Source organism: Triticum dicoccoides, chromosome 1B, assembly GCF_002162155.2.
Source record: "Triticum dicoccoides isolate Atlit2015 ecotype Zavitan chromosome 1B, WEW_v2.0, whole genome shotgun sequence".
NCBI classification, from domain to species: domain Eukaryota; kingdom Viridiplantae; phylum Streptophyta; class Magnoliopsida; order Poales; family Poaceae; genus Triticum; species Triticum dicoccoides.
The window spans coordinates 412,980,640-413,052,728 of NC_041381.1; the positions used below are offsets into that span (position 1 = coordinate 412,980,640).

Below are 72,089 nucleotides of genomic sequence, written 5' to 3' on the forward strand. Positions count from 1 at the left end.
TGACTAATGGTGGTTCACATTTTATTCGTGGTGCTTTCCGTAAAATGCTTGCTAAGTATGATGTTAATCATAGAATTGCGTCTCCATATCACCCACAGTCTAGTGGTCAAGTAGAGTTGAGTAATAGAGAGCTCAAATTAATTTTGCAAAAGACTGTTAATAGATCTAGAAAGAATTGGTCCAAGAAACTTAATGATGCATTATGGGCCTATAGAACTACATATAAGAATCCTATGGGTATGTCTCCGTACAAAATGGTTTATGGAAAAGCATGTCACTTACCTCTCGAACTTGAACATAAGGCATATTGGGCTATTAAAGAGCTCAACTATGATTTCAAACTTGCCGGTGAGAAGAGGTTATTTGACATTAGCTCACTTGATAAATGGAGAACCCAAGCCTATGAGAATGGCAAGCTGTTTAAAGAAAAAGTTAAAAGATGGCATGACAAAAGGATACAAAAGTGTGAGTTTAACGTAGGTGATTATGTATTGCTATTCAACTCTCGTTTAAGATTTTTTGCAGGAAAACTTCTCTCTAAATGGGAAGGTCCTTACGTTATCGAGGAGGTCTATCGTTCCGGTGTCATAAAAATCAACAACTTCGAAGGCACAAGTCCGAAGGTGGTAAACGGTCAAAGAATCAAACATTATATCTCAGGTAATCCTATAAATGTTGAAACTAATATTATTGAAACTGTAACCCCCCCCCCCCCGGAATACATAAGGGACACTTTCTAGAACGTTTCAGACTCCGAAAAGGAATAGGTATGTGGTACGGTAAGTAAACCGACTCCAAAATAGTTCTAATAGCAATTTTTCTCCGTTTTGGAATATTTAAGAAAATAGGAAAATAAGAAGTAGTCCGGGAAGGACACGAGGCCTCCACGAGGGTGGAGGGCGCGCCCCCTGCCTCGTGGGCACCTCGTGTGCTCTCTGGACTCTGTTTTCTTGCACGATACTTCTTTTGGTTGGTAAAAATTCATTATATAATCTCTCGAAGGTTTTAATCACCGTATCACGCAAAAATCCTCTGTTTTTGTTTCGAGCTGTTTCTGTCGCAGATTTAGAGCATGATGTCTTCTCAAGAGTCAGTCGAGGAGAGTCGGGTGTCTCACCCACGCCAGGTCCAGAAGCAAACAACGATGCTTATCACTTTGGGGCCATCAACGGAGGATGAGATGGAGGCCAATTTGAAAAGGATAGATGCTATGGAAGAGGATCAAGAAGTTACCTCTCATCTCCAAGTCGGGTTCACAATGGGGGAACTATAGAGCTCAGCTATTCTAAATTCGGTCATCCCTTCCAACGTTAAATTTCTTTCTTATGAAAATATGAAAAAGAGTGTCACTTGTTCTCCAGAAGCTATGCAACATCCTTGGGTAAAAGGAGCTTTAGCCATCACGGGCAAGCTCCGCAAGGAAAATATGGACCTCAAGCAACAAGTTAATAAGCTCGAGGAGGAGAATCGTATCCTGAGGGGCATCATCGCCAAGAAGATCATAACACCAATTCTGGAGAAGGAGACATAATCACATGGGTATGGGAACTCCCCTTGGCAACTGCCAAGCTTGGGGGAGGTGCCCCGGTATCGTATCACCATCACACTCCTACCTTTACCGTTTTACTTAGTTCGGTCCTTTTGGTAATATCTTGATCTAGTAGAATAAAGTGTTGGTATGAATTAGTTTTGAGTTTTGCTTTGTGATCCCTCTATGTAATTGAGTCCGTGAGCTATATATAATAAAGATTAGTGTTGAGTCAAGGGCTTTGCTATCTTACTATGGTTTTAAGTGCATAAAGAGAATAAAAAGAAATAAAAGAATTCATATTGATCTTATGGATAGTAATGACTTCGCACATAAGGAGTATGATACATAAAAGTTGTTGAGAGTTGACAAACATAGTTTTGGTCATCGTTGCAATTAACAGGAAGTAATAAAGAAAGAGAGGTTCTCACATATAAATATACTATCTTGGACATCTTTTATGATTGTGAGCACTCATTAAAGTATGACATGTTAAAGAGTTGATGTTGGACAAGGAAGACAACGTAATGGGTTATGTTTTCTCACATCTCAGTTAAATTATATTGTCATGGATCGTCCAACATGTTGAGCTTGCCTTTCCCCTCGTGCTAGCCAAATTCCTTGCACCAAGTAGAGATACTACTTGTGCTTCCCAAATATCCTTAAACCCAGTTTTTCCATGAGAGTCCACCATACCTACCTATGGATTGAGTAAGATCCTTCCGTAAGTTGTCATGTTGCAAGCAATAAAAATTGCTCTCTAAATATGTATGACTTATTAGTGCGGAGAAAATAAGCTTTATACGATCGTGTGATATGGAAGTAATAAAAGCGATGAACTGCATAATAAAGGTTCATATCACAAGTGGTAATATAAAGTGACGTTCTTTTGCATTAAGATTTTGTGCATCCAACCCTAAAAGCATATGACAACCTCTGCTTCCCTCTGCGAAGGGCCTATCTTTTACTTTATGTCTTTTACTTTATGCAAGAGTCAAGGTGATCCTCACCTTTCCCTTTTTTATTTTATCCTTTGGCAAGCACCTCGTGTTGGAAAGATCCTGATATATATATCCAATTGGATGTAAGCTAGCATGAACTATCATTGTTGACATTACCCTTGAGGTAAGACATCAGGAGGCAACACTATAAGCCCCTATCTTTTTCTATGTCCGATTAAAACTCCATAACCATAAGTATTGCATGAGTGTTAGCAATTTTAGAAGATTAAATGATAGTTGAGTATGTGGACTTGCTGAAAAGCTCTATTCTTGACTCTTTCCGATGTTATGATAAATTGCAATTACTTCAATGACTGAGATTATAGTTTGTTAGTTCTCAATGAAGTTTCTAAACCATACTTGACATTGTGAATAGATTGTTACTTGAGCATAAGAAATCATATAACAAATTACATATATGTTGTTGTTATAAGAATGATCATGATGCCCTCATGTCCGTATTTTATTTTTATCAACACCTCTATCTCTAAACATGTGGACATATTTTTAGATATCGGCTTCTGCTTGAGGACAAGCGAGGTCTAAGCTTGGGGGAGTTGATACGTCCATTTTGCATCATGCTTTTATATTGATATTTATTGCATTATGGGCTGTTATTACACGTTATGTCACAATACTTATGGCTATTCTCTCTTATTTACAAGGTTTATCATGAAGAGGGAGAATGCCGGCAGCTGGGATTCTGGGCTGGAAAAGGAGCAAATATTGGAAACCTATTCTGCACAACTCCAAAAGTCCTGAAACTCCACGAAAGTCATTTTTGGAATTAATAAGAATTATTGAGCGAAGAAGTACTAGAGGGGGCCCACACCCTAGCCACGAGGGTGGGGGGCGCGTCCACCCCTACTGGGCGTGCCCCCTGCCTCGTGGGCCCCCTGGTGGCCCTCCGGTGCCCTTCTTCTTCTATATGAAGTCTTTTACCTTGGAAAAAATCATAAGCAAGCTTACGGGACAAAACTCCGCAGCCACGAGGCGGAACCTTGGCGGAACCAATCTAGGGCTCCGGCGGAGCTGTTCTGCCGGGGAAACTTCCCTTCGGGAGGGGGAAATCATCACCATCGTCATCACAAACGATCCTCTCATCCGGAGGGGGTCAATCTCCATCAACATCTTCACCAGCACCATCTCCTCTCAAACCCTAGTTCATCTCTTGTATCCAATCTTTGTACCCAAACCTCAGATTGGTACCTATGGGTTGCTAGTACTGTTGATTACTCCTTGTAGTTGATGCTAATTGGTTTATTTGGTGGAAGATCATATGTTCAGATCCTTAATGCATATTCATACCCCTCTGATTATGAACATGATAATGCTTTGTGAGTAGTTACGTTTGTTCCTGAGGACATGGGTGAAGTCTTGCTATTAGTAGTCATGTGAATTTGGTATTCGTTCGATATTTTGATGAGATGTATGTTGTCTCTCCTCTAGTGGTGTTATGTGAAGTCGACTAAATGACACTTCACCATTATTTGGGCTTAGAGGAAGGCATTGGGAAGTAATAAGTAGATCATGGGTTGCTAGAGTGACAGAAGATTAAACCCTAGTTTATGCGTTGCTTCGTAAGGGGTTGATTTGGATCCACTAGTTTCATGCTATGGTTAGGTTTACCTTAATACTTCCTGTGTAGTTGCGGATTCTTGCAATATGGTTAATCATAAGTGGGATGCTTGTCCAAGAAAGGGCTGTACCCAAGCACCGGTCCACCCACATATCAAATTATCAAAGTAACAAACGAGAATCATATGAGCGTGATGAAAACTAGCTTAACGATAATTTCCATGTGTCCTCGGGAGCACTTTTCTCATTATAAAAAATTGTCCAGGCTTGTCCTTTGCTACAAAAAGGATTGTGCAACCTTGTTGCACCTTATTTACTTTCATTACTTGTTACCTGTTACAAATTATCTTATCACAAAATTATCTGTTACCTACAATTTCAGTGTTTGCAGAGAATACCTTAGTGAAACCGCTTGTCATTTCCTTCTGCTCCTCGTTGGGTTCGACATTCTTACTTTTTTAAAGGACTACGATAGATCCCCTATACTTGTGGGTCATCAGATGGTTCCAGACATTCTCAATTATGTCAGCCAAGGCCTCCTCTCTCTACCACATCACTTCATAGCGTCCTTTTTTCCCCTTTTCTTCTACTAATTTGCAACTTCTCTAGGCAGAGTAAAAGAGAACAGTGGTTAGATCTCGGCGACACTAGATGTTTGACACATGCATCAGAGAAAGTGTCCTGCCATTCAGGCGAAGCGGCGACTATATCCAACCGCACTTGAACATTTTTCTCACCCGACTGATTGTTATTATACGTCCAGTCCACTCCTTTAAACCCAAGGTCATGCAGATTACATTCAGGCAAAACATCCTAAAAGCTTTCATACGGGGTTCACTGATTTTCTTTCTTGAAATATGTTCGCTTTGCCACATGGCCTCGCTAAGATCGCCGATCATGAGCCAAGGTTCATTCGCATTTGGTTTGATGCGTCTCAACCGATCCCACATACATTCCACTGTGAACAAAGGTTCCCCTCCATTTTATTTCATCAGAAACAGAAACTATTACATCGATATGATGGACTCCGTAGTTTATTAACTCGACATATGCGGAATCATTCCAGAAGAGGGCTAGACCTCCCCCTTCCCTTTCACAGAGACAATGAGACTCCTTGTTGGACATGTTGGTGTTGTAAGTGCCTCGGTCAAGGCCGGCAAGCGCCTCGTTTCTAAAAAAAAAGGTATTTCCCCGTGATGTACTTACTTTGCTAAAATCCGAATATTTTCACGTTGCAGCATATACTCACATTCCACTAGAAAAAAGCATATACTTCACATTTTTTTCATTTTCCTGTGCAATCTGTAGAACCTCGAGGTAAGATAAGAGCACGTGCTTAGATAAAAGAGCGTTCCGGGGTGGTTGAGCGGGAGCGGGTAAATCGGACACGACCAGCCTGTTTCTCAGTGTTCGTGTCAATGGCGCAGTGCGGCAATGGCCGCTTCCAAGGTTCCACCACTCCTCCACCCGACGCCTCCCTTCCAGCCATTAGCACATGAGATCCACCTCTCGCGCCGCGCTCTCCCCGAGTCCCGATGTCACGGGGGCCTCCCGCGTTGGCGGCTCCGGCCAACTCCACGTTCTCCCACCTCTTCCAGCTCTGCGCCCGCGGCGGCCGCGCTGCCCTCGACGCCGGGCGCGCCGCGCACGCGCGCATGCTCGTGTCCGGGTTCGTCCCGACAGCCTTCGTCTCGAACTGCCTCCTGCAGATGTACGCCCGCTGCGCAGACGCCGCATGTGCTCGCAGGGTGTTCGACGCGATGCCCCACAGGGACACCGTCTCGTGGAACACCTTGCTCACCGCGTACTCGCACTCCGGGGACATCACGACCGCGGTATCACTGTTTGATGCAATGCCGAATCCGGATGTCGTGTCATGGAACACGCTGGTCTCAAGCTATTGCCAGCATGGCATGTATAGCGAGTCGGTGGCCCTGTTTCTGGAGATGGCTCGCTCTGGTGTTGCCTCCGACCGGACAACATTTGCTGTCCTTCTAAAGTCGTGCGGTGCTCTGGACGACTTTGCACTCGGTGTGCAAATTCATGCATTGGCGGTGAAGGCAGGGTTAGATATTGATGTCCGGACTGGGAGTGCTCTCGTGGACATGTATGGCAAGTGCAGCAGTTTGGATGACGCATTGTTCTTCTTTTATGGAATGCCCGAGAGGAACTGGGTCTCGTGGGGTGCAGCCCTTGCTGGGTGCGTTCACAATGAGCAGTACACTCGTGGGTTGGAGCTGTTCATGGAGATGCAGAGGTCAGGGATGGGGGTGAGCCAGCCGGCTTATGCGAGTGTCTTTAGATCCTGCGCAGCAAAATCATGTCTGAGCACTGGTAGGCAGTTACATGCACATGCCATAAAGAATAACTTCAGTATTGACCGTATTGTTGGGACAGCTATTGTGGATGTTTATGCTAAGGCTAATAGCTTGGTGGATGCTAAAAGGGCATTCTTTGGGTTGCCCAGCCATACAGTGCAAACGTGCAATGCCATGATGGTTGGGCTTGTGCGCGCAGGGCTTGCAAATGAGGCCTTGGAACTGTTTCAGTTCATGACCAGGTCAGGCATTGGTTTTGATGCAGTCAGTTTATCGGGTGTCTTCAGTGCTTGTGCAGAGATTAAGGGGTATTTAAAAGGGCTACAAGTCCACTGCTTAGCAATGAAATCAGGTTTTGAGACGGACATCTGTGTCAGAAATGCAATTCTTGATCTGTATGGAAAGTGCAAAGCATTGGTAGAAGCGTACTTTATCTTCCAGGATATGGAGGAACGAGATTCAATCTCTTGGAATGCTATTATTGCTGCTCTTGAGCAAAATGGGCGCTATGAGGACACCGTAGTTCATTTTAATGAGATGCTGCGCTTTGGTATGGAACCTGATGATTTCACATATGGTAGTGTCCTTAAGGCTTGTGCAGCTTTACAATCTTTGGAGTTTGGTTTGATGGTACATGACAAGGTTATCAAGTCAGGACTTGGTTCAGATGCTTTTGTAGCTAGCACTGTTGTTGACATGTACTGCAAATGTGGTATGATGACAGATGCTCAGAAACTCCATGACAGAATTGGGAAGCAAGAACTTGTTTCATGGAATGCCATCATGTCAGGATTTTCACTGAACAAACAGAGTGAGGATGCCCAGAAAATCTTCTCACAGATGTTAGATATTGGACTTAAGCCTGATCATTTCACCTATGCTACAGTTCTTGACACTTGTGCTAACCTAGCTACCATTGAGATCGGGAAGCAGATCCATGGTCAGATAATTAAGCAAGAAATGCTGGTAGATGAATATATATCCAGCACCCTTATAGACATGTACGCCAAGTGTGGGTACATGCAAGACTCACTGCTAATGTTCGAGAAGGCACAGAAACGGGATTTTGTGTCATGGAATGCTATGATATGCGGCTATGCGCTCCATGGTCAAGGAGCAGAAGCACTCAAGATGTTTGATAGGATGCAAAGGGAGGATGTGGTTCCGAACCATGCAACTTTCGTTGCTGTGCTCCGGGCTTGCAGCCATGTTGGTCTGCTGGATGATGGATGTTGTTACTTCCATCAGATGACCACCCGCTACAAACTGGAACCACAACTGGAGCACTTTGCTTGCATGGTTGATATACTAGGACGGTCAAAGGGACCGCAGGAAGCTCTGAAGCTTATTGGCACCATGCCTTTTGAGGCGGATGCAGTCATCTGGAAGACTCTCCTAAGCGTTTGCAAGATCCATCGCGATGTTGAGGTGGCTGAACTTGCTGCCGGCAATGTTCTACGACTGGATCCTGAGGATTCTTCAGTTTACATTCTTCTGTCAAATGTATATGCAGAATCAGGGAAATGGGCTGATGTTTCTAGGACAAGAAGGTTAATGAAGCAGGGAAGGCTTAAGAAGGAACCTGGCTGTAGCTGGATTGAGGTGCAAAATGAGATGCATGGATTCCTTGTAGGAGATAACGTCCATCCGAGATCGAGGGAGCTGTATGACATGCTGCATGATTTGATTGATGAGATGAAACTGTCTGGATATGACCCTGATTTAGCTTCTTTTGCTGAGGTTGACGAAGAGGGCAGTGCATCCGAGCAAGATGATTTACTTGGAATGGTTGGTGGCTAGTCAGTCCTGTATTGAGGTTCCAATCTACTATTTTATTACAAAGCTCTGAACTTAATCTCCCCTGCAGCTGAGACAGTGATACTGCAAAAGATGCTCAGGCAGAACTCTGAAGCTGTTTTCCCTGGCATGTCACTGTACCGTAAAATGGTTTTGTTGATCTCATGAGTGTATGAAATTCACCAACGTTGGAAGACAAACTGGTGCACATATTTTGCTATATATATGACAGACTTGGCAATTGTGATTCTTTCCGCCATTTATGCTGGTACAGGCTTGTATAAAGGCACTTGACCAGATGCAGCAGAAGAGTAAGTGCAAATGCAGCCCTGTTTTCCTTTCTGCACAGTTATAATTTGCTGCTGCTGATGCCATGTTTCAGCTTTCTGATTAGGTTGAGCGAGGTTATTTGTCATACAGTTTCTCTAAAGCAGAATCCGAGGATAGTATTTGATATGCTTGTGCACCAGACGTTTTGACAAGAAGCTTGGGATTACAACAAGGGAAGTCAAACTTTCCAGAAGATGCAAAGGTCCGTCTAGCAAGCATTATCCAGTGCTAAATGTACTGAAGAGAGGTAATTCTATCCGGTTTAGTGCATCTGTATTTCCTATCATTCCTGAGTGTTCATACAAATTGAAGTACTACATTGGTTACTAAAACGAATTTGGTTCTGGCTGTTCAGTATTGGTATCATTGGTATTTCCATTGTGTGGTAGTGCTGGACTGCCAGTAGCATGTTATAGTGAACTCTTGCCGCAACCCTTCTGTCATATCCCAAATTTCGTGTCATATCCCAAATTTCATATTATATCATAGCTCATAGGCAGTGGCGGAGCTTGAAAGAAAATGTTGGGCGGGCCAGACTAAAGCAGAGCATGATTTCTTTTTGAAATTCTGAATAGTATATGATGCAAGTTTACAAGATGCAGCAAGCATATATATAAGGAACACACACGCACCCCAAAATACAGTTCAACCATAAAGCACCATTAAGTTAGCTAATTCAAGCCAGGGAAATACATGGTCTTCCTCAACTTCACTTGTGTCATCTCATTTCCTTTTAAATACCAAAGCAGTTCTTGTCTAAGTCTAATTTCCCTTGCCCATGACCTAGGTTGCAATTTGCATAGTTATCACTAGATGTAAGGAACTGAAAGAAATCAGGCTATTGCTTACCAAATGGGGAATTTGCAGGACGATGTTAGTTTACATGTGCTGCCCTGCTGCTGCTGTGTGATGTGTCCTAAAAAAAATCGGTCCAGCAGGCAGGGGGCTCATGCGCCAGCGCCTAGCAGGGATGTTGGCAAGACTGGATGTTGGAGCTTTGAAGGAGAGCAGATGCAAGGACACAGGGAGCTCATGCGCCAGAAATTTGTGGGCTGCACGACGGCACGGCCGCGTAGATGTCGTCACCGATGCTTGGGATTAGGAGCAGGGCTGGTGACGACTAACTCAAGATCTCGGCGGGCAGCGGCTGCTCCGAGAGACGGCGGGCAGCTCGCTCCAGTGGTCGGTGCTCCCTGAACCGCGAGACGGGAAGAGAGAATTGGGGATGCCGTGCGTGCGGCTTGCGTGAAGATGAGTCTGAAAGGATGCGTAGGTGGGCTGGCCTACGAAGATGCATACTTAATTATTTTTTTGCCAAAATCCTGGGCGGGCCACGGCCCAGTTTAGCCCCTACGAAGCTCCGCCCCTGCTCATAGGTATTTCCATAGTGGTCCCCAAATTTCATATTATATTCGTTACATTCTAGCTTTCTAGGTACTCTTAGCACAAGATGTGCATGTTTACTCCAAAAGTAGACGTGTAAAACACGAAGTTACCAAAACCTTCATGGAGATGTCCCACCTTCCTGAGAGTTGTTTTACCATGAATGCTCTAATTGGGAATTTGCAGAAGTTACACGAAAAAAATATGCGACTAAATGAGTTGACACTCACAGTACCAATATAGAGTTTCATGGAGCGTAGAAGTTTCATCAATCTAAATGAAGTTAAACAGAGTAGCTTACATTCATATATTGGTTGTTAGATACATGCAAGCCCGCACCAGGAAAACCAATCTGTTTGGCAGTTTGTAAAAGAAACTGAATAATAAGAATCCTTTATACCTAAGAGATTCATCCCAACTATCCTATTTATCTCGACATGCAGCCTATCCACATCAGCAGTCCGCCACGTCAGCGTCTCTTAATGTGCAGCGTTCCATTTGTAGAAAGTAAAAGTGGTTGCAAGAACTAATTGATTCTTATCGGTTCCAAACTATTTATACAAGGCAGTCACAATATTGTGAGAGGAAATCTAACCGCAAGAAGCGGTTGCTAGAGTGTGAGAGAGATTACAACTGCTAATGGCAGTTGTCGGATGTTGGGTTCCGGCAGACCCTTAAGGTTCGAACTCTGGGGTGCGCACGAAGATCTCTCCCTTATCGATCTACGTCCGATCGCCTCGAGAGATCTAAGCTAGAAACGATGAACAACACAAGGGACACGAGATTTATACTGGTTCGGGCCACCGTCGTGGTGTAATACCCTACTCCAGTGTGTGGTGTGGTGGATTGCCTCAGGGGCTGATGATGAATAGTACAAAGGGAGAACAGCCTCGCGAGAGGTGTCCTTGAGCTGGTGCGATGAACTGCTTGGGTGAGTTCGATCGCTTCTCTCTCTCTAGGCTTCCCAAAGTCTGGATCCCCTCCAATGTGGTGGCTAGTCCTATTTATAGAGGCCCTGGGCCTCTTCCCAAATATTGAGCGGGAAGGGCGCCAACAACGACCATTTTGAAGGGGAACATATAGTACAAGTTATCCTGACCAAAGTTGGTCCTCGGCTACTAAAAGCACTGGTGATGACGCCATCTGGGGCTCCACGGTGACCTCCATCCTGCCGCTCCGCCGGTCTTGGTCTCGTTGCACTGAAATGGCAACCTTTGCCTGATGCCTCGGTACTCCACGTCTGTGCTTGCCCCCTTTGCACCAAAGAGGAAACAAGGACACTACCCGGGCCGGCGCCCGCCTGGCCCCCGATCGTCATGGCTTGCGTCACGAGTACCTCGCGAGGTATCCTGCCTTGATCTCTCCGCCTCATCGCGAGCCTGCCTGGCGAGGCCGTCCCTGAGGAAGCCTTGCGTCGTTTGCCCCGCGAGGCTTGGTCCCTCGCGAGGGTCTTGAGTCTTGTGCTGATGAAGACGGGCCGTACTGGGCCACCACTCGAGCCACACCGCAGGCCGCAGGCAGGCAAGTCTGGGGACCCCCGTTCCCAGAACGCCGACAGTAGCCCCCGGGCCCAAGGCGCGCTCAGACTTGGCTTAGCGGAGAAGCGAAGGGGCAAGCACGGAGCGCCGCGGGCCCCATCAGCCTGCGGCCTTGGGCGCCGCGTGGTGGTTGATTGGACGTGGGCGCCTCTGCTTCCCCATGCTGCCTCGGCAACTGCTCGACTGACAAAAGGCTGGCTCTGGGTTAGCCTTACCTCATTACCCTCGTTCTCCTTGCTCCAGATCCCCTTCCTTGCTCCCCGCCTACCTGCCTCCAAAATCTCCAGATCTGCCGCATTCTTTCTCCTACGGCGAACTATGGCCCCCCGCAAGACCCCGGCTGGGGCTGCATCGGCCTGGTACTCGTCGGCCCTGGTCTCTCCCAATGTGACGGAGAAGAATCTCGCCCTCACGCGCCGGATAGCAGCGTCGCAGATCAACGAGTTCGGGGAGACTGCGCTCCGTCTTGGCTCCGCCCAGCCGAAGGACAAGGGGAGCGCCTTCTATCCCTTCTTCATGAACGCCGTCATCGCTGGTCTGGTTCCTCCCTTCTCTGAGTTCTTCCTTGCTGTCCTTCGCCAATATCAGTTGCATGCTCTGCACATCCACCCCAACTCCATCCTCCTCTTGTCGATCTTCGCCTACTACTGTGAGGCACACGTCGGGGTGGCGCCCTCTGTGGCCTTGCTGCGCCACTTCTTCTCCCTCCGGGTCTCCGGCGGCAATATCTCAGCATGCGCGAGTTTCGTCGCGTACTCCAAGTCCAACGCCATCTCGAAGGCCGGGAAGAGGGCCGAGGGCTTCCGGAGCAAGTGGGTTATGGTGAACGTTGGGTGCCACAACCCTCTGCTGGAGCTGTCGACAAAGCGGCCCGAGGCCGCTGAGGCGTGGTCCCGCGCGAAGCTCGATGATCGGCGGGCGAAGCAGGTGTTGGAGAAGATGAACGCCGACCTTAGGCCGGGCAGCCTAAGGGCGGCGAAGCTGACTGGGGCTTCGCTCCTGAGGAAGTTTCTGTCGCACCAGGTGGCCCCTCTTCAGGCGCACTCGCGCTCGCTGTGGAGGCTCGCGGATGCGGATGTCGTCCTCCGCCTGAGCTTGGACGCCCTGAGCGACGAGGACCTGACTGCGGCTCTGCGCTGCTTGGTTGGAGAGGAAGTGGCAGGCCCGGTGGGTGCTCCGGTCCCTTTGTTCCTCCGTGATGACTGGGAGCTGGTGGTGGATGCCATGCCCACCTTCGACGGGGTCGGCCTGGTGCCGGCGGAGGATCCTGAGGGTTAGGCGACGGCGACGGTGAACCTATCCTCCGGTGAATCCGGTGGAGAAGAGGAAGGAGATGACGACGATGACGAGGAGCGCGACTCGGAGGTGACCTTCGAGGGGACGGGGGAGACTTCTCCCCAGCGTAGGGCGAGCACCCTCCGCTCCATGCCAGACGACGACGAGGCCGACGCCAGGCGGGGAGGGGAGGACGCGCCCCTGGTCCCGAGGAAGGACAGGTCCGGGCTGATCTCCCGAGGGGCCACCCTGGCCCCTGCATCGGCCGAAGTTAGCTCCGGCCCTTCAGGCGCGCCTTCTCCTGCGACTGGGCCTCCCAAGGCTAAGCCCCGCAAGAGGCTTTCAGGCTTCAAGCTTGGCCGGGGTCCGTGGGATCCCGCGGCAGTCAACAAGTAAGTGTTCGAATTCCGCCTTGCTCCTGTCTTTTGCTGTCTAGACCTGGCATCTTCCATTGGGCAGGCTGCTGCCCGCGGCGAAGAGGCTGAAGGGAGGCACGGCGACCCCGCCTGAAACGGGCTCGTCAGCCGTGGCCGCCCCCCCCGCCCGATCATCCTCGCGAGGCCAGCAGGAACGCTCCAGCGTGGAGTCAGCCCCCGTGGCCCCGTTGACTCTGGAGGCACCCGTGCTTGACGGTGTCGCCGAGGTTGCCAAGGCCCAGGAGGTCCCTGCCTCCCAGGTTGTGATTATGCTGCCGTCTTCTCCTCCTACTCTGCCGGCCCCCGTCTCCTTTGCTTCCTCTGCCGCCTTGGACCGCGCTGCCGACGAACTAAGCCGGCTGCGGGAGGATCTTCGAAGCGCGGACCCCCGCCTGGTGGCCGGGCGCCTGGAGTTAGTCTCCAGCTGGGCTAGCTCTGACGCCTCTGTCCGGGCGGCGCTGAGCCAGGCTGTGACGGCTTCCGAGGAGGGGAAGCAAGCCACCTCCCAAGCCATGGCCGCCCGTGACGAGGCGCTGAAGGACGCTTCCACCGCCAAGGGCCATTGCAAGACGCTGGAGGGCGAATTGCAAGGGCTGCGTGATGAGCTCGCCAAGGAGATTCGCGACCGCCAGGCGAAGGAGGAGGAGACGAAAGCTCGGGAGGCTGCTATCAAGGAGCGCGACGCCGAATTGTCAGCCGACCGTGACCAGCTGAAGACGCTGGAGCAGGCGCTGAAGGTGGAGAAGGTCGAGCTGGATGCCGGGGCGAAGATCTTGGCCGAAGACCGCACGGCCTTCGTGCTCTACGAGGAGAGGGCCCGCGTAGCGCTAAAAACGCTCTACGACGGGGGCCTGGAGAAGCCGCTGGCCGGAGCCAAGGAAGGCCTCGCTAAGCTGGTTCCCTTCCTCGTCGAGGCGCTTGAGGAGGTCGTGATCGGCATCGGCCCCATGGCTGAAGTCGAGGCTCGCGTCCTCTCCTCCGCAGCACTGACGCGGATCCTTAGCCACGTCTACCTCCGCAACCCCGACGCCAGCCTCGATGACCTGCTGGAGCCCGTGGACGCCAAGCGCTCCGCCGCCGCCGCTGAAGCCGTCAAGGGTCGAGCGGAGGCCTTGCTGTCGAAGTTCCGTGCCTTCAACACCGCGCCCAAGCGAGGTGCTGCCGGCCCCGCAACTCCAGGAGGTGGGGCTACCATGCGCGACTCTACCACGAGCGGTGATCTTCTCGCGGCCTTTTCCCGCTCTGATTCCTGCAACATGCACCATGCCTCGTGGAGGCGTTTAAATTCGTGTCTGGTATTGTGAGAACAATTTATGGTCTGTAATATTTCCTTCTGGATTTGCTAGATTTTGCGATTTCCTTCCTATTTGCTTGTGTTCTATGTTGGCAGAGCCCGGCCCCGCGCATACCTCAGCCGCCGTTAGCCCCGACCGGATCACCTGGACGGGACTAAGGAGTGAGGGGCTACGCGACAAGTTAGGCTCCTGAGTCGCGATGCTCAGGAGTTCCCCTTGACGCGCGAACATCAAATAGGGAGGGGACGGAGGAGAGGATTTGTCGTTCTACGTCGGCAGGGCCCGGTCCCGCGCATACCTCAACCGCCGTTAGCCTTTCGGAACTAAGGAGTGAGGGGCTATGTGACCAGTTAGGCTCCTGAGTCGCGATGCTCAGGAGTCCCCCTTGACGCTCAAACGAGTCTTCATACCTTGGCTCCGCTCGGGGAGGGGCGCGCGATGACCAGGTCCGAGGGACCTGGCTGGGTGGCATGTGCTCGGGCGTGGCCCGGGCGCAGCCCCCATGTCCAGCCCCCTCGCGGGGCACTCCCGAGGGGAGGCTTTGCGATGGTGCCAGACACTGAGCTCTGGGCTCCCTGAGGTTGATACAGTCGTGGGCTGCCCTCAGTTGTTTATCACCAGCGCGGAGCATAGCGCTTCCGTATGTGTACGGGCATAGACGCTCCTCGTCAGTGTCGTCAGCCAGCGCGGAGCATGGTGCTTCCACTGGTGCGTGGGAGGGGGGCTCCCCTTCGGGAGGAGCCCCCGGGGCGTGTACAGCCCCGCCCTGACACGTGGCCGGCACGGTAGGGCTAGGAGAGGTGTATCTGGGCACCCGTGAGCCAGCGCGGGACTCACGAGGCCCTACCTCAAGGCGGGTTGCGCCTGGCTCTGGGCCTTTGTGGATGGTATGTTCCTGCAAGGTGGTTAAAATGCAAATGCTTTACGTCTTCAGGTCCCGGTCCTCGAGCAAGCTCAGCCGCCGCTGGTATGACAGGTCGCGATGCCGTGGGTCAAGGCCAGGGGTGAGGGCTGGAGAGCCAGTAAGAGCCCATGAGTCGGATGCTCAGGCGCCCCCCTTTTAACGTGCAAGCGGTTCGCATGAGGAGAAATAGGCCCGTGGGGGCCGGCGAGCGACAATCATGAATAGGTCAAGCATGAAGGAGCAAATCAACTTAGATAGATGCAGGGAAAGCAAACGCCACTGGGTCAGGCCCGAGCGGCTTGGGGATGATGCAGCCCGAGGGGCGCCCCCAACAAGATAAGCGGAAGACATAAGCAAAACGGATACATGCCGCAGGGACGGACCCACGCGACCTGGGAATGATGCAGCCCTGAGGGCGCTCCCAGCTGAAACGAAAACTGAAAAGAAGTCACCTGACACTGTTGCAGAACGATAGTTGGTGCAGCTGGCGGTGCCGGGCGAAGAAGCCGATCCTCATGAGCCCTCGGGACTCCGAGCCTCGGGAGGCTCAGGAGGTCCGGGCGGCCCGTTGAGGTCCATCTCCATCTCCTCCAAGAACGCGCGATGCTTGGCCACCTGAGCTTTCAGAATGCTCATCAGGCGCTGGTGGGCTGCAGCCGCGTTCGGCAAGCCGAAGGGCATGCGAACGAAGCTATGCGGTCGGCCCGCGCAACGCCCCACGCGCGAAGGCCAGAAGCACTCCTGAGAAGCGACTCGATTGAGCCCTGGGTAGTCGATGCAGACGCGCAGCGCGCCATCCTCACCTGGATGGGGAGCTACGCCGGGCAGACGGCGGTTGCCGCGCATGCTCTCAATTCCTCCACATCCTGAGCGGCCTTGGTGATGAACTCCTGAGGGCTGGGTCCTTCTTTCCTTATGCCTTCCTGAGGGAAGCGTGCCGCGAAGCACGCCTCCAAGTTGTGCCCAAGCGCCTCCCTCGTGACCTTGGCAAGGTCGGTGGCTCCCCAGAAGAGAGCCCCCGAGCCCTACCCGAGGAGGGCGCCGGGCTCGCCTTCCTATGCGATGGAGGGCAGTGCCCCTTGGATGGGCGCATGTCCTGGTGCGGCGCCTCCGGAGGTGCCTGCCTCCTGAAGCCCTGAGCCAGGTGATGTCTTCTTCTTCTTGGGAGCTGCTCCAGGGAGGTTTCCACTCTTGCTGTCCGGGTCCTCGATCGACGCGGCCTGGAAGGCGCGCTCGAGGGAGCACACCGCATCCTTCTCTTCACAGGGGACCATGATGACCCCACCGCTTCCTGGCATCTTGAGGACGTTGTAGCCATGGTGAGTCACTGCCATGAACTTGGCCAGGGCTGGGTACCCGAGGATGGCATTGTATGGCAGGCGAATGTGAGCGACGTCGAAGTCAATGAGCTCGGTGCGGTAGTTGTTGCGCTGTCCAAAGGTGACAGGAAGGCGGACCTGCCCTATCGGGACGGTGGAACCATCAGTGACTCCTGAGAAAGGCTTGGTTGGCTGAAGCTGATCATATGGCACTTGGAGATTGTTGAACGTCTCGACGGACAGAACGTTGAGCCCTGCTCCGCCATCGATGAGGGTCCTGGTGACTTGCACGTTGCTAATGACTGGGGAACAAAGCATTTGGAGGACACCGGCCGTTGCCGCGCACTTGAGCTGATCCGCAGAGCTGAACGTGATGGCGCACGCAGACCACCTGAGAGGGCGCGTGGCCTCAAGCTTGGGGAGGACTGCATTCACCTCGCGCGCAAACTGCTTGAAGATGCGCTGTGAGGCTGGGGCCTGAGCGCCGCCCAGGATGCAAGCGATTGCACGTGGCTCCTGGAAGCCCCCAGCCCCCTCGTCCTGATGATGGTCTTCATTCCTTCTTGGTGGCGGTGGCAGAGGAGGAAGGCCTGCGTTGCCATGCGGGCGGTCCTCGCGAGGCCGATCTCTCCAAGCTCCCTCGCGAGGCTGGTCCTGCCAGCGGTCCTCGCGAGGTCGGTCACGCCACCCTTGGCGAGGGCCACGGTCGTCCCATCGTCCTCCACCTCTTGCTCCGCCTCGGCCGTAGCCCCGATCGTTGCGCTCGGGACGTCGACCGACACGGCCTTCTCGCACGGCCCTGAGCTCTTGGCACTCGTTGGTGTTGTGGGTGTGGAGATCGTGGTACACACAGTATCGGCTGCCCTTGGACGACTCCGGCTGGTCCCTGGCGCGCTTTATGTCTGGCTCCGCTGCGAGTACAGCTACTCCCTTACGCTTCACATCCTTGGCCTTGGCTTTCTTCTCTTCTGGGTCCGTTGCTGGGAGCTCGAGAAGGGAGAGGCGCCCTTCCTCAGCCCTTGCGCATTTGGTCGCCAGGTTGAACAACTCCAGAGACGTGCACAGATCTTCATAGATTGCCAGCTCCTTCATCTTGACGTCGCGAACGCCATCAGAGAACGCCGAAATGATGGCCTCCTCAGTCACCCTGGGAATCTTGAGGCGAGCGTTGTTGAAGCGCTGGATGTACTTCTGCAAGGTCTCTCCAGGCTGCTGCTTGATGCGGCGCAGGTCACCCACGGCCGGCGGACGGTCGTGAGTGCCCTGGAAGTTGGCGATGAAGCGGGTGCGCATCTCGTCTCAGGAGAAGATCGTGCCAGGAGCCAGGTTCAGGAGCCAGGTGCGGGCAACGTCCTTGAGCGCCATGGGAAACCAGTTCGCCATGACCTTTTCGTCCCCGTTGGCGGCTTCGATGCCCAGCTCGTAGAGCTGCAGGAACTCCGCGGGGTCTGCAGTGCCGTCGTAGCGAGGAGGCAGGTCAGGCTTGAACTTGCCTGGCCAGGCGACACTGCGTAGCTCGGGGGTGAAGGCACGGCAGCCTGCGGTGGCCACCGGAGCCCTCTGCTGATGCTGGGCTTGCTTTTGGAAATTCCCATGCGCCGCTGCCTGGGGCAGCGCGGGGTCTTGACGTGGCGGTGCAGGGATGCGATCATGGCGCACCGGTGCCGGGAGCACGACAGCACCTTGGGGGTGAAGGATTTCTTGGCAGCTCCTTGTCGTGCAGGCGCCGGACGCGGTGGGTCTCGTCCTGGGGCCGCGCGGCTTGGAGCCAGGGCGCCTTCTTGGGGAGGAGGTGGCGGAGGCACCTCCTGATCCACGCCTCCTGCGCAGGATGGAGGGCGAGGCAGTGAGAGGGACGGCATAGGAGAGCCCCCTGCGGCGCTGACGAGCTCGGTGATGCGGGCGAGCCAGTCCTCGTAGAGGTCGTCGACGGGACGGTAGTGCAGGAGCTCACGCGCCAGGAGCAACGCGGCGTGCGCGTCCGTGGGGGCGCGACGGGCGTGGACGACGAACCGACTGGAGTCAGCGACGGGGTGGCGGTGCGGCCTTCCCGCCACACCGAAGGATGCAGAGACGAGGCCTGCTGCTCGTTCCCCGCCGGGCCGGTGGCGGAGTTGGCGGCAGGCGACGGGGAACGACGGGGGCGCCCGCTGACGGGCGCCGTCTGGGCGACGCGGGCGGCGAGAGCAGCCCGACGCTCAGCGTGAGCCCGACGAGCGTCAGCCATGGACGCGACGGAAGATCAAACGCGAACAACGGAAGAAAGATTCCGGCGCACCCCTACCTGGCGCGCCAAATGTCGGATGTTGGGTTCCGGCAGACCCTTAAGGTTCAAACTCTGGGGTGCGCACGAAGATCTCTCCCTTATCGATCTACGTCCGATCGCCTCGTGAGATCTAAGCTGGAAACGATGAACAACACAAGGGACACGAGATTTATACTGGTTAGGGCCACCGTCGTGGTGTAATACCCTACTCCAGTGTGTGGTGTGGTGGATTGCCTCAGGGGCTGATGATGAATAGTACAAAGGGAGAACAGCCTCGCGAGAGGTGTCCTTGAGCTGGTGCGATGAACTGCTTGGGTGAGTTCGATCGCTTCTCTCTCTCTAGGCTTCCCAAAGTCTGGATCCCCTCCACTGTGGTGGCTAGTCCTATTTATAGAGGCCCTGGGCCTCTTCCCAAATATTGAGCGGGAAGGGCGCCAACAACGACCATTTTGAAGGGGAACATATAGTACAAGTTATCCTGACCAAAGTTGGTCCTCGGCTACCAAAAGCACTGGTGATGACGCCATCTGGGGCTCCACGGTGACCTCCATCCTGCCGCTCCGCTGGTCTTGGTCTCGTTGCACTAAAATGGCAACCTTTGCCTGATGCCTCGGTACTCCACGTCTGTGCTTGCCCCCTTTGCACCAAAGAGGAAACAAGGACACTGCCCGGGCCGGCGCCCGCCTGGCGCCCGCCTGGTCCCGATCGTCATGGCTTGCGTCAATCCTGCCTTGATCTCTCCGCCTCCTCGCGAGCCTGCCTGGCGAGGCCGTCCCTGAGGAAGCCTTGCGTCGTTTGCCCCGCGAGGCTTGGCCCCTCGCGAGGGTCTTGAGTCTTGTGCTGATGAAGACGGACCGTACTGGGCCACCACTCGAGCCACGCCGCAGGCCGCAGGCAGGCAAGTCTGGGGACCCATTCCCAGAACGCCGACAACAGTTAAGGATTACTATGTCGGTTCCTAACCAACACATGTTAATTAGTAATTTAGCACGTGATCTAGCCCTATTCCCAACACTCCCCCTTGTATCACACATCTTCTAGAAGTATCCATCATCTAGAGCTTGTTGTATATTTCATCATATAGAGCTTCTTGTATATTTGTCATCTAACTTGAGAATCATTTGTACAATTTGAGAATGTCCCCCAAAAGCCCCGTGGGAAAAATATGATGAGTAATAGATACAACATTGAAAACTCATTTAAAACCCGGTGGGAAAAACATAAAGAGAAAACGATATGGTATAGTTTATATTGCCTCATTGAAAACCTTTTATGAGAAACCTGATGGAAAAACTCATAAAGGAAAAGAGCACAATATTTATTATCTAATGATAATTAATGGGTTATAATTCTATGAGTTCTCTTCCTCTGAAATTTGCAAACCTTGAAAACATCTCATACCAAATTCGTGAATACACTTCTGGAATGTTGAATTTCTAAAGACTTTGTGAACATGATTTGGTTTGCAAAATATCAATTTCTCCATCTTTCTGTAATTCATGAGGAAAGAACACCTTGGGAGAAATGTGTTTTGTGATATTACTATTTATATAACCCATTTGCATTTGAGCAATGCAAGCGGCATCATCTTCATAGATGTCGCTTGGGTGATCCTAATGAACCAACACCACATGAAGTTTGAATGTGGTTAATCATCCTGCAAAGCCATACACATTCTCGTGATGCTTCAAATAATGCGATAATTTCAGCGATTAGTGGAAGTTGCTACGAGAGTGTTTTGTTGACTTCCATGAAAAAGCAGTTCCATCATATAAGAATACGAAACCTGTCTGTGACCTGACATTGTGAGGATTAGATAGATAACCAGTTTCTATAACCTACCATAGTCATATCTTGTTTCTTCTGGTAGAATAAGCCAAAATCTTTTGTGCCATGTAAATATCTAAGGATATTCTTCACCCCTGTCCAATGATGTTTTGTTGGAGCAGCGCTACGTCTAGCTAGTAAATTTACCACAAATGCAGTATCAGGCCTAGTGCAATTTGCAAGGTACATTAGCGCACAAGTGGTACTGAGATACGGGAACTCAGATCCTAATATCTCTTCGTCATCATCCCGGGGTCTAAAAGGATCTTTATTCATATCAAGGGATCTGACAACCATGGGTGTTTTGGATGTATATGATTTATCCATATTGATTTTTCCAAAGCCTTTTGAATATAAGCATGTTGGTATACTAATATTCCTGAGCGAAGGTGCTCAAGCTGTAAGCCTAAGCAGAATTTGGTCTTTCCCAAATCTTTCATCTCAAATTCCGTCATTAGATGATTGCGTTCTTTGTCTATATCAGGTGTACTTCCAATGATATTAAGGTCATCAATGTACACAGAGATGACACAAAATCCATGTGAGGACTTCTTTATAAATACACAAGGGCAATCATCATTATTTGAGTAACCTTTATGAATAAGGAACTCACTCAATTAGTTATACCACATTCTACCCATATAAGTATGCAGTCATTACGTCCATTAACTGCATAGATAAATTCATTTGTACTGCCAAAGGTATTAAGTATCAAATGTTATTCCACTCATGGCAGGAGAGTATATATCATTGTCATCGATTTCGGGTCTCTACGTGAACCCTTGTGCTACAAGTCTCGCTTTGTATCTCACCACCTCATTGTTAAAACCTATTTTGCTTCCACGGGGAAGACATTTTGAGGAGTAGGTATTACTGAGGAAAATACTTTTCTTTGTTGAGCAAGTGCAGTTCTGCCTCAGTTGCTTCCTTCCATTTAGGCCAATCGGGGCGCTTGAGGCATTCCTTTACGGACTTTGGTTTTGGATCCAGTTGAAGGGTTTCAGCAATTTTAGAGGCGAAGTATATGACAATTGTAGTCTCTCTGTTGTATGATTCTCCTGAGTGTATATATTTTATGGAAATTTCCTTTATACCTTCAGACTCTATGTGGTTTCCCACAACAATAGAGTCATGGTGGTCCGATGTCCCACAATTATGTTTTTATGCGCATTTGTGCTAGGTTCTAGATGTTGAGTATCTAGTTGGTGTCCTTCGACTTGGGGTTGAATTGCATTTACTGGTAGAGGATTTGATTTCCTATGTTTTCACGGAGGCTTTTGAGAAGCTATATTCCGGTTAACCAGATTTCTCCCCCTCTTACTCTCATTTGGGGTTTGAGTGGTTTTACTTGGTAGCTCCACTTGTTCTGGTGCATTAACATCGGGAATATGTGATTTAGTGACACCTTTATGGCCAGTAAATGCATATGCATCTGGCAGGTTATCTGCAATGTGTTGCAAATATATAATCCTCTGAACTTCAGTTTCAGATTCTTTAGTATGTGGATCTAAGGACTGAATGCCTGTTACATTCCTAACACTCTTTGTGCTTTGATTCTCCCCCTAATGTCGGGAAATTGTCCTCATCAAAAATAGAATCAGCGTAACGGGCAGTAAACAGGTCCTGTAAGAGGCTCAAGATATTTTTATAATTGACGGAGAATTATAACCCACATAGATCCCTAGTATTCTGTGAAGGGCCCATGGATGTGCACTGCGGTGGTGATATCGGTATGTATACTGCGCAACTGAATTTTTGCAGATGGGAAATACTTGGCTGGGTGCCACGTACTAGATGCAGTGGGGAGGTTGTGTGATATGCAGTTGGGCCGATTTGTATCAGATCTGTGGCGTGCAATACCGCATGTGCCCAACAAGATGTTGATAAATTACAATTCCGTGGTAGTGGTTGAGCATTTTACTCTTTTGATGAGAGATTTAGCCAATCTATTTTGAGTATGAGCATAAGGCACATAATGTTCTAAATGACTGCCCATAGTCATGCAATAGTCATTGATTGCACGTGAAGAAAATTCAGCGGCATTATCCATTCGAATTGTTTTTGTCCTTGTTTGAAGATGATTTGCTCTAATTTAATAATTTGAGCAATTAACTTGGCAAAGGCATGATTTCCTGTGGATAATAGACACACGTGTGACCATTATTAGATGCATCTATGAGTACCATGAAATACCTAAAAGGTCCTGATAGCATATATCTCCTTGAATGCGTTCGAGGAAATTAAGCGACTCATTTTTTACTGTAAGATAAGATGGTTTTATAATTAATTTTTCAGTTGTACATGCGGTGCACACAAAATTTGATGATTTTGGGAATCTTTTAGTTGGAAGGCTGTGACCAATAGAATTGCCAATAATTTTCTCATCATGGCTATGCCAGGCCATGATGACCAAGGCGATCATGCCAAGTCTTGAATTTATCAAGCTGTTGAAAAATTATTTTGTACGCAACATGTGGTATGGGTTTTATATAACTGTAATACAATCCAGATGAAAGTGAGGAGAATTTCTCAAGAATTGTTTTTTCAGACCCATTGCTTTTTGTTAAAAGCAAATATTTAGTATTATTCCCAGAGATTGTTGCCAGATGGAAATTCTTTGATCGGATGTCTTTGAAATTTAGAAGGCTACGTGTAGATTCAGGATACCAGAGTGCATCCTCAATAAAAATGATAGTACCCATAGGTAGAACGAGTGTGGCTCGTCCTGAACCAATAATTGATGCATTGCGACCGGTGATGGTCATAATATTTCCTATTCTCTTAGTTAGAGTTTGTAAATATTTTGTTTCCCTTAGTATTGTGTTAGTGGTACAACTGTCCAGCAAACGTAGTTCTTCCATTGGATTGTCTTCCCGTTAAGTCTATAAAGAGTGAGAGAATATTTTAGGATGAAATTTTATTCACATTACTCACATATAATACATACAAAGTATGCATATTACAGTTACAAATATAAATACGACATTATGTCTGAATCACATAATATGATTGGTCCGTAGGACTTTATTCTATTTAGAGTTATATATATTAGAACATCCATTATTACAATAAAATAGCTGATAATATCAAATAAGTGATGTGGAAATTATATTAGATCTTCATATGTGTTTTGGGTGTATTCCACCATCATGTTGCCGACATCAAGAAGATCTTCATCCTTCTGCCTTGTTTCCTGAGGAGCGCTTTGAGAAGTGCTAGCTTCAAGGTTCTCTTGTTGTAAAGCGTTGAAGTGAGCTTCAACTTTTTTTTTGACGCGTCAACGGCGGGCTTGCGCCGCCCTGAACCATATATAACTTTACAGAAATGTTTACACAGATGAAGGTTACAGGGGGTTGTGAAGAAGAGAGAAGAGCAAGGGGATAGCCCAAGAGTACATTAGGTTACAATCTCGCGACAAGGTTTGACAACATAGAACCACAATCTTGGAGGAGCGTTTGGCGCTGGGCATTCTTGCATCTTTGAGACCAAACTTCAGATCGTCCGCCGCTACCCTAGCAATGTGGTGGATTTGCATGGTCTCTTGTCGAAAGACCTTGGCGTTCCGACGCTTCCAGGTGTTCCAGAAGATTGCGATTAGAACAGTAGAGCGAATTTTGTCCATCGGGGCCTGTCGCCAGATATCTCTAATGCTGTTAGGCGACCCCCTATAAAGGTTGTCTAGCTCATCCCAGGGAGGTCGTAGAGTGGTGCAGCGGAGGAGGAGGTGGGTGATATCCTCGCAGGTGCCACAGAACGGGTAGGCATCAAAGGTAGCGATTGAGCGACGCAACCTTCTCTCGTTGGTGTAGACACATCTTTGTGAGCCAGCCACATGAAGATTCGACACTTGTTGGGCGCATAGTTTTTCCATATCGCAGCCGCCATCGGGTCCGTCGGGTGGTCATGCCATATCGCTTTATAAGCCAAACTGGTGGAAAGTGCCTTGCCCTCACGCCTACATACCCTGTTATCGTCAAACTGCGAATCCAAGTTAACTGTAGCCATAATATTACACAAGGTAGCCAGTTCATTCTCAGCTACAAGGGATAACCGATGAGCAAGATCGAGGTTCATTTCTGGCGAATCCAGCACCCTCGCGGCAGAGGCCGACTGCCTGTTGGAGTGTGTGTAGAGAGCAGCAAACTGGCAAGCGAGAGTAGTTTGGGTGTTTGGAAGCCATAGGTCATTCCAGAATGAGGTGTTGGCCCCATTTTCGAGTTTAACAGAGGTGATGGACCTGAAGAAGTCAAGATGTTTTATAATATCGCGCCACACGGGTGACGCAGATGAATCTCCAGTGCCCAGGTCATGAGTAGGAAACCAGCCATATTTGGTAACTAAGTAGGACGAGGCTGGTGCAGAGTTGGAGTCATGTAGTTTTGACAGGTGTCTAAGAAGTAGGCACACATTCATGTGTTTGAGCGAGGAGAAGCCTAAACCCCTGTTTACGAACGTCACACACACTAGGTTCCATGCCACTTTGCATTGCCCTCCCGTAGCTTCAACTTTTCCATGGACTTGTTTGCCTTTCCCGGTGAATTTAAGGTATAAATCCGCTAGATGCTTAGGAGTACGGCATTTGCTAGTAAGATGGTTAGCACATCCACACCTTCGACAAATCTCGGAGTTGGTATTTTGTTCATCTTTCTTGAACTGACCTTTACCTTTAGATTGACCAAAGATTTTTATGCTTGTTGTTCCTTTCCCACTTTCTGTTGAATTTCTTGAAATTCTTTTTGTTGCCTCCATACATTTTGGTAAACCGAGTGTTAGCGAGCCCCGTTGGGTGTGTCTGATGATTCTTCATGAGAAGTTCATCATGTTTCTCAGCCTGAAGTAAAGTGTATATGAGCTCAGAATACTTATTGTATTTTTGTTCATAATACTACTGTTGTAGCAGTCATCGAGGGGTGGAAAGTGCAGAAGGTCTTCTCAATAAGATCTGCTTTGGAATTGCTTGATTGCAAAACCTTAGTTTAGAGTTAACCTTTTGAACTGCAGAGTTATAACTGCCACGGATTTGAAATCTTGGAACCTTATGAGGGATCATTCTCTTTAGGCTTCTCGAAGCATAACTGCTCTTTATTGGTCATATCTCTCCTTGAGAGAGTTCCAGAAAGCAAGTGGTCTTCCTCCATTAAATATTTTGTTTTTAAATTTGGATGGAGTTAACGCCTTATAAAACTTGATGCTGTATATTTGGTTGCTTGTGGTATTTCCTCAGTGCCTTCAGCAGGTGTGATAATTGTGGAACCAAGTTTACGACATTCTAATGCTATCTTGGTATCCATAGCCCATGATAAATAATTACTACCATCTAGCCCAAGTTCATGAAATTCTCTATTCATGACGCCAACCATTTTCTTGCATGTTGTGATCATACATGAATTAGTTTTACTATGAGAGTAAAATATCAGTAACTACAAATTCTTCGGAGGAGCAAGGTTTTGAAGTATAGCTGATGCTTTTATACTTATATGTGTAGACCTCTTTTTTTTAATGTAGATGACACTTTGAAGATAGTCACCATTACGGTGTAGATCTCACAACAATAAATAACATAATTTGGCTTTTACCAGTAGATGTTCATATTTCTATTACCTTGTGTCACTATATTTTAGAAAATCACTCTGAAGATAATCATTTGTCAAATGACTAGATGTAGACCTCAGAGCAATAGTGGATAGTCTGCAATTTGATGCAGTAGATCAGACTATTAGTAAAATATTTGAGGTAGTCACATCAATTCGCAAGTTAGGGAGAGCACTCGAAGATAGTCATTTTGCCAAAACAAAAGAAAATGTCAAAATGTAAATCCTTCAGCAATGAGAATAATCTGCAAAGTGCAGTAGATGCCTCATTTACCTTGTGATACCACACTTTGAATTGTAAATAAAAATTGTTTTTCTTAAGAATTACATATTCTAAAAAGATGCTGAAGCAATCATATAGAATATGTTATACATAGTCTAAAACTTTATTCTAGACAATACATGGTCTAAAAATACCAACTTACAATATTGTACATGACTGAGTATAATTTATAGATAAATAGAGGTTCTAAATACAATAAAATATCACTCAGAAATAAATAGACCGGGCTACTCTGCAATGTACGGATACTATGGGATCATTCTGATGAAAAGCCACAACACCAGCAACCTTTTTTTTTTCCAGTTATTGGCCTGTAGGCCAGTTTGGGTGAGAGGGGTGCGAGTTGGATTGGCCCAACACCGACAGAAGGAGGGATAGGCAGGGCACGGGCGAGGGTTTCCCCTGGTTGCCACCATTCCCGATCCCCACTGTTCGTCCGGGTGCCAAGCACTGCCGCTCGTCGATCCTCCCTACCCGTGTCACGCCATCTTCAAGGGAGGCGGGGTGGGCCCCGCGCTGCACCACGGCCTCCTCCGCGGTTGCTCGCCTTGTGGGCGCTGGTGAGGTCGAGGGCGTCCAACGACCACGCGCCCCGGAGGGCTACGCGTTGTTGCTCCCTGGTCGCGACGAAGCGGCGCAAGGTCCGGCGGGCTTCTAGTGGTGGCGTAGGAGGTAGAGGCGGCGTCGGAGGAGGTAGTGTCGCCGGTGATGGAGGTGGTGGCGTCGTCGACGAGCCCTCGTCTTCCACCTCCATGTCTTCAACCTTGATGGCCATGTTCAGGTAGTGGATGATGGTGTAGCTGACGGTTTTCGTTGCTGCCGGCGTCGGGGACGAAAGATCCAGGATGGGGCCATATCCAGGAGGGAGGAAGTGCTTCGGTAGTTCGTTCGTCGGTGTCAGCGACGACAGCCGTGGAGGCGGCGATTGAGCGCCCGCACGCTTTTGGGCATGGTCCAAAACCGTGCTCTAGGCAGTACGGGGGCAGAGGCGGCGGCGCAAGTTCGTAGTTGAAGTTCTCCTCTTCTCCCAGAAACGGTGCTGACGGACCTGCAAGCAGCCAATCCATCAGATGGATGGCAAAAGCAGATGGTGGAGTTGCCGGTACGACGTGGTCGACGGCGACGACCAGAGCCGAAGGCCCAACATTGCACAGTGCAGGTACGTCGTGGTTGATAGCCGCGGCCGGAGCGGAAGGACCAGCCTGGTGCACCCTTGGTTCATGCCCATGAAGGGGGTGGGTTGCCGTGGCGTGCATACCCATGCACGGTGACGGTTCTGGCAAAGATGCGGCGACGAGGGCCACTGCTTGGACCAGGAGCATGATGGCGACGTGCAGCATTACGGTGGCGCTGGATGCGAGGAAGGTGACGACTTTCTTCTGGATGAAGCGGGCAAAAGCAAAAACCAGTGACGGCAGGTCCTTTCCTGCCATGGTTCTCACCTTTTTCCTCTCTTTCCCGTGATGGCTCGGCTCTCTGGACAGAGCATTTACTGATAACATGTAGAAAGTAAAAGTGATTGCTAGAAGTAATTGATTCTGATTGATTCCGAATTACTTATACACGAGCTAGTTACAATATTGTGAGAGGAAATCTAACAGCAAGAAGCGGTTGATATAGTGTGAGACAAAATGGCAATTGCAATTGCTAATATGTGAGACAGATTACAACTGCTAATGGCAGTTAGGGATTACAATGCCAGTTCCTAATTAGCACATGTTAATACCTGTTAGGAATAGGGATTACTATGTCAGTTCCTAATTAGCACATGTTAATACCTGTTAGGAATAGGATTAGATCACGTGTTAAATTACTAATTACCATGTGCTAATTAGGAATGGACATTGTAATCCTTAATTTTCATTAGCAGTTGTAATCTCTCTAACATATTACCAACTGCTAATTGCAGCCATTTTATCTCACACTTTAGCAATCACTACTTTCGATTTGAATTACTTTGACAAACTTGTAATTGTCTCTTGTATAAATAGTTTGGAATCAATAAGAATTACAAGAGTTCAGTCATTCACTTTTACTTTTCACACGTTATCACACTATCTCTGCCGAGAGTGACATCACGGGGAAGAAAGGAGAAAGGTAAGAATCATGGCAGGAAAGGACCTGCCGTCACTGGCTTTTGCTTTTGCCCACTTCATCCAGAAAGAAAGTCGTCACTTTCTTCACACCCAGCGCCACCGCAATGCTGCATGTCGCCGTCATGCTCCTGGTCCAAGCAGTGGCACTCGTCGCTAGAACCGTCGGCGTGCGTGAGTATGCACGCCACGGCAACCCACCCACTCCGTGGGCATGAACCAAAGGCGCATCAGGCTGGTCCTTCCGCTCCGGCTGTGGCTGTCAACCATGACGTACCTGCACTGCACCATGCCAGGCCTTTGGCTCCGGTTATCGCCGTCAACCAGGTCGTACCGGCAACTCCACCATCCGCTTTTCCCATCCATCCGATGGATTGGCTGCTTGCAGGTCCGTCATCACCGTTTCTGGGAGAAGAGGAGAATTTCAACTGCAACCTCGCGCCGCCGCCTCTGCCCTCATGAGCACGGTTTTTAGACCATGCCCAAAGCGTGCGGGCGCTTCACCGCTGCCTCCGCGGCTGCCGTCGCAGACGCCGACGGACGAACTGTCGGAGCACTTCCTCCTGGATACGGCCCCATCCCGGATCTTCCATTCCCGACGCTGGCAGCAGCGGAAACCGGCGGCTACACTGTCATCCCCGACCTGAACATGGCCATCAAGGTTGAAGACGTCGAGGTGGAAGGCGAGGGCTCGTCGACGACGGCACCACCTCCTCCATCACCGGCGACACCACCTCCTCCGGCGCCGCGTCTACCTCCCACGCCACCGCCGGAAGCCCGCTAGATCTTGCGCCACTTCGGCACGGCCATGGAGAAGCACCGTGCAACCCTTCGGGGCGCGTGGTCGCCGGATGCCCTCGGCCTCACCGGCGCCCCTGGGGCGAGCAGCAGCGGAGGAGACCGTGGTGCAGCGCAGGGCCCACCCTGGCCCCTTTGAAGACGACACGACACCGGCAGGGGAGGGCCGATGAGCGGCAGTGCATGGCACCTGGTCGAACAGAGAGGGGATCGGGAGTGGCAGCGAGAAGGGGAAACCCTCGCTCGTGCCCTCCTTCTGTCGGTGTTGGGCCAGCCCGACTCACATGTGGGCCGAATGGCCTAAAGGGCCTCAGCCCAGGTTACTTCGGCCTGCAGGTCAATAACCGAAAAAAAGAGGCTGCTGGTGTTGTGGCGTTTCATCAGAATAGAGCCCATATTATCCGTATATTGCAGAGCCCGTTCTATTTATTTCAGAGTGTTATTTTGTTGTGTTTAGAACCTCTGGTTTGTCTTTAAATTATGTTCAGCCGTGTACTATATTGTAGGTTCATATTTTAGACCATGTATTGTCTAGAATAAAGTTTCAGACTATGTATACATATTCTATATGATTGCTCAGCATCTTTTTAGAATATGTAATTCTTAAGTACAACAATATTATTATTTTATAATTCAAAGTTTGGGATCACAAGGTAATTGAGGCATCTACTGCACTTTGCAGATTATCCTCATTGCTGAAAGATTTACATTTTGCCTTCTTATTTTCTTTTGTTAAAATGACTATCTTCGAGTGCTCTCCCAAACTTGCGAATCGATGTGACCACCTCAAATATTTTATAAGTAATCAAAAGGTAACAGTGTGATCTACTGCATCAAATTGCCGACTATCCACTATTGCTGTGAGGTCTACATCTAGTCATTTGACAGATGATTACCTTCAAAGTGATTTTCTAAAATGTGATGTGACACAAGGTAATAGGAATATGAACATCCACTGGTAAAAGCCAGATTATGTTCTCTATTGCTGTGAGATCTAGACCGTAATGGTGACTATCTTCAAAGTGTCATCTACATAAAATGAGATCTAGACATATAAGTATAAAGCATCAGCTATACTTCAAAAACCTTTGCTCCCCCGAAGCATTTGTTGTTACTTACATTTTACTCTCATAGTAAAACTAATTCTTGCATGATCACAACATGCAGGAAATGGCTGGCGTTATGAATAAAGAATTTCATGGGCTATGGATACCAAGATAGCATTAGAATGTCGTAAACTTGGTTCACAATTATCACACCTGCTGAAGGCGCTGAGGAAATACCGCAAGCAGCCAAGACTTAATTTTGTTTCGTTTGCAATTAGACCTTTCCACTTTACTGCCTTTGTTGCCAGTTATTTTGCGTTATATTGACTGATGTGCCGGTCCCTTCCTCTGACTTTAGAACTATGATGTTTCTAATAGTGTACAAGTTTCCAAATTGTTCCATTGAACAAGCTTTGTGTAATGACAAGATGCCTACCAAGACTTAATTTTGTCTCGTTCACAATTAGACCTTTCCACTTTACTCCCTTTGTTGTCAGTTATTTTGCGTTATATTGACTGATGTGCCGTTCCCTTCCTCTGACTTTAGAACTATGATGTTTCTAATAGTATACAAGTGCTCTTCCCAACAGGTTATTATGTAAGTGCCACAACTTCAATCCGTCGATTGGTATGCCTTTGCAAAGTTTATGATAGATATAGAAGCATCATAATTGAACATCTGCATATCTTAAATATTTTAGAATTTACCTGCTATTTCATGAATACGTTATTCATGCAGTACATATATGTGCTTCTTTTTCTCTATTAATAGTTTGACATATTGTTGTTAATTGCGCTAAGAGATCTTGATATTGCATTTGTATACATTTCTTCTTGTATGCTGCATCCTGCCCATATGGAGAAGGCATAATAAATTATTATTGCGCTCATCTATTTTGTGATCATTCATGTATGCGATATTGTTTTTCTTCGTTCCCTTCATCTATTAGCAAAATGCACGCTATTCTCCATTAGGCGACTTTTCTTACACTTATTTATTCCTTGCAGAATGTGGCAATAGAGATCAATATATACACTCAGTTGTTTGCTTATCCAAGAAGAACCAGTTAAGAAGCCGAGGTTAGATTTGAATTTTAGTGATTTTGTTTGTTGTCGGTACCATGTTCACATCTTATAATTTATTGATCTACTATTGGTTTCACAACTAAATTTATGACTAGTTTGTATCCATGCAGAGGGAACACTTCCCAAGCACTTCAGATGCAATTAACACTGATGGTCAAGGATTAATGTCATGTCTGATGTGACAAAGGTAACTCATCCATCATTTGTTAGTGAGACGCCATAACTAAATTGATGATTTTTTCCCTCTAATTTGTTGGGGATGCTCTATGAAAATTTAGTGTTCAGAGCAGTTGTTCCCATGCTTTAGTTCCGAGCCGAAACAAGATTCAGTTAGTTTGACTACCAAAAAAAAGTTTCACTTAGTTTTGTTATAATATTTCCATCAGATACATATGATTGCAGTTATTAAGTCCATTCCACATTTTTTGTCATACATAGTTGCAATTTAAAGATGGCCATTTGGTCGTTAATGCAGTTTCAAATTAAAAGTGGAGGTTATTTGTATCGATTCCAAGTTCCTAACGGAACATAGCTCCCCTTTATAGACAACTTCTATAGATAATATGTAACTTCAACATTGGTGAGGATGATTCTTCATATATGCAGTGCTAAGTATCAAGACACCTGAATATCATTGAAATATATTGCAACCCTTTCCCGTGTCAGCGCACGGGTATCATCTAGTAGTAAATATCAGGCGCTGCATATGTATGCTGGGGGTAGAGATTCCAGTGATTGAAATTTAGTTGTATGCCTGCATTCAGTGTGTCAAACATCACTCTAGATGGCTAGTCTGCTATAATTAGTACTCCCTCCGTTCACTTTTATAAGACGTTGTAGACATTTCAGACAGCATGCAAAACAGCTCAATTTCAGTTGTCTGAAATGACTTATAAATGCGAACGGAGTACTAATCCTGATGTTTGACAAACAATCATGCACTTGCCTTCCGAATGACTTGGCCTTCACTTGCCCTTCTCGCCCGTGTAGCTTACATGGCCCAGGGCTACATCTTTTCTATCTTTCTTTCTGTTTCCCCCTTATAGAAGTTAAAAATGGAGGTAAAGTGGAGGAAAATCTGCGTATTGCGAAGCATTGAAAAGCACCCGGCGAGCAATGATCAGTCAGACGGTTACAAGTAACAAGAAACGAGCAGGGAAGCTACAAACACGTTCACTGACAGTGGCACAAGCTCTGGCAAGGTCTACCAAGCTGAATGTTGATTCTGCTTTCCATTTGTGATCAGCTGGGGGAGGTTGGGGGTAAACAGGAGCAGTTCCACGACACTCGCTTCATGGTTCCTGGCTGGAGGATCCACCAGATTTTCTTGTAGTATCAGTCTTGGTAAGTTACCCTGCTTGGTAGATAATGAAGTCCATTTGCTGTCAAAAAGGAAAAAAGAACTGCTGCACAGAAAGCTCGCTAGATTCATTACTGAATCAACTGTAGAACGACCGTAATGCATACTACTACATCCGTCACATTTATTATGGGACTGAGGGAGTACCAGTTACATGGTTTATGTTTTATATAGTTGAGAGCTCCCAGTAAAGCTTTGCTTGATTTGTCTCTGAAAAGAGTTGATGCTTCACACAGGGGTACCGCTTCCGAGAGCAGAGTACATTAGCACATTTGTAATCTGCGCTACGTGTCTCCGCACCTGTGTCGATGTCATCGGTGGCAGAGCGGGCAGGCAGGCTGCCTCCCTTGCAGACGAATGCAAGCGACCCACGGCCACGACGTTGACATGCCAACCGCAGCGTCAACTGACCCGCCGCAGTCCACAGTGCCGCCAGCACAGGACGCCACGCTGCAGCGCATGCAGCAGGCCGACATGGGAGCCAAAGGAAAACGTGTCCGCCGTCGCCGTGCAAAGCTTGGAGCCCAAGGGAAGGGAGAAGAAGAGAAACCTACTGCGTCCTGAGAAAAGAAGGGGAAATGGAAAGCGGGTGCCGGTGCCCGGTGGGCAGTGGCACGAAGTAATCAAGTTGGAGGGTAATCAACCCCTGCCAGGAAACGGCAGGCCTCCACCCATACATCCTCATTTGCAAAGTCAGAGCATGTTGAATGCACGGAAGTTTCAGGTCGTGGCTTGGGCTTGGGCCTTCACTGCGCGTCGTGTCAACGGGCTTGTTTAAGGTTCGGTCGGCTGACCAGGTCAGAGCACACAGCCTGGGCTAGTGGCACTATCGCAAGTGCAAGTGCAACCACTGTCGTCTGCCCGCCACTGCCAGTCCAGAACCGGGCGCCGGTGTTGCCGCTGTAGTTGGAGGGAAGGCCGTTGGGAACTTGGGATGCAGTGGTTGACGCGGGATTCCGCTGCCGTGTGCGCGATGTCGAGTCAGAATCGGAGGGATAAGCGCTAGCGCCGACCAAGTCAAGGTCAAATACTATTTATTGATATGTAGTGCTGCTACTAGTATATTCTGACGACTCCAACCCACGGTGCTACTGCTACGCCACGTACTGCTGCCGGCCGCGTTGCAATGCCAGCGCTTCATCGAGGATTGAAGTTTGAAGAGGCTGCTGGTAAATCAGTTCTCACCGGGTCGGTTGTCCTCGGTCAGCTTACGCGCAGCGGCATCTGATGTGCGCACAGGAACCGGTGAAACACAAGACGCTACAAACTGCTTAAGCCGGTGACGTCTCAACGGAGAGACGAAACCAATTTAGTGTTCGGGTGGGATATCAGGACTGTTAGAGGTTACTTTCGCGCCAATTTGTCTATTCTCGTTGAATCGGGGGCCCGTCGTCCAGAATCATGATAAGATATAAACCCATGGACCACCGCAATGATGATGGGATTAGTATGATTGGCTGGCATTAATGTGTCATCCATTCGATAAGACCGTAGGGCATGCAGTTGTAGGAGGGCGCGCCAAGCCGCGATCGAGCACCCGTGCGAGTGCAAATCACGAGCGGTTTGCACTAGAAAGACGAGAGAATTTGTTCTCTCTCTCCGAACCAAAACCAGGCGTGTAAACCGACCCTTGTTTGGTAAGCACATGCCTTTCCCGACGTGGCCTACCAGGAACTATTATTGGCTGAGCTGAGCCCATATCCGTTCATTGCGTACGTGCAAGGCACTGGTAGTTATCCAAAATGGCGATGGACGCCAGGCGCTTGACGTGTCCAGATCAAGGCCGATGCGGACTAAATCAATAAACAATCAGAGCACAATGGATCTGCTCAGGCAAAGCAAATTGAACCAAAGTGTTTCTCGTTGCCACGTAGGACGAATTGTGAAGGCGGCGTCCACACAATTACACAAACGGGTGAGATGGATCAAGAGCAACAATCGAAAACGCATCTGCCCGGCGCCGGGGCAGCAGTGGGCGGTGGCGCGACGGCCGTCGTTGGTGATAAGCCCGAAGGAAACGGCGCTCCAAATCGGTCGATCGTGATCATATCGTCCTCTATACAAACCGTGCAAGCCTAGCCGCCACTTCCGTCCTTATCCCCTGGAACCCAAATCCCACTCGTTTCCCCGTCACCTCCGTTTAACCACTCCTCCTTTATCAGACAGCAAGGAGTTAATTCTTCCTTCACCAATTACCTTCCCTTTTGAGGTAACAGCAGGTGGAAACCCTCTCGAGGCGGTATATATCTATATCTATACCTACTACCTACTACTAATAAAGCAAGGTGATATTTTTGGTTTCGTCCCGCATCTAATCCTACGTTAAATGTCTTATATATACACGAGTGGTACTAATTACCCGTAGCCCAGGTGAAAAACAATTGGCGTCTAAAATTCGTCCGCAAACAGCCCACTTGAGCCTCAACCGCCAATGAAGCCGGCCCATGTGACGTCCCCCGCTGGGCCAACAAAAATAGATAAAAAATGCTACCCTGTTGTATCTCGAACTTGCTATGTGTAAAGGCTGCAACAAGCTGAGCTAGATGCATTTGCTCCTACGTGGAAGCTGGCTTCTGAATGGATTCTTTCCCGACCGATCAGAGAATGGATTCATGACACATCATGCATGCATGTTGCATATACAGTACGTGCTAAGTGGTGGGCTAATTAAAAAGATGTGACATGCATGATGCAATACGTGCCATGTGGTATGGTCTAATTAAAGACTGTATTCTTAAGTTTAGTATAAGTGGGAACTAGATGTGGTTTCTCTAAATTCTCGAATACACAAGTTCTAAACCTACGTCGAGGCATGCCCAACAAACGATGGATCAAGGATGTGGATTTCGAGCGTAGCACCTAGCCGCCAAGGCCCAGTAAGACACTTTTCGCATAGTTGTTACTGCTCACTGGACGCAAAATAAAACTCACTAAAATAGTTCGTCTAGATTGAAGCTGTCTCAAGACATTTGAGTATCAACTAGCAAAACGGCCCGTGCGTTGCAACGGGAGAAAACACCAATTACCTTACAAACCCGTATCAATGTTGTTGCAAAAATTTAGAGTGCCATGTGTTTGAGCCATAGTTTTAAATAGCCAGCTGTAGCTCCGCTATAGCCTGCTATATAGCCTTTTCAGCAGGGTGCCGCAAAATGGCAGCCTTTACAAATAGCCCGCTATAGCCCGCTATAGTTGGTTTGGAGGCCCATAGCTATTTTTCCATAGCCCACTATTTAAAATATTGGTTTGAGCCAGTTGATCCATCAATGGTAGTGGCAAATTTAGATTGGGTGAGGAAGAAGATGTGTGAACTAAACGTCACCCTGGGTTTGTACGGTAATTGGTGTTTTCTCCCGTTGCAACGCACGGGCCCTTTTGCTAGTAAAAGTAAAGAAACACACGCATGTTCACAAAACGGCACTCAGACGTGCCGTTACCTCGCCACGTGCCAGGCTGCCCGCCGATGGATCGTGAAGACTATGACTACATCAACAACGTTATGATGCTAATGCTTTCGGTCTACAAGGGTATGTAGATACACTCCCCTCTCATAGCTATGCATCTCCTAGATTGGATCTTGTGTGTTTTGTAGGAATTTTTTGATTTTCATGCTTCACTCCCCTTCAACTGGAACCAAATGGATCTTCAAGGACAAGCAAGATGTGAACGGTGTTGTCACTAGCAACAAGGAAAGATTGGTAGCTCAAGGCCACTCCCTAGTCGAGGGTATCGACTACAGTGAAACTGTCAGGCCGGTGGAACCCAGGGTATCCAGGCCCGTCTGCCTTTGGCCCAGGACGCGGTGCATGGCGAAGGGCCAATGAGTGGCCCACTAGCGGGCATTGAGAACAAGACCCCTCGTGAGGTCCTGGCCTCATGAGGCCTCCACCCCAAGGAGTGGGCGAGCAGACAAGACTTAGCAGCTTCACCGAGAGCCTCACGAGGCTGTCTCGCGAGGCGGGCTCTTGTGATGGCCTCCCGAGGCACCCTCCCTGCGGCGCACGAGGCAAGCGTTGTTCGACTCGGTCATGCGGTCTCGCGCCTAGCATGTGGGTGACGCGCGCGGCGTTAAACGATGGCAGAGGTCGCGCCAGCAGGCACGGATGAAGAGGATTTCCCCTTTAGCACTAAGGGAGCAGGGCCAGCAGCCCAGCTCCCAAAGCAGCCACCTGCGACCGCGCACACCGCAGCTCTACGCCGGCCGTGTCTGCTGCGACCAGCTAGCGCCCACGTGGGCCCGCGCTCGCCCGCTCGTGCGTGGCCGCGCCCGCGCCCTTCCGCCTGCAGCCGCGCCCGCGCCCTTCCGCCTGCAGCCGCTGCCGCCACATGCGCACTCGCTCGCGACCTGATACGTCCATTTTGCATCATGCTTTTATATCAATATTTATTGCATTATGGGCTGTTACTGTTGGAAATATGCCCTAGAGGCAATAATAAAAGCATTATTATTATATTTCCTTGTTCATGATAATTGTCTTTATTCATGCTATAATTGTGTTATCCGGGAATCGTAATACATGTGTGAATAACAGACACCAACATGTCCCTAGTGAGCCTCTAGTTGACTAGCTCGTTGATCAACAGATAGTCATGGTTTCCTGACTATGGACACTGGATGTCATTGATAACGAGATCACATCATTGGGAGAATGATGTGATGGACAAGACCCAATCCTAAACATAGCACAAGATCGTATAGTTCGTTTGCTAGAGTTTTCCAATGTCAAAGTATCTTTTTCTTAGACCATGAGATCGTGTAACTCCCGGATACCGTAGGAGTGCTTTGGGTATGCCAAACGTCACAACGTAACTGGGTGACTATAAAGGTAGACTACGGGTATCTCCGAAAGTGTCTGTTGGGTGACATGGATCAAGACTGGGATTTGTCACTCCGTATGACGGAGAGGTATCACTGGGCCCACTCGGTAATGCATCATCATAATGAGCTCAGAGTGACCAAGTGTCTGGTCACGGGATCATGCATTACGGTACGAGTAAAGTGACTTGCCGGTAACGAGATTGAACGAGGTATTGGGATACCGACGATCGAATCTCGGGCAAGTAACATATCGATAGACAAAGGGAATAGCGTACGGGATTGATTGAATCCTCGACATCGTGGTTCATCCAATGAGATCATCGTGGAGCATGTGGGAGCCAACATGGGTATCCAGATCCCGCTGTTGGTTATTGACCGGAGAATCGTCTCGGTCATGTCTGCTTGTCTCCCGAACCCGTAGGGTCTACACACTTAAGGTTCGGTGACGCTAGGGTTATGAAGATATGTATATGCAGAAACCTGAATGTTGTTCGGAGTCCCGGATGAGATCCCGGACGTCACGAGGAGTTCCAGAATGGTCCGGAGGTAAAGAATTATATATAGGAAGTGCTATTTCGGGCATCGGGACAAGTTTCGGGGTTATCGGTATTGTACCGGGACCACCGGAAGGGTCCCGGGGGTCCACCGGGTGGGGCCACCTGTCTCGGGGGGCCACATGGGCTGTAGGGGGTGCGCCTTGGCCTAGATGGGCCAAGGGCACCAGCCCCTATAGGCCCATGCGCCTAGGGTTTCCACCAAGGAGGAGTCCTAGTGGTGGAAGGCACCCCTAGGTGCCTTGGGGGGAGGGAAACCTCCCCTTGGCCGCCCCCCCTAGTAGATCTCATCTACTAGGCCCGGCGCCCCCCCCATGGCACCCCTATATATAGTGGGGGGAGAGGAGGGATTTCACACCAGCCCCTGGCGCCTCCATCTCCCCCCCGTTACGTCTCTCCCTCGTAGTCTCGGCGAAGCCCTGCTGCTGTGACGCCCTGCATCCACCACCACGCCGTCGTGCTGCTGGATCTTCATCAACCTCTCCTCCCCCCTTGCTGGATCAAGAAGGAGGAGACGTCTCCCGTCCCGTACGTGTGTTGAACGCGGAGGTGCCGTCCGTTCGGCGCTGGTCATCGGTGATTTGGATCACGTCGAGTACGACTACATCATCACCGTTCTTTTGAACGCTTCCGTGCGCGATCTACAAAGGTATGTAGATGCATCTAATCACTCGTTGCTAGATGAACTCCTAGATGATCTTGGTGAAACGAGTAGGAAAATCTTTGTTTTCTGCAACGTTCCCCAACAGTTACTACACATTATGTCACAATACTTATGCCTTTTCTCTCTTATTTTACAAGGTTTACATGAAGAGGGAGAATGCCGACAGTTGGAATTCTGGGCTGGAAAAGGAGAAAATATTAGAGACCTATTCTGCACAACTCCAAAAGTCCTGAAACTCCACGAAAGTCAGTTTTGAAATATATTAAAAATATTGGGCGAAGAAAGCACCAGAGGGGGGCCACCCAGCAGCCACGAGGGTGGAGGGCGCGCCCTACCCCCTTGGGCGCGCCCCCTGCCTCATGGGCCACCAGGCAGGCCCCCGATGCCCATCTTCTGCCATATGGTGTCTTTTGCCCTGGAAAAAAAATATAAGGAAGCTTTCGGGATGAAGCGTCGCCGTCTTGAGGCGGAACCTGAGCGGAACCAATCTAGGGCTCCGGCGGAGCTGTTCTGCCGGGGAAACATCCCTCCGGAAGGGGGAAATCGTCGCCATCGTCATCACCATCGATCCTCTCATCGAGAGGGGGTCAATATCCATCAACATCTTCACCAGCACCATCTCCTCTCAAACCCTAGTTCATCTCTTGTATCCGATCTTTGTCTCAAAACCTCAGATTGGTACCTGTGGGTTGGTAGTAGTGTTGATTACTCCTTGTAGTTGATGCTAGTTGGTTTATTCGGTGGAAGATCATATGTTCAGATCCTTTATGCATAATACTACCCCTCTGATTATGAACATGAATATGATTTGTGAGTAGTTATGTTTGTTCCTGAGGACATGGGAGAAGTCTTGTTATAAGTAGTCATGTGAATTTGGTATTCGTTTGATATTTTGATGAGATGTATGTTGTCTCTCCTCTAGTGGTGTTATGTGAATGTTGACTACATGAAACTTCACCATTGTTTGGGCCTAGGGGAAGGTATTGGGAAGTAATAAGTAGATGATGGGTTGCTAGAGTGACAGAAGCTCAAACCCTAGTTTATGCGTTGCTTCGTAAGGGGCTGATTTCGATCCATATGTTTCATGCTATGGCTAGGTTTACCTTAATTCTACTTCCGTACTTGCGGATGCTTGCGAGAGGGGTTAATCGTAAGTGGGATGCTTGTCCAAGGAAGGGCAGTACCCAAGCACCGATTCATCCACATATCAAATTATCAAAGTAACAAACACGAATCATATGAGCATGATGAAAACTAGCTTGACAGAAATTCCATGTGTCCTCGAGAGCGCTTTGCTATATATAAGAGTTTGTCCAGGCTTGTCCTTTGCTACAAAAAGGACCGGGCCACCTTGCTGCACCTTAGTTACTTTTGTTACTTGTTACCCGTTATGAATCACCTTATCACAAAACTATCTGTTATCGATAATTTCAGTGCTTGTAGAGAATACCTTCCTGAAAACCGCTTGTCATTTCCTTCTGCTCCTTGTTGGGTTCGACAGTCTTACTTACCGAAAGGACTACGATAGATCCCCTATACTTGTGGATCATCACGACCCCGTCCTTCCTCTCCACGGGCCGCCACTACCGCTCTCCCTGCTGCCGCGGCTCCTCCCCGTCCGCCACGACCTCGCTGTGAAGCTGCCGCCCCGTGCCGTGGCCTCGCGCTCGCCTTCGCGACCTCCCCTGCTTGTCTCCCGTTGGTGCCTGCCACTGCGTGTCAGCCCGCGCTGGCCGCTGACCTCCGCAGGCCACCCTGCTGGATCCCGCAGACCTGCGGCGCCGCCCGGGTCCGTTCCCTCGGGCACGCGCCCGTTTGTGCGCCCGCAAGCCCCTACGCGCGAACCGCCCAGCGCCTGTTTGGCTCCCCTAAGCCACTGGCTAACGGGACCCACCCCAAAACTTAAAAAAACAAAAAGATTAATATATATATTAAAAGTATTAATTAATTAATTAACTTAATTAACTTAACCTGATTAACCTGTTAATTAAACTAATTAATTGTGTTAATTAGTTAACAACCAATGACAATCGGGACCCACCCGTGAGCTGACTCAGTCAAATCTGTGTTGACTGCTGACGTCATGTTGATGTCATGCTGATGCAGTAATACTATTTTCAAATTAAATTAATAATAATAATTTCTAAACTTATTAAAACTTTGAAAATTAATATAAAATAATTTGTAACCCAGATGAAAATACTTTGTACATGAAAGTTGCTCAAAATGACGAGAAGAATCTGAATACGCAGCCCGTTCATTAGCCACGCGTCCCTAGCATAGCGAACATGCAACATTTCTCCTTGATTCATCTGTCCAAAAACGCGAAACACCAGGGATACTTTCCCGGATGTTTCCCCCCTTCGCCGATATCACCTACTACTGCGTTAACGCACATGTAGCACCGCTCATTGTCATGTCATGCATCATCATGCTTATGTTTGCATTATATATATTGTTTCTTCCCCCTCTTCTCTCTGGTAGACTACAAGACCGACGCCGCTGCTGCCCCGGTCGACTACGGAGTTGACGACCCCTCCTTCTTGCCAGAGCAACCAGGCAAGCCCCCCCTTGATCACCAGGTATCGCCTATTCCTTCTCTCTACTTAGAGTAGTGTAGCATGATACTACTTTTAGTTAATCCTATTCTGTTGCATAGCCTGTCATTGTTGCTACAATTGTTGATACCTTACCTGCAATCCTAAATGCTTAGTATAGGATGCTAGTTTATCATCTCTGGCCCTACATTCTTGTCTGTCTGCCATGCTATACTATTGGGCCGTGATCACTCGAGAGGTGATCACGGGTATATACTATACATACATATATAATATTCAGATGGTGACTAAAGTCGGGTCGGCTCGTAGAGTACCCGCAAGTGATTCGGAGATGGGGGCTGAAGGGTAGGTGGTTCCATCCAGGTAGTGATGGGCCTGGGTTTCTGACACCCCCTGATGGTTACTTTGTGGCGGAGCGACATGGCAGGTTGAGACCACCTAGGTGATAGGTGGGCCTGGCCCTGGTCGGCATTTGCTGTTACTTCAAAATAACACGCTTAACGAGATCTTAGTATTTGATCTGAGTCTGGCCACTATCCTATACGCACTAACCAACTACGCGGGAACAGTTATGGGTACTCGACGCCGTGGTATCAGCCGAAGCCTTCTTGACGTCAGCTACTGAGCGGCGCGGCAGGTTGGACCGCGTAACACAACTTCCCTTGTAATGGAGGTTGCTAGGTCTGCTCACCGGCCGCGTACGCAACATGCAGGTGTGCAATGGGTGATGGGCCTAGACCCCTGCGCGCATAGGATTTAGACCGGCGTGTTGACCTCTCTGTTGTGCCTAGGTGGGGCTGCGACGTGTTGATCTTCCGAGGCCGGGCATGACCCAAGAAAGTGTGTCCGACTAGAGGGATCAAGTGTGTTGGGTTATGTGGTGCACCCTTGAAGGGAAGTTTATCTATTCGAATAGCCCGTCCCTCGGTAAAAGGACGACCCGGAGTTGTACCTTGACCTTATGACAACTAGAACCAGATACTTAATAAAACACACCCAGACAAGTTCCAGAGACTACCCAGTGATCGCTTTCCCAAAGGGAGACAAGGGGAGGATCGCCGGGTAGGATTATGCTATGCGATGATACTTGGTGAACTTACCATCTACTCTCTTCTACATGCTGCAAGATGGAGGCTGCCAGAAGCGTAGTCTTCGATAGGACTAGCTATCCCCCTCTTATTCTGTCATTCTGCAGTTCAATCCACCGATATTGCCGCTTTACACATATACCCATGCATATGTAGTGTAGATCCTTGCTTGCGAGTACTTTGGATGAGTACTCACGGTTGCTTTGCTCCCTCTTTCCCCCCCTTTTCCTCTTCTTCTTGGACGTCGCAACCAGATGATGCAGCCCAGGAGCCAGACGCCACTCTCGACGACGATCCCTACTACATTGAGGGTGCCTACTACTACGTTCAGGCCTACGATGACCAGAAGTAGTTTAGGAGGATCCCAGGCAGGAGGCCTGCGCCTCTTTCGATATGTATCCCTGTTTGTGCTAGCCATCCTATGGCACCTTGTTTAACTTTATGTCTGTACTCAGATATTGTTGCTTCCGCTGACTTGTTTATGATCGAGCACATGTATTCGAGCCCTCGAGGCCCCTGGCTTGTAATATGATGCTTGTATGACTTATTTTACTTTTAGAGTTGTGTTGTGATATCTTCATGTGAGTCCCTGATCTTGATCGTACATGCTTGCGTGCATCATTAGTGTACGATTGAATCGGGGGCGTCACAGAGTAGCTCAAGTATTCTTCATCTTGCATGTCGAAGTGCAATTCTTTCTACCTGATCTTTTGTGGTGGTGTTTGATACGTCTCCAACGTATCTATAATTTTTGATTGCTCCATGCTACTTTATCTACTGTTTTGGACTATACTGGGCTTTATTTTCCACTTTTATATTATTACTGGGACTAAACTATTAACCGGAGGCCCAGCCCAGAATTGCCGTTTTTTTTGCCTATTTCAGTATTTCGAAGAAACAGAATATCAAACGGAGTCCAAACGGAATAAAACCTTCGGGAACGTGATTTTCTCACCGAACGTGATCCAGGAGACTTGGACCCTACTCCAAGAAGTGCCAGAGGCGGTCACGAGGGTGGAGGGCGCCCCCCTGGGCGTGCCCCTGCCTTGTGGGCCCCCTGTTGCTCCACTGACGTACTCCTTCCTCCTATATATACCTACGTACCCCCGTCAGATCAGATACGGAGCCAAAAACCTAATTCCACCGCCGCAACTTTCTGTATCCGTGAGATCCCATCTTGGGGCCTGTTCTGGAGCTCCGCCGGAGAGGGCATCTACCACGGAGGGCTTCTACATCAACACCATAGCCTCTCCGATGAAGTGTGAGTAGTTTACTTCAGACCTTGGGGTCCATACTAGTAGCTAGATGGCTTCTTCTCTCTTTTTGGATCTCAATACAATGTTCTCCCCCTCTCTTGTGGAGATCTATTCGATGTAATCTTCTTTATGCGGTGTGTTTGTTGAGACCGATGAATTGTGGGTTTATGATCCAGCTTATCTATGAATAATATTTGATTCTTTTCTGAATTCTTTTATGTATGATTAAGTTATCTTTGCTAGTCTCTTCGAATTATCCGTTTGGTTTGGCCAACTAGATTGGTAGTTCTTGCAATGGGAGAAGCGTTTAGCTTTGGGTTCAATCTTGCGGTGTCCTTACCCAGTGATAGAAAGGGTTGCAAGGCACGTATTGTATTGTTGCCATCGAGGATAACAAGATGGGGTTTTTATCATATTGCATGAATTTATCCCTCTACATCATGTCATCTTGCTTAAGGCGTTACTCTGTTTTTAACTTAATACTCTAGATGTATATGTTGGATAGCGGTCGATGAGTGGAGTAATAGTAGTAGATGCAGAATCGTTTCGATCTACTTGTCTTGGACGTGATGCCTATATACATGATCATACCTAGATAATCTCATAATTATTCGCTTTTCTATCAATTGCTCAACAGTAATTTGTTCACCCACCGTAGAATACTTATGCTCTTGAGAGAAGCCACTAGTGAAACCTATGGCCCCCGGGTCTACTCATCATATCAATATCCATTAGTTTATTACTTGCTTTGTTTTTACTTTACCTTTTACCTTTTACTTTGCATCTCTATATCAAAAATACCAAAAATATTATTTATCATCTCTATCAGATCTCACCCTCGTAAGTGACCGTGAAGGGATTGACAACCCCTAATCGCGTTGGTTGCGAGTAGCTATCGTTTTGTGTAGGTACGAGGGACTCGTGCGTGATCTCCTACTGGATTGATACCTTGGTTCTCAAAAACTGAGGGAAATACTTACGCTACTTTACTACATCATCCTCTCCTCTAATCCAACGCAGTGCTCAAGAGGTAGCAAGAAGAATTTCTGGTGCCGTTGCCGGGGAGTTTGCGCAAAAGTCAACCATACCAAGTACCCATCACAATCCCTATTTCTCGCATTACATTATTTTCCTCTCTTTTTCCTCTCCCCCACTTCACCCTTGCCGTTTTATTCGCCCTCTCTTTCCCAATCTCCTCCTCTCTTTCTCTTTTGCCTTTTTCGATTGCCTTTTTGTTGCTTGTGTGTTGGATTACTTGTTGCCATGGCGCAAGATAATACCAAATTGTGTGATTTCTCGAATACCAATAATAATGATTTCCTTAGTACTCCGATTGCTCCTCTTAATAATGATGAGTCTTGTGAAATCAATACCGCTTTGCTGAATCTTGTTATGAAAGATCAATTCGCCGGCCTTCCTAGTGAAGATGCCGCTACTCATCTAAGCAATTTTGTTGATTTGTGTGATATGCAAAAGAAGAAAGATACGGATAACAATATTGTCAAATTGAAGTTATTTCCATTTTCACTTAGAGATCATGCTAAAATTTGGTTTGCATGTTTGCCTAAAAATAGTATTGATTCTTGGAACAAGTGCAAAGATGCTTTTATCTCTAAGTATTTTCCTCCCGCTAAGATCATCACTCTTAGGAACGATATTATGAATTTTAAACAACTTGATCATGAGCATGTTGCCCAATCTTGGGAAAGAATGAAATTGATGCTTCGCAATTGCCCTACTCATGGTTTGAATTTATGGATGATCATACAAAAATTTTATGCCGGATTAAATTTTGCTTCTAGAAATCTTTTAGATTCAGCCGCGGGAGGCACATTTATGGAAATTACATTAGGGAATGCTACAAAATTGCTTGACACTATTATGGCTAATTATTCTCAATGGCATACCGAAAGATCTTCTAGTAAAAAAGTGCATGCTATAGAAGAAATCAATGTTTTGAGTGAAAAGATGGATGAACTTATGAAGATGTTTTCTACTAAAAGTACTTCTCTTGATACCAATGATATGCCTTTATCTACTTTGATTGAGAATAATAATGAATCTATGGATGTGAATTTTGTTGGTAGGAATAGTTTTGGAAATAATGCGTATAGAGGGAATTCTAATCCTAGGCCTTATCCTAGTAATCCTTCTAATAATTATGGAAATTCCTACAATAACTCTTATGGAAATTTTAATAAGATGCCCTCTAAATTTGAGAGTAGTGTTAAAGAGTTTATGAATTCACAAAAGAATTTTAATGCTTTGCTTGAAGAGAAATTGCTTAAAGTTGATGATTTGGCTAGGAACGTTGATAGAATTTCTCTTGAAATTGATTCTTTAAAGCTTAGATCTGTTCCCCCTAAGCATGATATCAATGAGTCTCTCAAAGCTATGAGAATTTCCATTGATGAGTGCAAGGAAAGAACCGCTAGGATGTGTGCTTCCAAAGATGCCTTTATTAAAGCGTGTTCTTCCGATTCCTATGAAAATCAAGATGAAGATCTAAAAGTTATTGGTGTGTCCCCTATTAAATCTTTGTTTTGCAATATGAATCTTGATGAAACTGAATATGATCTTCCTTTACCTAGAAGGCATTCTAAGAATTCGAAGTTTCTAGATCTTGATGATGAAATTGATGAAAGTGGGATTGAAAGAAATAAAAATCTTGATGTTGCTAAACCCACTATTTTGGATCTCAAGGAATTTAATTATGAAAATTGCTCTTTGATTGGTTGTATTTCCTTGTTGCAATCCGTGCTAGATTCTCCTCATGCTTATAGTCAAAATAAGGCCTTTACCGAACACATTGTTGATGCCTTGATGCAATCTTATGAAGAAAAACTTGAGTTGAAAGTTTCTATCCCTAGAAAACTCTATGATGAGTGGGAACCTACTATCAAAATTAAAATTAAAGATTATGAGTTTCATGCTTTTTGTGATTTGGGTGCTAGTGTCTCCACTATTCCCAAAACTTTGTGTGATTTGCTAGAGTTCCGTGACTTTGAAGATTGCTCTCTAAACTTGCATCTTGCGGATTCCACTATTAAAAAGCCTATGGGAATAATTAATGATGTTCTTATTGTTGAAAATAGGAATTATGTTCCCGTAGATTTTATCGTTCTTGATATAGATTGCAATCCTTCATGTCCTATTATTCTTGGTAGACCTTTCCTTAGAACGATTGGTGCGATTATTGATATGAAGGAAGGGAATATTAGATTCCAATTTCCCTTGAGAAAGGGTATGGAACACTTCCCTAGAAAGAAAATAAAATTACCATATGAATCTATCATGAGAGCCACTTGTGGATTGCCTACCAAAGATGGCAAAACCTAGATCTATCCTTGCTTTTAAGCCTAGCTAGGGGCGTTAAACGATAGCGCTTGTTGGAAGGCAACCCAATTTTATTTTGTGTTTTTTGTTTTTGCTTCTGTTTAGGAATAAATAATCCATCTAATTTCTGTTTAGATGTGGTTTTATGTTTTAATTAGTGTTTGTGCCAAGTAGAACCTATAGGATAAGCTATGATGATAGTTGATTTGATTCTGCTGAAAAACAGAAACTTTGCGCTCACGAGAAAAAATTCAATAAATCACAGAAACGTGCTTTTGCGTTGATTCTTTTTTCTTATGACCAATAAACAAATTGTCCACTACGTCCTATTTTGGTAGAATTTTTAGAGTTCCAGAAGTTTGCGTTAGTTACAGATTGCTACAGACTGTTCTGTTTTTGACAGATTCTGTTTTTCGTGTGTTGTTTGCTTATTTCAATGCATCTATGGCTAATAAATTAGTTTATAAACCATAAGGAAGTTTGAATAAAGTAGGTTTAACATCAATATAAATAAAGAATGAGTTCATTACAGTACCTTAAAGTAGTCTTTTTTTTTCTTTCACTAACGAAGCTCACGAGATTTCTATTGAGTTTTGTGTTGTGAAGTTTTCAAGTTTTGGGTGAATTCTTTTGATGGATTATGGAACAAAGAGTGGCAAGAGCCTAAGCTTGGGGATGCCCATGGAACCCCCAAGATAATCCAAGGACACCAAAAAGTCAAAGCTTGGGGATGCCCCGGAAGACATCCCCTCTTTCGTCTACTTCCATCGGTAATTTACTTGGAGCTATATTTTTATTCACCACATGTCATGTGTTTTGCTTGGAGCGTCTTGTATTATTTGCGTCTTTGCTTGTTAGTTTACCACAATCATCCTTGCTGTACACACCTTTTGATAGAGACATACATGATTTAGAATTTTCTAGAATACTCTATGTGCTTCACTTATATCTTTTGAGCTTGATAGTTTTGCTCATAGCGCTTCACTTATATCTTTTGAGCGTAATAAGTTTTGCTCTAGTGCTTCACTTAGATCTTTTAGAGCACGGTGGTGGATTTGTTTTAAAGAAACTATTGATCTCTCATGTTTCACTTAGATTATTTTGAGAGTTGTTAATAGCATGGTAATTTGCTTAAAGATAATATACTTGGTATTCAAGATTTGTGAAACTTTCTTTTGAGTGCGTTCAATACTAAGATAAGTTTGATGCTTGATAATTGTTTTGAGATATGGAGGTGATAATATCAAAGCAATGCTAGTTGGGGTGATTATGAATTTAAAGAATGCTTGTGTTGAAGTTTGTGATTCCCGTAGCATGCACGTATGGTGAACCGCTTTGTGATAAAGTCAGAGCACAATTTTATTTATTGATTGTCTTCCTTATGAGTGGCAGTCGGGGACGAGCGATGGTCTTTTCCTACCAATCTACCCCCCTAGGAGCATGCGTGTAGTGCTTTGGTTTTTGATGACTTCTAAATTTTCGCAATAAGTGCATGAGTTCTTTTGATTAATGTTGAGTCCGTGGATTATACGCACTTTCACCCTTCCACCATTGCTAGCCTCTCTAATGTCGCACACTTTTCGCCGGTATCATACACCCACCATATACCTTCCTCAAAACAGCCACCATACCTACCTATCATGGCATTTCCGTAGCCATTCCGAGATATATTGCCATGCAACTTTTCACCGTTCCACTCATATGACATGCATTACTTTTGTCATATTGCTTTTTGCATGAACATGTAGTTGACATTGTATTTGTGGCAAGGCCACCTTCATAATTTTCATACATGTCGCTCATGATTCATTGCATATCCCGGTACACCGCCGGAGGCATTCATATAGAGTCATATTTTGTTCTAAGTATCGAGTTGTAATTGTTGAGTTGTAAGCAAAAAATAAAAGTGTGATGATCATCATTATTAGAGCATTGTCCCAGTGAGGAAAGGATGATGGAGACTATGATTCCCCCATAAGTCGGGATGAGACTCCGGACGAAAAAAAGAGTGGCCATAAAAAAAGAGAAAATTCTCAAAAGAAATATATGAGAGAAAAAGGGAGAAGGGACAATGCTACTATCATTTTTCCACACTTGTGCTTCAAAGTAGCACCATGATCTTCATGATAGAGAGTCTCATATGTTGTCACTTTCATATACTAGTGGGAATTTTTCATTATAGAACTTGGCTTGTATATTCCAATGATGGGCTTCCTCAAAAGTGCCCTAGGTCTTCGTGAGCAAGCAAGTTGGATGCACACCCACTTAGTTTCCTTTGTTGAGCTTTCATATACTTATAGCTCTAGTGCATCCATTGCATGGCAATCCCTACTCACTCACATTGATATCTATTGATGGGCATCTCCATAGCCCGTTGGTACGCCTAGTTGATGTGAGACTATCTTCTCCTTTTTGTCTTCTCCACAACCACAATTCTATTCCACCTATAGTGATATGTCCATGGCTCACGCTCATGTATTGCGTGAAAGTTGAAAAAGTTTGAGATTATTAAAGTATTAAACAATTGCTTGGCTCATCATCGGGGTTGTGCATGATTAAATACTTTGTGTGATGAAGTTAGAGCTTAGCCAGACTATATGATTTTGTAGGGATAACTTTCTTTAACCATGCTATTTTGAGAAGACATGATTGCTTTAATTTGTATGCTTGAAGTATTATTACCTTTATGTTAATATGAACTTTTGTCTTGAATCTTTCGGATCTGAATATTCATGCTACAATTAAGAAGATTCACATTGAAATTATGCCAAAGTATCACTCCGCATCAAAAATTCTTTTTTATCATTTACCTACTCGAGGACGAGTAGGAATTAAGCTTGGGGATGCTTGATACGTCTCCAACGTATCTATAATTTTTGATTGCTCCATGCTACTTTATATACTGTTTTGGACTATATTGGGCTTTATTTTCCACTTTTATATTATTATTGGGACTAACCTATTAACCGGAGGCCCAGCCCAGAATTGCTGTTTTTTGCCTATTTCAGTATTTCGAAGAAACATAATATCAAACGGGGTCCAAATGGAATAAAACCTTCGGGAACGTGATTTTCTCACCGAACGTGATCCAGGAGACTTGGACCCTACTCCAAGAAGTGCCAGAGGCGGTCACGAGGGTGGGGGGCGCCCCCCCTGCCTCGTGGGCCCCCTGTTGCTCCACCGACGTACTCCTTCCTCCTATATATACCTACGTACCCCCTCAGATCAGATACGAAGCCAAAAACCTAATTCCACCGCTGCAACTTTCTGTATCCGCGAGATCCCATCTTGGGGCCTGTTCCGGAGCTCCGCCGGAGAGGGCATCTACCATGGAGGGCTTCTACATCAACACCATAGCCTCTTCGATGAAGTGTGAGTAGTTTACTTCAGACCTTCGGGTCCATAGCTAGTAGCTAGATGCTTCTTCTCTCTTTTTGGATCTCAATACAATGTTCTCCCCCTCTCTTGTGGAGATCTATTCGATGTAATCTTCTTTTTGCGGTGTGTTTGTTGAGACCGATGAATTGTGGGTTTATGATCCAGCTTATCTATGAATAATATTTGATTCTTCTCTGAATTCTTTTATGTATGATTGAGTTATCTTTGCAAGTCTCTTCAAATTATCCGTTTGGTTTGGCCAACTAGATTGGTAGTTCTTGCAATGGGAGAAGTGTTTAGCTTTGGGTTCAATCTTGCGGTGTCCTTACCCAGTGACAGAAAGGGTTGCAAGGCACGTATTGTATTGTTGCCATCGAGGATAACAAGATGTTTTTTAATCATATTGCATGAATTTATCCCTCTACATCATGTCATCTTGCTTAAGGCGTTACTCTGTTTTTAACTTAATACTCTAGATGCATGCTGGATAGTGGTCGATGAGTGGAGTAATAGTAGTAGATGCAGAATCGTTTCGATCTACTTGTCTTGGACGTGATGCCTATATACATGATCATACCTAGATAATATCATAATTATTCGCGTTTCTATCAATTGCTCAACAGTAATTTGTTCACCCACCGTAGAATACTTATGCTCTTGAGAGAAGCCACTAGTGAAACCTATGGCCCCCGGGTCTATTCTCATCATATCAATCTCCATTACTTTATTACTTGCTTTGTTTTTTACTTTTCCTTTTACCATTTACTTTGCATCTCTATATGAAAAATACCAAAAATATTATTTATCATCTCTATCAGATCTCACCCTCGTAAGTGACCTTGAAGGGATTGACAACCCCTAATCGCGTTGGTTGCGAGTAGCTATCGTTTTGTGTAGGTACGAGGGACTTGTGCGTGATCTCCTACTGGATTGATACCTTGGTTCTAAAAAACTGAGGGAAATACTTACGCTACTTTACTGCATCATCCTCTCCTCTTCGGGGAAATCCAACGCAGTGCTTAAGAGGTAGTAGTGTTATGTCATTCTTAATAATTTGTCTTCGTGTTTCATTATTCACAGTTGTTAGAAATGAGATAGTTTAAATCCATTATTTTCTCTTCGCTTAGGAGATCTTTCCAACCCATCAATCTCTTCTTTGTTATTTTGGTGCTTATCTATGATCCAATTTTCTCCTTCTCATATCGGTGAAGAAGTTGTGCATCTCTTTTTGCTCTCAACCAATCAATTCTTTCTGTTAGTGAAAAGTTGTAATCTCAAATGGTTCGATATGTCTTCCATAAGCCCACGAGAAGCATATCTTTTTCTTGTTGATTATTTCTACAATTCAATTCTAGCATTCCTCTTAAGCTTGCTCTTTGAAGTTCCTTTGTGGTAGAAGATGCTGTTCTTTTTGTTCCATTCTTTCTTTTGCTCAGGAGACATTGTCTTGTTGCTCTCTTCGATTTATCATTACATCTTGTCGAGTTCATGTTCAATTCTTCATTCTCCTTTTAACCAGAGTGGTTTTAAATTCGTTCGTGACTCTTGAGCTCTTGATTCAGGTCCTTGCAACCTCCAAGTTTCTCATGGTGTTGCTTGTTCCTCTTTTCTACCAAAGTGCTTTTAGTATTGTTTGTCTCTGTTGTGCCCTTATCTCAAGTTTTGCAACCTTCTAAGGTACTTTGGTTTCACTCGTTTGTCAAAGAAGCAACTTAGTTATACCTCTTCCTCTTCTCATTCCTAGATCTCGGGGTGAGATCTCTTGTAAGTGGAGGGGAGTTGTAGCAGCCCGAGACCGATTTCTTTCCATGACTGCTATTATGTTGTCTGCTGTATGTTATTTTTGCATGCTCTATGGGGTGAGATCACGTCCGCTGCCGCCGGTAGTAGCAGTGCATCCACCTCTCCAGAGCGACTCTGTCCCCTGCCTTCCCTCCGCTGTTCCCTGCTTTGGTTCCGCGACCCCCTATGCAACAACATGGTCAGCCACCTCCAAGACCTTGCCTATGCCTGGCTGCCCCGAGCCCTTCACTTCGGGCACACCAGCCGGCTATGCTCCTGATGACTTCTGTCACGTGCCACGACCAAGTCCGAAGACCGCTTTGGATTCGCCAAGTATTGCACCAAACACCAAGTGCAATGGTAACCCATGAAGACCCCTGGGCGCCAAGTTCCTCTTCTGGAGCGTCAAAGTGTAGAACGACCCAGGCACGACCACCACAACAAAAGCCAGGTACCACCGACCAGGATTTTTGCCAAGTCCATGATGACCCCAAATGCCAAGACCGGACTGACAAGTACCCCGACAACCTGTGTACCACTACCATCAAGAAGACCGCCCATGGACGTCAAGTTCCTCGCTGCGACAACATCTACGTAATATGTACGACTATGAAACATGTACCGTTACTTCCCACGATGACCCGTGAACATCTACTTCCGCCCCGAAACTCATGCTCGAAAGGTATAACGTCGAGACAACCGCTAGTGGACGAACACTTGTGATGTATGAGATGCACAGCTTGTTTGCACTGTATGCAATTTGTCACTTGCACATCCCTTGTTTTGCACCACCGTCGGCATGTGGGAACCTGATACTCGGGATCACCCCACCATCTTACACGCTCATGCCACCCTTCTTTTGCATCGTATCTCAAAGAGTTGTTATATCATCAGAATGTTGCTGTGGCACGATTTCCATTGTCGCCACCATGGCACCCTTTTCTTTTCGTCATGGCAACAAATGCTCTATATCATCCTTCATGTCAACATTTTCATACAATTTGCATCAACTTGAAAATGTCATCCTCATGCATATAATAACTCACAAACCGTGCATCATAATAAATCGTGTGATATGTAAAATACTTAGAATTTCATGTAGCTTCATAATATGCAACTTTCATCCATGATAAAAATGTTCAAAATTGTTGTTTGCATTAATTTGCATAAATGACATGTTAAAATAGTTTATTTCATAACTAAATAACCGTAGCTTAACATGGTGCACTTTATTTTACTGTTTAACAACTTCAAAATTGTGTTTTAGGCAGAACAATAGCAAATTTAAAAACAACATATGGGGATTTTTAGGAATTGTTCTTTGTTGTTTCCGGCCTCATTTAAACTTTCCTAAATAGATTGTTTACATATGCTTCACCTCTTGCCATGTTTAACAACATTTAATCTTGTCATATACATAAACGGGAGTGAATTAAATATTTGGGTGTGAAGTTTCGTCAATATGCAACTCATTGCATATTGAGCTTCACTTAATTTGTAGTATTTGGTTGTTGCATTTTGCCATGTCATGCCTCTTTAAACCGAACATGCATCATACTAGGTTGTGCATCATACCATGATTATGCTTGTTTGTTTACCATGTTGTTTGCTTCTTTTCGATTGTGCTTCTTCTTGATAGATTCCGGAAACGTTGCGAGTGTGAGGATTCGTCCGACTACGCTTGTTCGACTACTTCATGGATTCGATCTTCTTCCTAGCTGGATTCTAGGCAAGATGATCATTACCTTGGATATGACTACTATCTTTGCTTGTTAGTTGTCTCGATGCTATCGCTATGTCTCGCTACCTACCACTTGTTTGTCAGCCTCCCAAATTGCCATGATAAGCCTCTAAACTCCACTATCCTTGCAAACTGTTGTTTGGCTATGTTACCATTTTGCTCAGCTAGCCCCTCTTATAGCGTTGCTAGTTGTCTGTGCAGTTGCAGGTTGTTCCATGTTTGGGACATAGATATCATGAGATATCACAATATCTCTTATTTAATTAATGCATCTATATACTTGGTTGTGTGTGGAAGGATCGACCTTTTGCCTGGTATTTTGTTCCACTCATGCCACCCTAGTTTCCGTCATACTGATGTTATGTTCCTTGATTTGTGTTCCTTACATGGTTGGGGTTTATGGGCCCCCCTTGACAATTTGCTTTGAATAAAGCTCTTCCAACAAGGCCCAAATTTGGTGCTAGAATTTGCCTAGTAACAACTAAAACTTGCATAGGGACCTGCTAGCCCCCGTGGATAATTAATCAACAAACCGAGCCAATGCTCCTCATGAGTGTTGGTCCAAACTAGAGAAGCTTGCGACGCCACCTGGGGTAACTCATGGATTTGGTCACTGTAAGCATATCTCATCCGTTGTGGCCTGAGACAAGATACGTGCGGCTACTATCAGGGTGTCGGCACGTCGAGAGGTCTTGCTGGTTTTGTTTTATCATTCTTGAAATGTCTTGTGCATTGGTATTCCTAGGATACTTTGGGCTATTTCGAGGTTGAGGTTTTCCCAATGCTGTGAGAGTCTGTGATGGACTAAGTTGGGACACCCCTGCAGGGTTATATTTTTCAGAAAGCCGTGCCCGCAGTTATGTGGCGACTTGGAAATTTATGATATTCGGTTGTAGAGAACTTGACACTAAATTCAGTTAAAATACACCAACCGCGTGTGTAACCATACCGTGATCGTCTCTTTTCTAGGGAGTTCAGGAAGAGAACACAATTGGGTTATGAATGACTCGTGAGTAGGAGTTCAGGATTACTCCTTGATCATATTAATTCTGCGCGTGACTATGCGTAGTTTACTCTTATTCTTGTACTCATAAGTTAGGCACATACAAATGCTTTGTGCCTGCTACAACCTCACCACTTAATCATTCCATACCAATTAAGCTTTGCTAGTTTTGATACCTATGGTAATGAGATTGCCGAGTCCTCGTGACTCACAAATTACTACAACAACAGGTGTAGGTATAGGTAAAGCGATGCTTTGACTTGAGAGCGATGCATGCTTATTCTATTTGGAATTCTTCTTCTTCTTCTTCTTCTCCTCCTGCTCCTCCTCCTCCTCCTCCTCCTCCTCCTTCTCATTCTCATTCTCATTCTCATTCTCATTCTCCTTCTCCTTCTCCTTCTCCTTCTCCTTCTCCTTCTCCTTCTTCTTCTTCTTCTTCTTCTTCTTCTTCTTCTTCTTCTTCTTCTTCTTCTTCTTTGTTTTTGTTTTTTTCATCTGTAATTGGATCCTGCTCTTTTGTATGATGATTTCTATGTATTAATGTATTGATGTATTCCTGTTGTAGCTTGTTGAGAGTGTAAGCCTTTATCTGGTATTCTTATCTATTTAGTACATGGCATGTTATAATAATATCCACCTTGCGAAGCATCTCTGATATCCGCTTCTATCCTTGGCAGGACTTCCAAGCTCCTCATGGATAGGACTGCATATTGGGCGCGACAAATATAGTCCTAGATTGATGATTGTTCCTTGTTCTAGGGTGAAATTCTTATTTGGTGTAGTTTAAAGATTTATGCCCTCATGATACTTACTGGTGTAATTCGAGCTGTATTTTGCTATTGAATAGGTCAATATCATGTCCCTATGGTATGGTTTGATTTAAGTTTGAATGGTGTACAATTACTGTATTATCATTCATTAGTGGTAGTCGTTCTTTTCTCGAGTCAAATTGCTCCATTCATCTGTTGCTGTTGTCTAACGAGTTGTGCACAAGTGATTCAATTTGATGTTATTGAGGTTGTGATTTGATATAACTTTGAAGTGCATGCTATCTATGATATGTTTGTCTTTAATTTAGATCGAGTAAATTCGTAGCTATCTCATAAGTTTTGTTGCTAGGACAGCTTGGATGATGATTTTATTCTCCTATTTCTTTACATAATATTATGCCTTCTGATGGCTTGTGTTTGTTGGTTGGTTTTTACAGCTAGAGCTATTAGGAACCTATGCGTTGGAGGAATTAATTCATCTATTTAAAAGAAGGAGGTAGACGAAGAGTATTTCAAATATTGGGACGAGTGAAGGTGTTAATTTCTTCAGTGATGAAACTTATGTAAACATCGACTTTGAGTAGCCCTAAACGGGACATATTTTGCGGGCTGCAGGACGCAACATTCCTCTTTGGCGTATAGTTTGGTGGGACGGGCGAAATACATATGGGTTAATAAACCATGCATGGTTAATAAAACTTTAACATAAACAACAATTTGCATGCTTGTATGATTTAAAAAATGTTGTTACCACACTTAAATAAACTTATGATTATTTATGTTGTGGTAGAGACACTTCTCTTCATTAGGGTAATTTACTTTATATCTATTTGTGCAGTGAAGTGTATTATGCCAATGAGATATTGTACACATTCCTTCTTTTTGAGTCATTTTGAAGGGAGAAAGTTATTACTAACCAACTCGTCGAATTCAATTAAAAGGTGTATGTGAAGGCCACATTTTTGCGAGTATTTTTCTCAAGCGGAGGATAATCTATTAGGAGCCGCCTACGCACAAGGCGAATCCGTCCCTGCCCAACCCTAAATATATACAAGTTCGGCCCCACAGGGAACGTGTGGAGAAGAATATGCCGTGGAGAGGATAAGGTTGAGGGAGATTGCGGTGGGTGGGCCCCATAGTGAACGCGTGTTGAGCGGAGGAGGAGGTGTACGGGAGGAAAAGGTTAGTAGGTTGAGGGTTTAGGGTTTTCCATCTTTGAGATGTTCTAAAGAAGGAAAGTGTATGCGTTATCATCCCCTAAATTTTGAATTGATGTGTCTATATAAAGGCCATTATCTGGTGAGTATTTTTCTCAAGCGAAGGATAATTACCTCGTAAAGAAATGTCCCAAGCCGCCCATAGACTTGGCGTAGCCGTACCTACCCCACCGCAATATATACTAGTCTGGCTCGTGGGTCGATCCCCCTTTCCCCATTTTGTCACCTGTCTCAGACAGGCAGAATTTCACGCACAATAATCTAGGCGTTCCGCGAGCTCTCCCTCCTCCAACCCCCACCATTGCTGATGTCGGAGGCACCGCCTGCAGAGACGATGGAGGCCACTGAGGCCGATAGAACATCAGCCTCACCGGCCACGGTATGAATAAGAACCCTCCGACACAAGGGGTGCTGCCGTCATGCCAGGGGCATCCCATGAGATGAACACGCCATGGGTCGACAACCTGCCCATGCATGCGGACGACCCCACTGCAACCTTTGCTGTGCATAATGCACTTGACTGCATCGTGAGGCATGGTGACTCTGTAGGTATGCATTCGTCCTCTTTCGCTCCCTCGCCCAGTCATAGGCTGCCCTCCAGGATCTCCACGGGTCCAATGTCAAGGGCTCCTTCATCCAAATCAAGTTTTTGCGGCCAGTAATATCTCCACTTCATTCTCGGCCGTCCGGATAAGCTCCAACCATGTATCCCTATTGTGATCTAGCAGCAAGTTGTCACCCTACAATTAGAATTTTTTGGTAATTACAGTTTTGGTGCTTGTGATTTGGCCTCACACACGAGAAGGAGAGTTATCATCCCGCTGTCTCGCTCTTTTATGTGGTTTGGACTATGCCGGATGATATATGTTGTAACATAGTCCTAGATCGGTGATTGTTCCTTGTTCTAGAGTGAAATTGTTATGTTGGCGTAGTTTATAGATTTATGCCCTCATGGTACTTACTCGTGTAATTTTAGCTGTAATTGCTATGAAATATGGAATAGGTGAATATCTAGTCCCTATGGTATGTTTTGATTTAAGTTTGAATGGTGTACAAATACTGAATTATGCTTGGTTAGTGGTAGTTGTTTATTTATTGATTCAAATTGCTCCATTCATCAGTTGTGGTTGTGTAATGGGTTGTGCACAAGTCGTGCAATTTGATGTTATTTAGGCTATGCTTTGATATTAACTATGAAGTGCATGCTATCTCTTATATGTTTCACTTTAATTTAGAGTGAGTTAATTCATATCTATCTCATTAGTTTTGTTGTTAGGTCTGCTTGGATGAGGATTTTTGTGTTCTATTTCATTACATAAATATTATGCCTTCTGATGGCCGGTGTTTGTTGCTTAGTTTTTACCACTAGAGCTATTAGGATCCTATGCATTGGAGGACTTAATTCATCTATTTCAAAGCAGGAGGTAGACAAAGAGTTTTGAAAGACATGAAAGATTGAAGGGGTTGATTTCTATAGTGATCAAACTTCTACAAACTTCGACTTTCAGAAGTTAGAAGATGCCAGTTCTGCCCATAAAGCCCTGAATGGGACATAATTTCGGGGGTCTCATGATGCAACATTCCTCTTCGGCGTATAGTTTAGAGGGACGGGCGAAATTCATACGGGTTAATGAACCATGCATGCTTAATAAAACATTAACATAAACAACAATTTTCCGACTTGTATGATGTAAAACATGTTGTTACCACAATTTCATAAATTGGTGATTATTTGTGTTGTGGTAGAGACACTTTCTTTCATTAGGGTCATTAACTTTATATCCATTTGTGACAATGAAGTATATTATGCCTATGAGATATTGTATGCATTCTTTATTTTTGATACGTTTTTAAGAGAGAAAGTTATTACTAACCAACTCGTTGAATTCAATTAAAATGTGTCTACGACGGCCACGTTTTTGCAAGTATTTTTCTCAAGTGAAGGATAATCCGATGCGAGCTCACTACGCAGAAGGCAAAGCCGCCCCTTCCCCATCCAAAATATATACGAGTCTGGCCCCACACGGAATGTGTGGAGAAGAATATGTGGTGGAGAGGATAAGGTTGTGCTGGGTGGGACCCACAGTGAACGCATGTCGAGCGGAGGAGGAGGTGTACGGGAGGAAAAGATTAGTTGGTTGAAAAAAGAGGTTTCCATCTTTGAGACGTTCTAAAGAAGGAAAGTGTATGTGTTATCATTGGCTAACTTTAAATTGATGTGTCTATATAAAGTCCATTATTTGGTGAGTATTTTTTTTCAAGCGGAGGATAATCACCGCGTATAGAAATGGTTTGAGCCGCCAATAGACTAGGCCCAACCGTACCTACCCTACCCTCAATATATATGTGTTTGGCTCGTGGCCTCGTTCTCCTTTCCCCGTTTCAGCCCCCGTCTCGGATAGCCAAAATTTCTCACATCCTAATCTAAGAATTTGGCGATCTTTCTTCCTCAAACCCCCACCACCGCCGATGTCAGAGCCACCACCCGCAAAGGGGATGGAGGCCGCCGAAGCCGATAGACCATCATCCTCCACTACAAAAAAGAAACACTTCCGTGATGATACATGTTTTTCACAATAGGTCATGTTTTCTATCATGCATGTAAATCTGTGACAATTTCTGACAAAATCCAGATAGTCATACATGTGCTGTCATAGAAGTGTTCCATGACAATACTCAAATTATCATCACAGAAGTGTCCAATTCCATGATAATAAATGGCGCGTCATGGAAATGTTTTCATCAAGGATAACCGACACGTGGATCCACGGTAACCGGGTGCTGTTAAGTTCTCGGGTGGTAGCGTTGGATCCTATAATCCATTAATAGCCTATTCCAATGGCAATTTTCCACCTGTAAAATTCTCATTAGCCAATGAACCACGTTTTGCTCTAAGTTGCAACAAGTGTCATCCATCCAATGGACGAGACGAGCCTATGAAATGTTGACACGTGGAATGTACCAATAGTGGTCTGTTTACATAAAATGTCGGCCCAATCAAAGTTAGCGGATAGGCCCATTAACGACTCGCTTGCACACAACCTATTTAGAGGTACGACCTACAAGAATAGTGTAAATTCGGCCCGTCACCAGCCTGTTGTGGATTTCTCATGATTGTGGCCCATGGTCACTTCTGGCTCATTAATAGTGAGCTATGTATTTGGGCCCAATTATGACATGGTGTGTTTCCAGACTATTTAAGGTCCTGCTACATTTGGGCCCATTTGTTGCCCGACGATACCCTCGACCCATAAACAACCCATGCTAGAATTGGGCCATTTTCAGCAAGGTCTGACTTTCGGCCTATTAGCAGGCCGTTGTAGACTTGGGCCACTTCCAGCCTGATGTGATTTTCGGCCAGTTAAAGGCCGACGCAACACGGGGGCCATATGTGGCTCGACGTGACATCCGACCTATTAACGACCGATATTCTCGATGACACAAATCCAGCTCACCCACACTTTCGGCCTGTTAACGGCCCGTGTAGTAGGTCGGTGCATTTATGACCCGTGTTGACTTTCATCCTATTAACGACATGTCGTGTTGACTTTTATGCTGAGCTGGTTGAAGTTATTGGTTTCTCTGCCAAACTTTCTTGGCCTGCCAGACCAGGAAACAGATTATGCTATATTCATGTTTTACACTAATAGAGCTGGGGGAGGGGTGTATTTTAGAAGACTCTTAAGCTGAACTTGTTGAAGTTATAGTTTCATCTACTAACTTTGTCGGTCTATAATAACGAGGAAAGAGATCATGGTAGATTCGGGTTTAAACAAATAGAGTTGGAGGTACTTTAGAAGAATTTTAAGCTAAATTGGTGGAAGTTATAGGTTCCTCTGCCAAACTTTTTTTGCCTTTAAGAATAAGGAAAGAGATCATGGCAAATTCATGTTTTAAACTAATAGCATTTTGTGTGGGTGTTATTTTAGAATACTTTTAAGCTGAACAGGTTGAAGTTGTTGCTTCCTCTGCCAAACTTTGTGGTTCTACGGGAACTAGGAAATAGATTATGATAATCATGTTTTAAATTAAATGTGTTGGGTGGGGGGCATATTAGATGACTTTTATGCTGAACTGGTTGAAGGTATAGGTTTGTCCGCCAAACATTCTTGGTCTGCAAGAACCAAGGAAAATATTACGATATATTCATGTTTTTAACTGATAGAGCTTAGGAGGGAGGGGATTATTTTAGAAGACTTTTAAGTTGAATTGGTTGAAGTTATAGGTTCCTCTACCAAACATTGTTTGTCTATAATAAATAGGAAATAGATTATGGTAGATTCGTCTTTAAACTAATAGCGTTGGGGGTATTTTAGAAGACTTTTAAGCTGAACTAGAGGAAGTTATAGGTTCCACTGCCAAACATTGTTTGCCTTTAAGAACAAAGAAAGAGATCATGGAAAATTCATGTTTTAGACTTATAGCGCTCGGGTAGGGTTATTTTAGAAGACTTTTAAGCCGAACGGGTTCAAGTTGTAGGTTCCTTTGCCAAGCTTTCTTGGTCTACAAGAACCAGGAAATAGATTATGGTAGTCATATTGCTGGGTGGGGGTATTTTAGACGATTTTTCTGCAGAGATGGTTGAAGTTATAGGTTTCTCTACCAAACTTTGTGGGCATGCAAGAACCATGAAAGAGATTATAGTATATTAAGTTTTAAAACTAATAGCATCAGGGGCGTATTTTAGAAGACTTTTAAGTTGAACTTGTTGAAGTTATAGGTTCTTCTGCCAAACTTTGCTGGTATGTAATAACCAGGAAAGAGATTATGGTAGATTCATGTTTGAACTAATAGCACTGGGGAGTATTTTAGAAGACTTTTAAACTAAACTAGTTGAAGTTTTAGGTTTCTCTGCCAAACTTTCTTGGTCTGCAAGAACCAGGGATAATATTACAATATATTCTTGTTTTAAACTAATAGAGCTTAGGGGGGGGTCATTTTAGAAGACCTTTAAGTTGAATTGGTTGACGTTATATGTTCCTCTACCAAACATTGTTGGTCTACAATACCTAGTAAAGAGATCATGGTAGATTCATCTTTAAACTAATAGCATTGGGCAGTATTTTAGAAGCCTTTTAAGCTGAACTAGTGGAGTTATAGGTTCCACTGCAAACATTGTTGGTCATTAGGAACAAGGAAAGAGATCATGGCAAATTCATGTTTTAAACTAATAGCGCCCGTGTGGGGTTATTTTAGAAGACTTTTAAGCTGAACAGGTTAAAGTTGTAGGCTCCTCTGCCAAACTTTGTTGGTCTACAAGAACCAGGAAATAGATTATGGTAGTCATATATTAAACTAATTGTTTTCGGTGGGGGTATCTTAGATGACTTTTATGCAGGGCTGTTTGAAGTTATAGGTTTCCATGCCAAACTTTGTGGGCATGCAAGAACCATGAAAGAGGTTACGTATATTCAGTTTTAAAACTAATAGCGTTGGGGCGTATTTTAGAAGACTTTTTAATTCAACTGGTTGAAGTTACATGTTCTTCTGCCTAACTTTGTAGGTATGTAATAACCAGGAAAGAGATTATGGTAGATTCATGTTTGAACTAATAGCACTAGGGAGTATTTTAAAATACTTCTAAACTGAATAGGATGAACTTATCGGTTTCTCTGCCATACTTTGTTGGCCTGCAAGAACCAGGAAAGAGATCATGGCATATTAATGTTTTAAACCTAGAGTGCTCGGATCGGCGTTATTTCATAATACTTTTATGTTGAACTATTTAAAGTTACAGGTTCCTTTGGCAAACTTTGTTGGTCTGCAAGAATGTGGGATGGATTTGTGGTATACCATGTTTAAGCTAATAGCGCTTGGCAATTTTATAAGACTTTCGAGCTGAACCATGCATGCTTAATAAAACATTAACATAAACAACAATTTGCCGACTTGTATGATGTAAAACATGTTTTTACCACAATTTCATAAAATGATGATTATTTGTGTTGTGGTAGAGACACTTTCTTTCATTAGGGTCATTAACTTTATATCCATTTGTGGCAGTGAAGTATATTATGCCTATGAGATATTGTATGCATTCTTTCTTTTTGAGACGTTTTTAAGAGAGAAAGTTATTACTAACCAACTCGTTGAATTCAATTAAAATCTGTCTATGATGGCCATGTTTTTGCGGGTATTTTTCTCAAGCGAAGGATAATCCAATGCGAGCTGCCTACGCACAAGGCGAAGCCGCCCATTCCCCGTCCAAAATATATACGAGTCTGGACCCACACGGAATGTGTGGAGAAGAATATGTGGTGGAGAGGATAAGGTTGTGCCGGGTGGGATCCACAGTGAATGCATGCCGAGCGGAGGAGGAGGTGTATGTGAGGAAAAGATTAGTTGGTTGAAAAAAGAGGTTTCCATCTTTGAGACGTTCTAAAGAAGGAAAGTGTATGTGTTATCATTGGCTAAATTTAAATTGATATCTCTGTATAAAGTCCATTATTTGGTGAGTACTTTTTTTCAAGCGGAGGATAATCACCGCATATAGAAATGGCTTGAGCCGCCCATAGACTAGGCCCAACCGTACCTACCCTACCCTAAATATATACGTGTCTGGCTCGTGGGCTCGTTCCCCTTTCCCCGTTTCAGCCCCCGTCTCGGATAGCCAAAATTTCTCATATCCTAATCTAAGAATTTGGCAATCTCTTCTTCCTCAAACCCCCACCACCGCCGATGTCAAAGCCACCACCCGCAAAGGGGATGGAGGCTGCCGAAGCCGATAGACCATCATCCTCCACTACAAAAAAGAAACACTTCTGTGACGATACATGTTTTTCACAATAGGTCATGTTTTCTGTCATGCATGTACATCCATGACGATTTTCTGACAGAATCCAGATAGTCATACATGTGCTGTCATAGAAGTATTCCATGAAAATACTCAAATTATCATCACAGAAGTGTCCAATTCCATGATAATAAATGGCGCGTCATGGAAATGTTTTCGTCAAGGGTAACTGACACGTGGATCCACCATAACCGGACGCTGTTAAGTTCTCAGGTGGCAGCGTTGGATCCGATAATCCGTTAATAGACTATTATAATGGCAATTTTCCACGTGTAAAATTCTCATTCACCAATGAACCACGTTTTGCTCTAAGTTGTGACAAGTGTCATCCATCCAATGGACGAGATGAGCCTATGAAATGTTGACACGTGGAACAGACAAACAGTGGTCCATTTACATAAAAAGGTCAGCCCAATAAAAGTTAGCGGATAGGCCCATTGACGACTCACTTGCACACCACCTATTTAGAGGTACGACCCGCAAGAATAGTGTAAATTCGGCCCATCACCAGCCTGTTGTGGATTTCTCATGATTGTGGCCCATGGTCACTTCTGGCTTATTAATAGTGAGCTATGTATTTGGGCCCAATTATGGCATGGTGTGTTTCCAGACTGTTTAAGGTCCTGCTACATTTGGGCCCATTTGTTGCCCGACCATACCCTCGACCCATAAACAACCCATGATAGAATTGGGCCATTTTCGGCAAGGTCTTACTTTGGGCCTATTAGCGGGCCACTGTAGACTTGGGCCACTTCCAGCCCGATGTGATTTTCGGCCAGTTAAAGGCCGACGCAACACATGGGCCATATGTGGCTCGACGTGACATCCGGCCTATTAACGACCGATATTCTCGATGACAGAAATCCGGCTCGCCCACACTCTCAGCCTGTTAACGGCCCGTGTAGTAGGTCGTTGCATTTACGGCCCGTGTTAACTTTCAACCTATTAACGACATGTCGTGTTGAATTTTATGCTGAACTGGTTGAAGTTATTGGTTTCTCTGCCAAACATTCTTGGTCTGCCAGACCAGGAAAGAGATTATGCTATATTCATGTTTTACACTAATAGAGCTGGGGGGGGTGTATTTTAGAAGACTCTTAAGCTGAACTTGTGGAAGTTATAGGTTCCTCTGCTAACTTTATCGGTCTATAATAACGAGGAAAGAGATCATGGTAGATTCAGGTTTAAACAAATAGAGTTGGGGGGTACTTTAGAAGAATTTTAAGCTAAACTGGTGGAAGTTATAGGTTCCTTTGGCAAACTTTTTTGGCCTTTAAGTATAAGGAAAGAGATCATGGCAAATTCATGTTTGAAACTAATAGCATTTGTGTGGGGGTTATTTTAGAATACTTTTAAGCTGAACAGGTTGAAGTTGTTGGTTCCTCTGCCAAACTTTGTGGTTCTACAGGAACTAGGAAATAGATTATGATAATCATGTTTTAAATTAATTGTGTTGGGTGGGGGGCATTTTAGATGACTTTTGTGCTGAACTGGTTGAAGGTATAGGTTTGTCTGCCAAACATTGTTGGTCTGCAAGAACTAAGAAAAATATTATGATATATTCATGTTTAAACTGATAGAGCTTAGGCGGGAGGGGATTATTTTAGAAAACTTTTAAGTTGAATTGGTCGAAGTTATAGGTTCCTATACCAAACATTGTTTGTCTATAATAACTAGGAAAGAGACTACGATAGATTCATCTTTAAACTAATAGCAATGGGGGTATTTTAGAAGACTTTTAAACTGAATTGGAGGAAGTTATAGGTTCCACTGCCAAACATTGTTTGCCTTTAAGAACAAAGAAAGAGATCATAAAAAATTCATGTTTTAAACTTATAGCGCTCGGGTGGGGTTATTTTAGAAGACTTTTAAGCCGAACAGGTTCAAGTTGTAGGTTCCTTTGCCCAGCTTTGTTGGTCTACAAGAACCAGGAAATAGGTTATGGTAGTCATATTGCTGGGTGCGGGTATTTTAGACGAGTTTTATGCAGAGATGGTTGAAGTTATAGGTTTCTCTACCAAACTTTGTGGGCATGCAAGAATCATGAAAGAGATTACAGTATATTCAGTTTTAACTAATAGCATCAGGGGCGTATTTTAGAAGACTTTTAAGTTGAACTTGTTGAAGTTATAGGTTCTTCTGCCAAACTTTGTTGGTATGTAATAACCAGGAAAGAGATTATGGTAGATTCATGTTTGAACTAATAGCACTGGGGAGTATTTTAGAATACTTTTAAACTGAACTAGTTGAAGTCTTAGGTTTCTCTGCCAAACTTTCTTAGTCTACAAGAACCAGGGAAAATATTACAATATATTCATGTTTTAAACTAATAGAGCTTAGGGGGGAAGGTCATTTTAGAAGACCTTTAAGTTGAATTGGTTGACGTTATATGTTCCTCTACCAAACATTGTTGGTCTACAATACCTAGGAAAGAGATTATGGTAGATTCATCTTTAAAATAATAGCATTGGGCAGTATTTTAGAAGCCTTTTAAGCTGAACTAGTGGAGTTATAGGTTCCACTGCAAACATTGTTGGCCATTAAGAACAAGGAAATAGATCATGGCAAATTCATGTTTTAAACTAATAGCGCCCATGTGGGGTTATTTTAGAAGACTTTTAAGCTGAACAGGTTGAAGTTGTAGGCTCCTCTGCCAAACTTTGTTGGTCTACAAGAACCAGGAAATAGATTATGGTAGTCATATATTAAACTATTTTTTTTGGTGTGGGTATCTTAGACGACTTTTATGCAGAGCTGTTTGAAGTTATAGGTTTCCATGCCAAACTTTGTGGGCATGCAAGAACCATGAAAGAGATTACATATATTCAGTTTTAAAACTAATAGCGTTGGGGCGTATTTTAGAAGACTTTTAGGTTCAACTGGTTGAAGTTACATGTTCTTCTGCCAAACTTTGTAGGTATGTGATAACCAGGAAAGAGATTATGGTAGATTTATGTTTGAACTAATAGCACTAGGGAGTATTTTAAAATACTTTTAAACTGAATAGGATGAAGTTATAGGTTTCTCTGCCAAACTTTGTTGGCCTGCATGAACCAGGAAAGAGATCATGGCATATTCATGTTTTAAACCAAGAGTGCTCGGATCGACGTTATTTTATAATACTTTTATGCTGAACTGTTTAAAGTTACAGGTTCCTTTGCCAAACTTTGTTGGTCTGCAAGAATGTGGGACGATATTTGTGGTATACCATGTTTAAACTAATAGCGCTTGGCTATTTTATAAGACTTTCGAGTTGAACCATGCATGCTTAATAAAACATTAACATAAACAACAATTTGCCTGCTTGTATGATGTAAAAAAATGGTGTTACCACACTTACATGAACTTTTGATTATTTGTGTTGTGGTAGAGACACTTCTTTCATTAGGGTCATTAACTTTATATCCGTTTGTGGTAGTGAAGTATATCATGCCAATGAGATAGTGTATGCATTCTTTCTTTTTTGAGATGTTTTCAAGAGAGAGAGTTACTACTAACCAAATTGTTGAATTCATATGAGTTTGGCCTCATAGGGAATGTGTGGAGAAGAATATGTGGTGGAGAGGATAAGGTTGCAGCTGGCCGGACCCCAAAGTGAACGCTTGTTGGGCGGAGGAGGAGGTGTACGGGAGGAAAATATTAGTTGGTTGAAAAAGGGTTTTCCATCTTTGAGACGTTCTAAAGAAGTAAAGTGTATGCGTTATCATTGGCTAAATTTAAATTGATGTGTCTATATAAAGTCTATTATTTGGTGAGTATTTTTCTCAAGGGGAGGATAATCAGATCATATAAAATAGCTCGAGCCGCCCATAGACTTGGCGCAACCGTGCCTACCCCACCCGCAATATATACGAGTCTGGCTCGTGAACCAGTTCCCCTTTCCCTGTTTCAACCCCCATCGTGGATGGCCAAAATTCTGCACATTCTAATCTAGGCATTCTGAGATCTATCCTTCCTCCAACCCAAACCATTGCCAATGTTGGAGCCACCGCCCACAAAGGGGGCGGAGGCCGCCGAAGCTGATAGACCATCACCCTCCACTACAAAAAAATCACTTCCATTTTCACAGTAGGTCACATTTTTTGTCTTGCATGTACATCTGTGACGATTTTTTAACAGAATCCAGATAGTCATACATGTGCTGTTATAGAAGTGTTCCATGACAATATTCAAATTATCATCACGGAAGTGCCCACTTCCATGATGATAAATGGAGCGTCATGGAAGTGTTTTTGTCAAGGGTAATCGACACATAGCATCCACCATAATAGATCACCATTAAGCTATCGGGTGGCGGCATTAGATCCGATACTCCGTTAACAACTCGGACCAATGGCGATTTTCCACGTGTAAAATTCTCATTCGCCAATGGAACCACGTGTTGGCTCTAAGTTGCGACAAGTGTCATCCATCTAATGGATGAGATGAGCCTATGAAACGTTGACATGTGGCACGACCCAATAGTGGTCCATTTACATAAAAATGCCAGCCCACTCAGAGTTAGCAGGCAAACCCATTAACGGTCTTCTTGCACACAACACATTTACAGGTACGACACGCAACAATAGTGTTAATTTGGCCCGTCACCGGCCTGTCGTGTATTTCTAATCATTGCGGCCCATGGTCACTTATGGCTCATTAACAATCTGTTATGTATTTGCGCCAATTACGGCCTGGTGTGTTTTCGGCCGGTTTAAGGTCCTGCTACATTTGGGCCCATTTGTTGTCCGATGATACTTTCGTCCCATAAACGCCCCATGTTGGAATTGGGCCATTTTCAGCCAGGTCAAACTTTCTGGCTGTTAGTGCCTGCTACGTCTTGAGATTGCATTGGTTTTCCTTGAAGAAGAAAGGGTGATGCAGCACAGTAGCGTAAGTATTTCCCTCAGTTTTTGAGAACCAAGGTATCAATCCAGTAGGAGGCTCCTCACAAGTCCTACAAACCTACACAAACAAACAAAGAACTTGCAACCAACGCAATAAAGGGGTTGTCAATCCCTTGACGGCCACTTGCAAAAGTGAGATCTGATAGAGATAATATGATAAGATAAATATATTTTTGGTATTTTATAATATAGATGCAGAAAATAAAGATGCAAATAAAAGTAGATTGAAAGCTTATATGATAAAGGATAGACCCGGGGGCCATAGGTTTCACTAGAGGCTTCTCTCAAGATAGCATAAGTATTACGATGGGTGAACAAATTACTGTCGAGCAATTGATAGAAAAGCGAATAATTATGAGATTATCTAGGCATGATCATGTATATAGGCATCACGTCCGTGACAAGTAGACCGACTCCTGCCTGCATCTACTACTATTACTCCACACATCGACCGCTATCCAGCATGCATCTAGAGTATTAAGTTCATAAGAACAGAGTAATGCATTAAGAAAGATGACATGATGTAGAGGGATAAACTCAAGCAATATGATATAAACCCCATCTTTTTATCCTCGATGGCAACAATACAATACGTGCCATGCAACCCATTCTGTCACTGGGTAAGGACACCACAAGATTGAACCCGAAGCTAAGCACTTCTCCCATGGCAAGAAAGGTCAATCTAGTAGGCCAAACCAAACCGATAATTCGAAGAGACTTGCAAAGATAACTCAATCAAACATAAAAGAATTCAGAGGAGATTCAAATATTATTCATATATAAACTTGATCATAAACCCACAATTCATCGGATCTCGACAAACACACCGCAAAAAGAGATTACATCGAATAGATATCCACAAGAGAGGGGGAGAACATTGTATTGAGATCCAAAAAGAGAGAAGAAGCCAACTAGCTAATAACTATGGACCCGAAGGTCTATGGTAAACTACTCACAACTCATCGGAGGAGCTATGGTGTTGATGTAGAAGCCCTCCGTGGTGGATTCCCCCTCGGCAGAATGCCGGTGACGGCTCCAAGATGGGATCTCGTGGATACAGAAGGTTACGGTGGTGGAAATATTTCTTCGGTGGCTCCCTGGATGTTTTTGGGGTATGTAGGCTTATATAGGAGGAAGAAGTACGTTGGTGGCTGCCCGAGGGGTCCATGAGATAGGGGGGCGCACCCAGGAGGGGTGGGCGCGCCCTCCTATCTCGTGGCCGCCTCGGCTGCTTCTTGGCTTGCACTCCAAGTCCTCTGGATCACGTTCGTTCCAAAAATCATGCTCCCTAAGGTTTCATTCTGTTTGGACTCCATTTGATATTCCTTTTCTTCGAAATACCGAAATAGGCAAAAAAACAACAATACGGGCTGGGCCTCCGGTTAATAGGTTAGTCCCAAAAATGATATAATTGTGTAAAATAAAGCCCATAAACATCTAAAACAGGTAATATAATAGAATTGAACAATCAAAAGTTATAGATACGTTGGAGACGTATCAAGCATACCTAAGCTTAATTCCTGCTCGTCCTCGAGTAGGTAAATGATAAAAACAGAATTTTTGATGTGGAATGCTACCTAGCATAATTTATCAATGTAATTTATCTTTATTGTGGCATGAATGTTCAAATCCAAATGATTCAAAATAAAAGTTCATATTGACAAAATAAATAGTAATACTTCAAGCATACTAATAAAAGCAATCATGTCTTCTCAAAATAACATGGCTAAAGAAAGTTCATCCCTACAAAACCATATAGTTAGGCTATGCTTCATTTTGGTCACACAAAGATGTTCCCAACTTCTATACCCTCTATGACAAGCCAAGCAATTGTTTCGTACTTAAATAATCTCAAACTTTTTCAACCTTCACGCAATACATGAGCGTGAGCCATGGATATAGCACTATGGGTGGAATAGAATAATGATTGGGGACGGTGTGGAGAAGACAAAAAGGAGAAAGTCTCACATTGACAAGGATAATAAACAGGCTATGGGAATGCCCATCAATTGATGTCAACATGAGGAGTAGGGATTGCCATGCAACAGATGCACTAGAGCTATGAATGAAAGCTCAACAAAAGAAAACTAGTGGGTGTGCATCCAACTTGCTTGCTCACGAAGACCTAGGGCATTTGAGGAAGCCCATCGTAGGAATATACAAGCCAAGTTCTATAATGAAAAATTCCCACTAGTATATGAAAGTGACAACTTATGAGACTCTCTACATCAAAAACATGGTGCTACTTTGAAGCACAATATATGAGACTCACTACATGAAGAACATGGTGCTACTTTGAAGCACAAGTGTGGAAAAAGAGATAGTAGCATTGCCCCTTTATTTATTTTCTTTTTCTTTATTTATTTTTCTTTTTCTTTTTTCTTTTCTTTTTGGCCTTTCTTCTTTTTTTTTTCTTTTGGCCTTTTTTGGGCAATGCTTTAATAATGATGATCATCACACTTTTATTGATTACAACACCTGAATTACAACTCGAAACTAGAACAAGATATGACTCTATATGAATGCCTCCGGTGGTGTACCGAGATGGTGCAATGAATCAAGAGTGACATGTATAAAAAATTATGCATGGTGGCTTTGCCACAAATACGATGTCACCTACATGATCATGCAATGGCAATATGACAAAAGTAATGTATGTCATGATGATGATGAACGGAACGGTGGAAAATTGCATGACAATATATCTCGGAATGGCTACGGAAATGCCATAAATAGGTAGGTATGGTGGCTGTTTTGAGGAAGATATAAGGAGGTTTATGTGTGACAGAGCGTATCGTATCACGGGGTTTGGATGCACCGGCAGAGTTTGCACCAACTCTCAAGGTGAGAAAGGGCAATGCACGGTACCGAAGAGGCTAGCAATGATGCAAAGGTTAAAGTGCGTATAATCCATGGACTCAACATTCGTTAAAAGAACTCATATACTTATTGCAAAAATTTAGAAGTCATCAAAAATCAGGCACTACGCGCATGCTCCTAGGGGGATAGATTGGTAGGAAAAGACCATCGCTCGTCCCCGACCGCCACTCGTAAGGATGCACAAGCCAGGTACACTTCATGCTTCAAATTTGTTACACAACTTTGACCATACGTGTATGCTATGAGACTTGCTAACTTCAACACAAGAATTCTTTAAATTCATAATCACCCAACTAGCATGACTTTAATATCACTACCTACATATCTCAAAA

The 72,089-nt window shown here is 45.3% G+C and overlaps 1 protein-coding gene across 4 annotated transcripts; it reads left to right on the forward strand.

The window, feature by feature from the left end:
- The first annotated feature begins 5,496 nt into the window (after positions 1-5,496).
- On the forward strand, positions 5,497-33,188 carry LOC119338247 (pentatricopeptide repeat-containing protein At3g02330, mitochondrial-like). Of its 4 annotated transcripts, none has more exons than XM_037610553.1 (4): positions 5,497-8,533; positions 8,605-8,799; positions 31,595-31,666; positions 31,783-33,188. In XM_037610553.1, the coding sequence occupies exon 1, from the start codon at positions 5,643-5,645 to the stop codon at positions 8,223-8,225; it is 2,583 nt and encodes an 860-aa protein (XP_037466450.1). In that variant the 5' UTR covers positions 5,497-5,642; the 3' UTR covers positions 8,226-8,533; positions 8,605-8,799; positions 31,595-31,666; positions 31,783-33,188. The 4 variants fall into 4 exon arrangements, with proteins under 4 accessions (XP_037466450.1, XP_037466457.1, XP_037466444.1 ...); XM_037610560.1 differs by lacking the exons at positions 31,595-31,666; positions 31,783-33,188 and adding an exon at positions 30,708-31,049 and having other exon boundaries at positions 5,497-8,213; positions 8,293-8,533; XM_037610547.1 differs by lacking the exons at positions 31,595-31,666; positions 31,783-33,188 and adding an exon at positions 30,708-31,049.
- Positions 33,189-72,089: the final 38,901 nt, after the last annotated feature.

What these genes read in the sequence shown, in the direction of transcription:
- LOC119338247 (XM_037610553.1), top strand. Translation starts at nt 5,643, where the DNA reads ATGTCACGGGGGCCTCCCGCGTTGGCGGCTCCGGCCAACTCCACGTTC.